Source organism: Pelobates fuscus, chromosome 1 (genome assembly GCF_036172605.1).
Source record: "Pelobates fuscus isolate aPelFus1 chromosome 1, aPelFus1.pri, whole genome shotgun sequence".
Lineage (NCBI taxonomy): Eukaryota > Metazoa > Chordata > Amphibia > Anura > Pelobatidae > Pelobates > Pelobates fuscus.
The window spans coordinates 403206895-403278983 of NC_086317.1; the positions used below are offsets into that span (position 1 = coordinate 403206895).

At 42.9% G+C, this 72089-nt stretch overlaps 2 protein-coding genes across 2 annotated transcripts in view; both read right to left on the reverse strand.

The window, feature by feature from the left end:
- Positions 1-22024: 22024 nt before the first annotated feature.
- Positions 22025-57847, reverse strand: LOC134575763 (chymotrypsin-like elastase family member 1). The gene is made up of 9 exons (XM_063435203.1): positions 57281-57847; positions 36620-36773; positions 35518-35609; positions 26885-26985; positions 24478-24603; positions 23882-24015; positions 23008-23153; positions 22258-22407; positions 22025-22060 (listed from the first exon to the last, which is right to left on the reverse strand). The coding sequence occupies exons 1-9, from the start codon at positions 57845-57847 to the stop codon at positions 22052-22054; spliced, it is 1479 nt and encodes a 492-aa protein (XP_063291273.1). The 3' UTR covers positions 22025-22051.
- Positions 57848-66850: 9003 nt separating this feature from the next.
- Positions 66851-72089, reverse strand: part of LOC134569150 (chymotrypsin-like elastase family member 1) — an 8728-nt gene continuing 3489 nt past the window's right edge. Inside the window, exons 4-8 of the mRNA XM_063428061.1 lie at positions 69211-69336; positions 68345-68481; positions 67939-68084; positions 67197-67346; positions 66851-66974 (exon numbers count right to left, since the gene is read on the reverse strand). Of these exons, the coding sequence (XP_063284131.1) occupies positions 66966-66974; positions 67197-67346; positions 67939-68084; positions 68345-68481; positions 69211-69336 (568 nt within the window). The 3' untranslated portion in view covers positions 66851-66965. The remainder of the gene's footprint in view (positions 66975-67196; positions 67347-67938; positions 68085-68344; positions 68482-69210; positions 69337-72089) is intronic.

The window sequence follows — 72089 nt, forward strand, 5'->3', positions numbered from 1 at the left end:
AGTGTAGGGCAATAGAACTTAGCTAGCAGTTAGAAATAACCCTTTCAATGCTGGCTAGACCTCTTCTAGGGATTTAAGATCTACTCCTATGTAATATTAATAAATAACATTTAACCAGTCATCAACCATTTCAACATTTCCTTGCATCCAATGAGAAAATCTACTATGTTCTATAAGCTGATATTTTAATTAATTTGTCTAAACAGATATTTTATCTTATTTTAGAGCCAATCAATACAGCTGGATAAATGGTCATGATATGCTAACGTGATATTAATCACACAAATACATTAATGGCTATATTAATCCCAGCTGCAGATGGGATGCTATAACCATATATATATTCTTTAATAATTACGATTTCTAAATGTGAAATCAAACATGATTTATCCAGTCATATATCATGCTATTAATTTTAATTAATTTTAATTAATTAATTAATTAAATGTCTGTATATTTACCAGTTAAGTAGATATTTTCTCATCAGATATCCTCAGGTAGCTAAATGTCATAGATCTCTTTCTCTGCATGGATTGTAAGAGTTTCTTGGTTACTCTGATCGCCCGATTCTGCCTGGATCTCTCTGAATCTCCCGAGAGTGTTGTAATGTCTCTCTCTTCAATCTTTGAATCTTTCTCCATCTCTCTCTTCCCTTGTCTTAACTTTTTAAAGGGAAAAATTCCTTAGGTGATAGCCAATCACAAATGTGGGGTGTGGTTCCCTTCTAGGTAACCAATTTAATATTCAGATTCTAGATGGCAGTATTGTTCCACTAGACATACCTATCCAGGAAAGAGTTAACTTTTCCTGGTGGCTTTTTTGACGTCATTTACGTTATCTTTATGTAGCCATAATTTTATATTCACTTGTCAGATCACACAGTTTTTCTCAGTTTTGTCCAGACTATGCGTCTGCAAATTCTGCTATAATTCCTAATATGACAGCTTATAACACTATAGATGAACTCAAAATACAATGAGAATCTGTTGGTATGGAAAGTAAAATTTAATTATTTAATCCTCTGTCACCTAAGTCTGGGAATAGAATTTATTATATTCCATTAGTAATTAGACAGTCTGTCTACCCCCATTCTCAATGTCTTATCTATTTGGTTTGTTTATATACACATTCCATTCAGCTCTGGCTAAACGGTCAGCAATAGAGAAAGGAAAGAAATGTTGTGTCTTTGTTAACTTGAGAATAACAAAATGGAGTCTGGTCTGTTTAGCAATGACTTCAGAATATACACTTTGTATTTCTATCATAGCACAAATGGCTGCCGATATAAATACCCTAACATAACCCCCCTTTAGTGGATATCATAGCCAAGTAATTTAGCTTATGAGTAGGCACTATGGAAGTCATAAGACATATTGTGCAATCACATCATTTCTAACATAGGCTCATGCGTGGAATGGACATGTTTGTATATATTTGTACCTGTAAGTGTTTTGAACTTTACGCTTAGTACAATCAACCATAATATCATTATTATCATAATACACCCAATAACAACCTTAACATGGATGAACCAGTCAACACGATCAATAAGGTCAGTATCTAACTCAGAGTATTTAAATGTGTCCACAGAAATGTTATCTTTCTTGATTGACATTTGGATAGTGTGGTTGGGCTTATGGTCCAGCAAGAACTTAAGATTAGGATCTAGAGGGATATCTAGATTCTGGAAGGGATCCACCATCTCAATAGCACTTTCGAGGACGTCAGTGTACACTGGGTATAGCGTAACTTCACCGATGGTTATACGAGAGTCGTGGGGTACCTTGATCAATGATACAGGTGCTGGTAAGGCAATTACTTTATTAGTCACCTGGTCCCTGCGAAAAACACTCATGTTTTTAAGACACGTGCTTACCAACCACTTATCTTTTACTAAGATAGCATGCACTAACGCATTACTGTCGGTTTTGGACATAGTCACTTGACACGTTTCAGAGCCATGTTTAAGGTATTCGATCCCACAAAGCATTGGTAGAATCGTACACAAAAGGTTTTCCATCACATTGGAAATTATTGTCTTTGAATTTCTCACAGTCATTCAAAATGGGTATTAAATACCAATCTGGTATCCACGGTTGAAAAGCCAAAACGTCTGGGTTTTGGACTTTTACATGGATATTGTCCTTCCATGTACCAACGTTGTAAATTGTTTTCATTTGAAAAATGTTTTTGGGAGTTACATATGGTATGGCCAATAAAAAGCAAATCTCCATACGTTCCGGATCAATTAAGAGAGGTATAGCGCTCCCCATCTCAAAGGCCAGATTTAATTGCATGGGCTCAATTGTTTCTCCATCCACATTGGCGAGCATCGCATGAACAATATCCTTGGATACAAAATACAGAGGTATGCGTCCCCCTGCCAATTCGATCATTCCAGTTTGCACTTCGTCGAGAAAAGCAAGTGTGTGGAACAATATTGGGTCATGCAGAAATAGAAGTTCACGCTTAACTAAGTCATGACTTTGGTGCAACTCAGTGGATTTGGCAATTAACTCCGAATGCAAATTTGTTGTAACAACTGTGTCTTCCACAATAGTTAACACGTCTTGGAGAAGTGTTCTTTGCTCTTTTATCACCTGATGAATATCGTTAATGTGTTGCTTTAGCGCATAGATTTCCATATCCAGCTTTTGGACAGTAATAGAGTTGGCTGCAGACATTCCAGTTGCGACAACTGCTCCGACAGTGGCACAAACTAATGCAACAATTATAGCGGTGAGGAACCTTTTGGGTCGGTTGCTCATCGAAATAGAACTGGATACAAATGGTTTCCGGGCTTGCTCCAAGATGTTTCGCACACGATCCTGTGCTCTTTGGAGGTGCATCTGGTACCAAGTCTGTAACTCAGGAAGCTGCATCGATGAAATGTTGTACGCCTTCTCGATGGAAATCTTGGGGTCCAAGCTGACGAACACACGTCGGGTAAGGATCCTCTTCTCTGTCAAGATGAACCCTGGTGTCTCTTGAATCAGGATGCCGGAAGATGGTCCCATCTCTGCGATCGGGTCGGTCCGTAGCTCTTGGCACAGGAGTAGTACGATCCAGAAACACGCCACATCCTTCTTGGACATCTTTCGACAGTCACGGATCAGGAACTCGTTTCAGACTTATCTACTAATGATTCAAGGTTTGTTAAGTATACAAACTTATAACAGTGTGACATCACTTGGCCTAGGACAACACATTATTACGATTCATCAACATATGTATTCTCTCTAATTCTATTTTTATAACTTCATCCCTCACTACATTTATTACTGACTCCTCAGCAATATGCCTATAGCAGTAAAACTAGCTAGTAACCTGCTTAGAAAATGTAGTTATTGGATGGCAAGGAAATGGTTAATGACATGAACGTACATGAGATCATGACACATCACAACATTTTACATCATACTATACCACGTGAATCAAGCATTCATCCAGGTTAGTCGTTCACCCTTCTGCATCTGAATCCACACCTATAATCCTTAATTGAGATTTAGGATGACAAGCACGCAACTGGTTAATGTGAACCCACTTTTCAATAAAATCACCATCCTTAGGAATTTTTATTTTGTACGCTACTGGGGAAATTTTGTCAATGATGACATATGGCCCTTTCCAAGAAGGTAAAAATTTATTTTCCTTGACTTGATTTCGCGCAAAATTAAACAGATAGACTTGATCTGTTATCTCATATTCCTTTTTCGTGGTTTTTAAATCGTAATAGGTTTTAACCCCTGTCGCTGCTTTTTCAAGATTCTTTTGGGCAAAAGCAAACGCATGCTGTAAATGCTTGCGCAAATCTTCAATATACTGATGCGTAGTGGCAGCATTGATCAAATTATGATCCGAAGTACGATATAGTAAATGCTGTGGTAAAACCATCTTTCTTCCTGTCATCAATTCAAAAGGTGACAATTTGGTAGCAGTGCTAGGTGTAGCTCTAATCGCCATTAAGACTAGGGGCAATTTAATGTCCCAGTCTTTACCAGACTCCTTAACGTACTTTTTCAGAATATTAACGATAGACTGGTTATATCGCTCTACCCCCCCGCTAGACGCAGCGCAGTATGCAATATGTAGCTTTCGTTTAACACCTAGAATGTTCCACATCTTAGCCATTACTTCGCTGGTAAAATGACTACCTCTGTCTGACTCAATTCTTTGGAAAAGACATGGTTAATCAACAAAGTGGCGCACACGGTACTTGTGTTCTCTTTACAAGGCAAACATTCTATCCACTTTGTGTACATACATGTAACAGTTAACATGTATTTGTTACCTCTTGAAGATCTTGTTACAGGACCTATAAAGTCAATTTGAATATCAGACCAGGGTAATGACACCCCCCTCTTCTGAAGTGGTGCACGATGGGTTGGACCATGGGGTTGATATTGCGGACAAATCAAGCATCCCTGACAGTATGTCTTAACATCTCTTAACATGTGTGGCCAATATGCATAATCACGCAATATCTCATATGTGATCTTATCACCACGATGCCCAGATGTAGGTGCATCATGTGCGTGTTGGAGCATTAACCCTCGGTATACAGTTGGGACTACCCATTGTTGAATACCATGTTTAGAAGTTCTGACCAGCAACCCATCCATGATACTAAATTGGACTTTATATCTCATCAAGATTCGTAAATCTTCATTATCTTTGCAATCCTCATCTGTGATGGGATTGGCAGTAGGGTCTTCTATATGTTTATAGAATATGCCTATGACAGGATCGTTCTTCTGACTGGTAATCAGGTCCTCACTAGGAGCTTCTTGACTCCATTGCACGACATTTAAGTCGGCATTATCTCTAGCCTGTCATCTAGTTATGGCTTCAACATGAATTGAACCCATAAGATCATCAATATTTAGGGTTTCACCATCGATGGCTGCTTGTTTTGCCAGTGAATCGGCTAAGTCATTACCATCCTTGTCAATACCTTCTATCTTAGAATGGCCTTTGGTTTTCTTCCAATATATGGTTAAACCATGTTCCTTAACCAACTCATCGATTTTACAAAACAATTTCCCATGTTTAACAGGTTTGTTATTGCTTTTCAGCATTTGGTTACGTTTCCAGCTAGGCAGATATTCGACGAAACTGTTGCGAACATAGTTGGAATCAGTTATGATAACAAATTCTGTGATACTATATTCTATTGCCATTTGAATGGTCTTATATACTGCACAGAGTTCGGCTATCTGACTGCTTTTGGGACCAATACTGTATCCTATAGATACATTGGGATAATCACCTATCCAGGTGATTCCGATACCTGCAACTAACTTCCGTTCAGCACCAGCGACGTGGTGATATGAACAACCATCAATGTATACCCACGGTAGTGGTCGACAGTATTCCTCGTCATAAACTTTATAAGGGGATAACAATTGCTCTTCTAGGAAGTCATCTCCGGTGTCATTATCATCCAGAGATGGAGCAGTACAGTCATGTAATTCTGCTAAACCTTGGGCAACTGGGCTTCTCTTATTATGTTTATAACGGACTTCTAATGGCCATCCCTGTAAGGATAGAGTCCATGCAGTAATCCGACTGTTAGAGAGATTACCGTCTCTAATTCTTTCACTCTGCAGATACTGTAGAGGTTGGTGAGCTGTTTCTACAATTATTTTCTCACCTTGGATATAGCTACGGAAATTTTGTAGTGCCCAGACAGTCGACAATAACGCCTTCTCACACGTGTTGAATTTAACTTCAACAGGTGACAAAGTCTTGCTAGCATATGCAATAACTTTGTTTGAACTGTCCTGCTTCTGATACAGAACAGCACTGATGCTTAAATCGGTATATCCTGTCTCCAGATAGAAGGGTTTACCACCCTCTGGGTATGCTAAACAGGGTGCCTGAGTGAGCTTCCTCCTCAGTTCACTTACCGCTAGGTCCTGAGGCTCCCCCCAGTTCCAAGTAGTTTCCTTTTTAAGCAGGTGTAAGAGTGGTTTCGTTATTTCTGCATAGTTATCTATAAACTTACGGGAGTAGTTAGTCATACCAAGGAACGATCTTAATTCCCTGATGTTTGAAGGTGTTTTAGCCTTTAGTACGGCTTCAACCTTCTTCCTCTGGGGATTTAATCCTTCAGAGGTTACCTCATGTCCGAGGAAATTGACATGGGTGCGACACCATTGTGCCTTTTGTAAAGACAGTTTAATTCCTGCCTCTCTTAACTGAGTGAGAACATGTCTAATCTCTATGATATGCTTATCAAAGGAAGTGCTTTTCAGCAAGATATCGTCGACATATGATAACGTTCCTCTCTCTAGTGCGTCAGGCATAGCTTTATGCATGAACACAGCGAATTCATGACCAGAGTTTATGTAACCGAAAGGCATACGGGTCCAGGTATACTGCTGCTTTCCAAATGTAAAGGCCAATTTGTATTGGTCTTCATTATGGACTGGTACAGTCCAATATCCCTGCGCACAGTCAATGGCAGTGAATATTTTGGATCCCTGCATTTGTACCAAACATTGGTCTATGTATGGCACTGGCCAACCAGACATATAGACACGTTTATTTAGCTGTCGTAAGTCAGCGCATAAACGCCATTGTCCATTAGGTTTCAGAATCCCCAAGATCGGATTATTATACGAACTGTGCACTGGACGTATAATGCCCCTTTCCTTTAAATTCTGAATGATTTCTTGTAGACCATCGTATGACGCTAATGGGAGTCTATATTGTTTGATAAATACAGGTGGTAAATTTGGATCAGTTTGTATTCTGGCTACGTGGAGGTTAGTTAACCCACAGTCGTAGGAATCTTTGGCAAAAATATCTTGGAATTCCAAAATGATTTCCTTTAGCTGTTGCCGCTCAACATCGTTGGAGCAACCGTCAGCTAAAGATATTTGCTCTTCTAGCCTTTCCTGAAATCCTGGAAAGATTTCAGGCTGGCCTATCTCATAAGCTTCTTCAAGCCTAGAAGTTAGGTCAGTTCGGTGTTGACTTACCTTTTCTCTTTGGTCGTGATACTCTTGTGATTCCTGCTCATTGAGCGGATGATCGAAGGTGATTGATGCTTCTTCGATTTTACATGAGCCGTCTTCGACGTTGAAGGGATATACAGATAGGATAGTGAATAATCCTTCTGGGGAGGAATGGCATATTTGATCGACAATTTCGTCCTCAGTTAAGTATTCTTCAGGGATGAGGCCTATAATTTGGTTTTGGAAACCAAATGTACAGTACTCCGCATCCAATGCTAGACCTAATAATGTTCCTTTTGGTAAAGTAGCACTATTGGGTGTAACATTGTTGACCATTATATAGGTGGAATTCTTACCAATACTTACCATTGGTGTATGTGTTACCACCATCCCTAATTGTTGTATCCTGTTGGATAAACAGATTAGGGCATCAGAGTTTTCTAATCTCTGACCCTCCTTGACCTGTAGGGGTAAAAGATTGCCTTTTAACCTTGTCCACAAGTTGGAATTAATCAGGTCAAGGTGTATGGCAAAGCGATGTATGACATCATTGCCAATGTAAACCTGATAGCGAGGTTCGTCTATCACTAGGAATAGATGTTTAACTGTCTTATTTCCGATGGAAATAGATAGTAAACATTTTGCTATCACATTGTGACTCTCTGATTCGCCATCCAGGTTCTGGATCCACCTGTCATGTGGGGAAGCGTACCTGATCATTTTAGGACTAGCAATCTGCTTTAACAGACCTCTGCTAATATAGCTGTTCTCACTCTGTAAGACCAGCTTTGCATTCCTATTTCTTCCTAAGTCATTTATCTGAATAGGAAAGAATAAGTTGTTATTAACCCTTTCAATTCTGGCAAGGAATTGAGCATGACCTGCCAGATCTACAGATTCAACATAGTCCCTGTGGAGAGAAATGGTTAAAACATCACCTTCCAGAGAGACATTCTGGATTCTCTCTGGAGCAATTCTTACGGAATGCTCATCTACAGGTGCGATTGCCTCATTCACCTGCAGGATAGTCACGTCAGATGACTGACTATTCCTAAAATGTACCTCTATCGAGTCAGGTCTTTCTTCTATCACATGGCAGTTACGATCAGATTGTACATGTGATTTCTCATAGGTTATAGGAACCTTAGCTTGTGACCATACAATTCCATTCACACAGTCAATAATTGTGTTAAGTCTTCTGAGTATGTCTATACCCAGAATTAGTCGGTTATAGGGGAGATCTACCACTATCACCGGGTGTCTAAAGGTTTTGTTACCTATTTTAAACTTTAACCAGGTATTGCCAATAACATGAAGTGTATTTCCTTCAACACTCAACAGAGCATTGGGGAAATCTCTTAGCTTCGGCTTATCCGTTGCTAAGTCCATTACCTGCTGGAAGTAGGTATTGGATAAGATCGTGGCTTGTGAACCAGTATCTATTAACCCTTTGAAAGGCTGGGGTAGCGAATCCTGTATTTCTACAGACATGTAGTACCTTCCTTCATGTTCTTCTAATTCACATAAGAATTTAGAATGTGTCAACATATTACTTGTTTTCCATACATTACCGGTTACAGCAGTAGTTTCTACCTGTACTGAGGAATGCTCAGTCTTACCCACAGGCCCATCCTTTGTAGGAATATCTTGAACTGTCAAGCGGGAACTAGTGGTCGGCATCTCATCAGTTAACCCTTTCAGGGCTGGATCCTGGAAACTAGTGGTTGCTGGGGCTATTTTAGCCTTTGGCTGAAATGAAAAAACAGAGGAACACGTTGCGCCTCCTTCACTCGGAAGTGAAGTGACGGGATTGGCAATAGGTTTCCTAACACAACTATCGTTTATTTGACTGTTAGTACCTGGAAAGGAAACAGGGTTAGGCATTACATCTACTGATAACCTAGCCTGTTTAGTCACTTTAGCTATATTTGCTGCGGCACTTGTTGTTGTTGCTGCAATTGCACAGGTGTCTCTGCAATTTGAGCTGCTCCTAAAAAAGGATTGATAGCAAAGACTTGATTAATCTTCGTTATTTACTCCATTAATTTGCCCATCTGATCTGTCAATTGACCAACCTGACGACGCAAATTATTTCCCCCATTGCCGTTTTGTCTTTGCCCATTAGAATTTGGCTGGGATGGCTGAGACTGTTGGGAGTTATTGGAAGCAGATTGGTTGTTTCTGTTTCCATATCTCCTATTTCCCTGAGGATTCCTTCTCCATTGGGAATTGCCTTGGTTTTTATTAACGCAGGGGCGTTTATTCCCATTGGCATTGGATTTTTCAGAGTTATTGTCAGAGGAGTTTGCAGAATTGCTTCTGGCGTTTTCCTGTTTCTGAGGCTTTGGTGTTTTCACCACCTCAGAATAGGTCCTCTTTTTCTGTTGGGTTTCTAAACCTAACTGAATTTTAGTCTCTGACACCATTTTATCACCAGGTTTCTTAACCTTTGGCTGATTTTCGTCATGTGCATGGTGTATGGTATACAATTTCATGCACTGACTGACTAGCCATTCTAATGGTAGTTTACAATCATAATCTCTTGCTAGATTCATTTGTATACTTACCGGCATGGCATGAAAATACAGATCTTTGAAATCTGTGCTTTCATACCTGGGTTTTCTTTGGGCCACGGAGTATGCATTTTTAAGAATTACAAAAAATTCTCTGGGGCTTTGATCTGGACGGCACTTTAAGTTATAAAGCGCCTTCTTTGCAGAAGCAACGGTTTTATACTTACCATATTCCATGATTATTTCATATTTCATCTTGGACCAGGACATTAACTGCATAGCTTGAAGACTTTCAAGATAAACACGGCACATTGAATCAAAGGTCCATGTAATGAACCATTTCTTTTGAATGTCATCATACATGCCCAATGAATTCATTGCTCTATCATAATTTTCCAGATGTTCAGATATGTTTCCTGAACCTCTAGAAAATTGTGGGACAGTCTCTCTAAGGAACTTAACAACCTTTGGCGATTCATAAACAGGCGTCGTTGATTTGCGACTTCTGTTTCTGTTTTTGGGTAAACGTCTACGCGATCTGTCTGCTGAAGAGGAATTAAACCCGTACAACAGTGCAGATGGCATATCAGTCACATGGCCTTCAGAGTGGACAGTGCAATCACTTTCACTCCCATCACTCTGAGTTTCTTGTTCACTGTCACAATTCTGATCAGCATCAGAATCCTGCCAGTGTACAGAACCATGTCTGTTTTCATTCCTATCATCTTGAACTGGACTCTCCCTCTCAAGTTTGGCCAAGACAGCTTTTTCAAACTGTTCTGCCCAAGATGGCCAAGGTTGTTTGGCAATGTCAGGAGATGGAGAATTCTGTTTCACAGGTGATATTCCTGAATTACTCACCTCATTCCTTACAGACTGTTTTATGAAAACCTGGTCTGGTGTGGGAAAATCATGACAAGGAGGGGATTTATAGATAGTCTTTTCTTTCATTTTTGTGCAACTTTTTGGCACAGAATGATGGCTATCAACCTCACTGCCTGATTTCAGACTCTCCTCTTCATATTTATCCAATTGCATTTTGAGCTGATTTATTTCCTGTGCATATTTATCCATCAAAGCTGTCATTTCTTTTTCATGATCAGCCTGACTAGTTTTATGCTCAGCAAGTAAATCTTGGTATTTCCCATCTTGAATGCCAAATTGTTCACTGTACGTGTCCAGTTTGGTATTCAATACCTTGTTTTCATCTAACGCCTTAAGAAGTGCTGTCATAAAGAAAGGCCAGGAGTGTATTATGTACCCCATATTTTTCTCTATGTTCTTTTGTTCAGCAATTACTTTAAGTTGTTTCAGTATGTGTTCATCAGTTAACATCGTGCATTTAGCATCCCATTCAATACTTTTTAACCAAACATCATAGCTTAAATCATTTTTCATATGTTTATGAATATTGATTAGAGCATTTTTTCTTAGGTCTTCAATTATTTCACGATTATCTGTTACAGATGTATCGCTGCCGCTGGCCATATTTTATACAGTGATTTAATCTCAATGCAAAACTCTTTTCTATATTAAGATTAATTGCATGAATTACACAAATATTATTTTATATGGAATATAATTTCAACTTAAACGATCTCAGCAGCGGTGCCTCCAATTTGTGGGGATATTTATGGGATAATAATTGTAAACAGAGAGAATTGCCCACGATTTCAATTCTCAGATCCCTAAGAACGTTTATCGTTATAAGTGAAATGTATAACCATATACCGGTAATTAAAATTACAAATTTGTTAAAAAAAAATAGATATTTATTTTTATATTCAAATGATAATAATATAAGTAACATGCATGATAATAATCAATGGAATTTTCAGTATAACATGAATATGTAATACAATATGGTAATTTAAAACAACATTTCCTAATGACTAAGACGTAGTTTGAGTCTAAAGCATTAGTTGTCAAGATTGATTTAGGATGGGCTTCACAGAAGGAATGTGATGTTTCACACACAGAGCTACAGTGTAGGGCAATAGAACTTAGCTAGCAGTTAGAAATAACCCTTTCAATGCTGGCTAGACCTCTTCTAGGGATTTAAGATCTACTCCTATGTAATATTAATAAATAACATTTAACCAGTCATCAACCATTTCAACATTTCCTTGCATCCAATGAGAAAATCTACTATGTTCTATAAGCTGATATTTTAATTAATTTGTCTAAACTGATATTTTATCTTATTTTAGAGCCAATCAATACAGCTGGATAAATGGTCATGATATGCTAACGTGATATTAATCACACAAATACATTAATGGCTATATTAATGCCAGCTGCAGATGGGATGCTATAACCATATATATATATTCTTTAATAATTACGATTTCTAAATATGAAATCAAACATGATTTATCCAGTCATATATCATGCTATTAATTTTAATTAATTTTAATTAATTAATTAATTAAATGTCTGTATATTTACCAGTTAAGTAGATATTTTCTCATCAGATATCCTCAGGTAGCTAAATGTCATAGATCTCTTTCTCTGCATGGATTGTAAGAGTTTCTTGGTTACTCTGATCGCCCGATTCTGCCTGGATCTCTCTGAATCTCCCGAGAGTGTTGTAATGTCTCTCTCTTCAATCTTTGAATCTTTCTCCATCTCTCTCTTCCCTTGTCTTAACTTTTTAAAGGGAAAAATTCCTTAGGTGATAGCCAATCACAAATGTGGGGTGTGGTTCCCTTCTAGGTAACCAATTTAATATTCAGATTCTAGATGGCAGTATTGTTCCACTAGACATACCTATCCAGGAAAGAGTTAACTTTTCCTGGTGGCTATTTTTGACGTCATTTACGTTATCTTTATGTAGCCATAATTTTATATTCACTTGTCAGATCACACAGTTTTTCTCAGTTTTGTCCAGACTATGCGTCTGCAAATTCTGCTATAATTCCTAATATGACAGCTTATAACACTATAGATGAACTCAAAATACAATGAGAATCTGTTGGTATGGAAAGTAAAATTTAATTATTTAATCCTCTGTCACCTAAGTCTGGGAATAGAATTTATTATATTCCATTAGTAATTAGACAGTCTGTCTACCCCCATTCTCAATGTCTTATCTATTTGGTTTGTTTATATACACATTCCATTCAGCTCTGGCTAAACGGTCAGCAATAGAGAAAGGAAAGAAATGTTGTGTCTTTGTTAACTTGAGAATAACAAAATGGAGTCTGGTCTGTTTAGCAATGACTTCAGAATATACACTTTGTATTTCTATCATAGCACAAATGTCTGCCGATATAAATACCCTCACAAAACTCCGCCCAAGGAATCAAACCGACCCAATCGTCCTGGTGTTCTGAAACGAAACAACGTAAATATTGTTCAACTTTTTGGTTAGTGCGTTCAGCAGCTCCATTGGACTGAGGATGATAGGCAGAGGAGAAATTCAATTTGATGCCTAGTTGGGAGCAGAATGATCTCCAAAAACGGGAAACAAATTGGGAGCCTCTGTCAGAGACAATTTGGGAAGGTATCCCATGCAAACGGAAAATCTCCCTGGCGAATATCTCCGCTAATTCGGGCGAAGATGGGAGTTTAGGTAAGGGAATGAAGTGAGCCATTTTAGTAAATCTGTCTACCACAGTGAGGATGACAGTCTGCTTTTTAGAGATAGGCAAATCAACAATGAAGTCCATTGCCAGGCAGGACCAAGGCTTTTCAGGAACCTCTAAAGGGTGCAGAAATCCGCATGGAAGCGAATGGGGTAGCTTGGTCTTGGTACAAACTTCACATGCCCCGATGAATTCTTTAATATCCTTGCGTAAGTCAGGCCACCAAAAATCTTTAGAGACCAGCGCATAAGTCTTGCGGATGCCAGGATGCCCAGCCACCTTGCTGTTATGGAGACAGCGTAGCACCTCCAGTTGGAGAGCGGCAGGAACGAAGTGTCGATCCCCAGGAGTCTGTTTGGGTGCCAAATGCTGAAACTTCATGATCTCAGAAAGCAATGGAGAGTGAATCCTGAGATTCGTGTTCGCGATGATTTTCCCCTTAGGAACTATGGAGGAGAGAAGTGGTTCAGTTATAGTGGATGGTTCATATTGACGAGACAAAGCATCGGCTTTAGAGTTCTTAGAACCAGGTCTATAAGTAAGTACATAATTAAAGTGAGTGAGGAACAAAGCCCAGCGAGCCTGCCTGGCGGACAAGCGCTTAGCCTCCCCAATATAAGACAAGTTCTTATGATCCGTTAGGATAGTAACAGGGTGTAGTGTCCCTTCCAGTAAATGTATCCACTCCTTTAAAGCCTTAATGACCGCTAACAGTTCCCTCTCCCCGATGTCATATCTGCTCTCAGGCCCAGAAATTTTTTTAGAGAAGAAACCACAAGGGTGTAACGGTTTATCCACCCCTAACCTTTGAGACAGAACAGCCCCAACTCCTGTCTCAGAAGCATCGACCTCGAGCAAGAAAGGCAGAGTCGTATCCGGATGAACTAGAATGGGAGCTGAGGCAAAAAGTTCCTTGAGAGTCTTAAAAGCACCAAGAGCTTCCTCAGACCAGAACTTAGTATCAGCCCCTTGTTTATTGGTAATAGGCGCAATGATAGAGGAGTAACCCTTAATGAAGCGCCTATAGTAGTTGGAAAAACCAATAAACCTTTGGATAGCCTTGAGTCCTTTGGGCAAAGGCCAGTCTAAAATAGATTGGAGTTTACCAGGATCCATTTTAAAACCTTCCCCAGAAATCACGTACCCAAGAAAGTCTACCTGAGACTGATCAAAACTGCACTTCTCCAATTTGCAGTATAGACCATGTTGCAGAAGTTTGTGTAACACCTTTCTGACCTGTCTATGGTGAGTCTCAATCTCCTTAGAGTGTATTAGTATGTCGTCCAGGTAAACAATAACACAATCATGCTGAAACTCCCTAAGTACCTCATTAATCAACTCTTGAAATACTGCAGGAGCATTGCATAGTCCAAATGGCATAACAGTGTATTCGTAATGGCCATACCGGGTATTGAATGCCGTCATCCACTCGTGACCTTGCTGGATTCTCACCAAATTGTAAGCCCCTCTGAGATCTAACTTGGTGAAGATTTTGGAGCCCTTAAGACGATCAAATAACTCGGTAATCAGTGGGATAGGATAGGCATTTCTGACAGTTATTTTATTCAAGCCTCGGTAATCGATACAAGGTCTCAGCGTGCCATCCTTCTTCTTAATGAAAAAGAACCCCGCCCCGGCCGGAGAAGAAGACCTCCTGATGAATCCCTTTTCTAAATTCTCCTGAATATACTCCTCTAGAACCGAGTTTTCCTGAACAGACAAAGGATATACATGGCCCCTCGGAGGCATAGTCCCGGGTAGAAGCTTAATTTTACAGTCAAATGACCTGTGTGGCGGCAAAGAATCGGCATTCTTCTTGTCAAACACTGCCCTTAAGTCTAGGTAAAGGTCTGGTATTTGTCTTTCTGTGGACTGAGTAGGATTCTCCTGTATGTTAATATTAGCTAATGGAGAAACCTTGCACAAACACCGATCCTGGCAGCCCTGGCCCCACGAGAGTATCTCCCCTAACTCCCAATCAATAATAGGGTTATGTTCTTTCAACCATGGGTACCCCAGAACTATGGGAACGGAAGGAGACGAAATGAGCAGAAGAGATAAATTCTCCACGTGTAGGATACCAACATTTAACTCAATGGGTATGGTCTCACGAAAGATAACAGGGTCTAGTAGTTGTCTACCATCTATGGCCTCAACGGCCAAGGGTGTCTCCCTTAGCTGGGATGGGAAATTGTTTTTACTAGCAAAGGCTTGGTCGATAAAATTCTCCACGTGTAGGATACCAACATTTAACTCAATGGGTATGGTCTCACGAAAGATAACAGGGTCTAGTAGTGGTCTACCATCTATGGCCTCAACGGCCAAGGGTGTCTCCCTTAGCTGGGATGGGAAATTGTTTTTACTAGCAAAGGCTTGGTCGATAAAATTCTCAGCAGCACCGGAATCTATCAAAGCCATAGCCCTTACTACTTCCCTCCCGCAAGTTAAGGAAACTGGTAGCAGAAGCCTGTGATCTTTATAATTAGGAGTAGAGGACAAAATAGAAACACCCAAGGCCTGTCCTCTAGAGAGACTTAGGTGCGAGCGTTTCCCGGGCGGTTAGAACAGTTCGAGAGTAAATGACCCTTAGCTCCACAATACATACACAAACCCTCTCTTCTCCTGTACTGTCTTTCCTCCTCAGAGAGGCGGGTATACCCTATCTGCATAGGTTCAGGAAGCAAAGATACCGTGGAGTCAGGACTTGGAAAAGCGGGGGCTAACCTAAAAGAAGGTCTCCAGTTCCTCTCTCGAGTGTTCTGTCTCTCTCTTAAACGTTCATCTATACGAGAGATGAACGAAATTAAATCCTCTAAATTCTCAGGGAGTTCTCTGGTAGCAACCTCATCAAGGATTACTTCAGATAAGCCATTCAAAAATACATCCATATACGCCTGCTCATTCCACTTGACCTCTGACGCCAGAGACCTGAACTCTAGTGCATAATCCACCAGTGTTCGGTTCTCCTGTTTCAGACGCAACAGTAATCTGGCTGCATTAACCTTTCTACCTGGAGGGTCAAATGTTCTTCTAAAAGCAGCTACAAAGGCGTTATAGTTATAAACTAATGGGTTATCGTTCTCCCATAATGGGTTGGCCCATCTCAGAGCTTTCTCAATAAGTAGGGTGATAATAAATCCTACCTTTGCCCTATCTGTAGGATAAGAGCGAGGTTGCAATTCAAAATGGATACTAATTTGGTTTAAGAAACCACGACACTTCTCAGGAGCCCCACCATAGCGTACTGGGGGGGTAATGCGAGAAGAAGCACCCACTGTGGCTACCTCTAGACCTGAACCGACAGGAGAAACAGGGGTATTACGTATCTCCTCTGGTGGGTTATTGGCACGAGATAATAGAGCCTGTAGCGCAAGCGCCATCTGATCCATTCTGAGATCCATGGCTTCAAACCTAGGATCAAGAGAAGCAAGCTGACTGTTTGTACTTGCAGGATCCATTGGCCCTGTCGTAATGTCAGGATCGGGACAGGGATCCAACACGCAGAGTACAAACAGTAGCCAGATACGTATACCGGACCTTAGAATGGCCGGACTAACGTAAGTAGTACAGTATAGAATGGTCAAAGACAAGCCGAGGTCGAGGGTAACAGAAGACAGGTAAGCGAGAGACAAGCCGAATCAAGGGTAACAGAGATAAGCAGAGTAAGGTAAACAAGCCGGGTCAAAACCAAAAGAGATAATAGAATACACAAGCACTGAGTGACTAGAACAAGCTAGAACCACGACAGGGCAATGAGCTAATGAACGAAGCTCTGTTAAATACCCTGTTCAGAGCAGTAACCACGCCTCCGAGGCTTCCTGATTGGTCCTGCAGCAATTGAGTGACAGGTCGTTCCGGAGGAGTTTCCTGATGACAACTTCCTGCCTAGATGCTGTAAAAGGCAGTCACTCCCTCGCGGCCGGCCTTGCATGACCGGATAGACCGTGGGGAAGGGAGCCATCAGGCCATCTGGATGGAGGAACAGCTAAGTCTCTACCTCTTTCGGAGGTAGAGACCGCAGGTACCCTGACATTCTGGTGGTCTCTCAGTCCAAGGGAACCGTGGTGAAGCAATAAATGAAAGTCCCACAGGCTTTGGCTAGCAGGCCTGGAAATATCTTGGACATTTGGTTGACCCTTGGATCAAAAGAGGGGATTGTGATAGAATTTATCTTGATTCCAGGGCTCAAGTTTATAGGTGTCATATAATGATATCCTATATTAAAATTGGCTAACTTGGACTCAGGAAATGCTTGATGCCTAACACGACACTTAAGACCATATATGTCTAGTTCCGGGAGCAGATAGCCCCCACCTGAGATGTCTCTTCTCTAATCTTTGTGTTCTTTTTCTAAACTTATTTGTTATGTGTACATGACGTTCATCCCTATGTCTTATATGTACACCCTTCCTACAACTGCTCTATGAGTATTGCACGTAAGCACTTACTTTCTAATGTATAAAACCCAACAGATGAATAAAACGGCAGAGGCTTATTTTGAATACCAACAGGTGTCTGGTGTCTAATTCTCGCTTCTCCAAGTGCACTTGTAATAATTATTTGGGCTTCCTCTGAATATAACAAAGATCAACATTTGGATCGACAACACTTACAAAAACATAATATTCAGGAATATAATTTTTAATATGTGGGATAATCGCGTATTGATCTAAGGATATTATGGCACTAGAAAAAGTGCCGAGGCAGGCTGCAAAATTATAAAAAGGAGTGGAGCATTTAAGTTATGAAGAAGGGTTAACAAATTTAAATCTCTTTAGTTTGGAAAAATGGTGGCTCAGAGGGGATATGATAGCATTATACAAATATATTTGGGGCCAATGCAAACCATTATCTTAAAATCTATTCATAAACAGGACTGTACAAAGGACACGAGGTCACACATTTAAATTGGAAGGGAAGAGATGTAGTCTAAGGCAAAGCAAAGGGTTTTTTATAGTAAGAACAATAAGAATGTTGAGTTCTCTACATGAAGAGGTGGTTTTATCAGAGTCTGTAAAAAAGTTTAAAAAGCAACTGGATGAGTACTTGCAAAAACATAATATTCAGGGATAAAAAATGTTATATGTGCGGTAATCGTGCATTGCTCTAAGTAGTGATCTGACTGCCATTCTGGGGTCAAGAAGGAATTTTTCCCTAGTTAGTTGCAAAATTGGAAAGCACTTTAAAAAGTTTTTTTTTTTTTTTTTTTTGCCTTCTTTTGGCTCAACAGGTGAAACAGATCCGAGAATGGCTGAATTTGATGGATGTGTGTCTCTTTTCAGCCTATGTACCTATGTAAACTTTGTTGCACACTAAGTCCTGGCTAACTCACCTTGAAATAGAGAATAGAGTACTGCAGTTTTGCTCCTGCAGCATTAAGCAATGGCCTCGAACTACCTACCTACCTACCTACCATGTAAGCTATGCAAAACTGTTTCCATTCTTTTCTTGACCTGGGATCCAAAGGGAACATATGCAGATGGACATGAATCATAAGGTGCTACATCTCCAAATAAGGATCCTAGCAACCTCTATAATAACATAATCATTAGATTTAATTTTCGATAAATGAAGAAACTGAGGCTCCATAAAGGCCCACAAACCTTTTTAACTTACAAATGTTCTTCCATTTGCCTGTACCAGTGTACATGTGTCCAATAGTCCTTTGTTTTTGTATTTCTGTTTCCCCCTACATTATAAGGTGTAAGGACTGTTTTCAATTGTGTATTTTGTATTTTCCATTTACCAGGACTTTTTAAAGCCTCTTATTTATGCTTTCTTCAATAAATCATCACCTTTCATAGCGTTGCCACATCGATTTGTAAGTAACAACAGTAAATATGGTTTGAAAGCTTTTAGTTAGGTTACCATACTCTGATCATTACCACTCTGTTGTTCTAGAGCAAATGGCACTTAATTAATTCCGTTTCATATCAGACTTGTTGGGGATTATACTTGTGGTACCTCTTTAAATTGATGTTCTTTTCTAGGGTAAATGTTTTACCTTGCTTACTGCTTTAGAGCTGGTATGATTTTAAAGTAATATTATGCCCTTTTGTTGATCAGCCATTGACCTCAATGCTTCCATGAGGTAACGTCCCTGTGGTGGCTGCCTCTGCCGCATTGTAAGAGGACAAGATTTGCATCAGGTGGGGGCTGAAATCCAAGGTTCGTGCCCACACATTGCCCCCACAAATGGCCAGTGGAGGGGTTTTATCGAAGGTGGACATGTTATTTTTTGCCCTTGTGTCCACCCATAGTCATCAGGTTGGGGCTATTAATATTACATCCCACTGCCCCCCCCCCCAGTCCCAACCAGGGGGCTATTTAATAATGAACCCCACCACCCATGGGCTTTGGATGGAGGTGTATTTAAAGAAGGGGGAGACATGATATTGTCCAACACCCCAGCGCCTCACTCAATGTGGTTACTAATTCAATATCCGTGGAGGTGAACACTGCAACAAAAAAAAATTCATGTTTGCCCTTCAAGGGCTCCACTCTGACTGATATTTTTACTCTGAAAGGCAAGTCTCATCACTTACAGGCATGGCTGGTAGGGGCATAAAACATGGCAGGTGGTGGTTTTAAACCTTCATTTTAGTAAAGTGGGGGTCATATTAACCGCATAGGCTTTTAAAAAATTTTTTTACTGATTAGTTGCCAGCAGAAAAATAGTCAACTGTCAGGCAACTTCCGGGTTGGTTGAAATCCAGGTAAAGTTCAGGCTCATTCAGAGGCTGCTCTGTGAAATCTGGACATTATTAAATACAATGTCCTGCAGTCAGAAAGGTCCCGTACTGCACAAAATGTTTTTGCTCCATTCAGTACGGAGCCTGTCATACTTTAGTAAATAAACGTCTGTGCTGGGAGGTTACGACTGTTGCTGATCTTGTAACCAGATAATGATAAAGTATTGAAGAACACATAGTCGGTACGATTTAATGGAGACCTGGTATGTTTGTCTTTGTTACAGATACAGATTTGGTGAAAATGAGAGGAGGTGTTAGATGAGGTACAGACATACAAGTGAGAAGCTTTTCTTCCAGAACCAAAATCATTTAAAGGGTGCGAATTTCCATGAGTACACAAATCTACTTATTGACAATTCTGAAATATTTTTTTTTTTTTTTAAATCCATCCTTATACAGTTCACAGCTTCCCTCAACATAATTCTACAAATTGATGAAGATCAGTGTTGTGAACCAATTATCGTTATACAGAGAATTGTGGAACACAACTGCAGAATTAAATGTTGGAGCTTTAATAAAAACAAGGAGTACTTCCAATACTATTTCAAAAAAAGGTTTTATTATCTCTTATAGAATCAGTTGAAAACAAATAGTCTCTTTCTTCCAGAATTGCATTAAGGAAAAAAAAAAGCTGAATGCAAATAATTTGTTTGCATGAAAACGTTTTTTCAATAATAAAGTCCTCTTATATATTATCAGTTTCTAGTATCAATTAATCTTCAGGGAAAAATGAATGGCAGTGTGAATTGATTTTCCTTACATGATGTTTGTAGTAATATATATACTTGATTAGTAAATAGCAGTAGTGGTTAAACCAGGGGTGGGGAACCTTCGGCCCTCCAGATGTTTTGGACTACATCTCCCTTGATGCTTTGCCAGCATTATGGCTGTAAGAGCATTATGGGAGATGTAGTCTAAAACATCTGGAGGGCCAAAGGTCCCCCACCCCTGTGTTAAACGTATATGCTGGTTAACAATATTTATATCATTTTTTAGTTAAACTTCCTTAATTAGGAATTATTAACAATAAGGAAGGGAGACAGGAGAAGGGACAGGATAAATGATAGAAGTAAAACTTCCTTAATTGCAGGTTAAAGTAATCCTTATACTTGATAAGTGAAATATCCTTAATTGCAGGTTGAAGTAATATTTATACTTGCTGAGTGAAATATCCTTAATTGCCGTTTGTAGTAAGTAGTAAGTAGAATTGAAAAATGAGGAAGGGAGACAGGAGAAGGGACAGGATAAATGATAGAGCGTCCTGCAAAGTGGTAGTTGCCTGGTTATAGAGGGGTGACCTTAGGATAGGGTGGGTTCGGGGAGATCACAAAAGAGGAAAGATAATTAAAACTTCACTTTTAATGTAAATAGTTAAAAAGGGGGTATACAGACACATTTTAGTTAAAATAACTGTTGTAAGAAATCCTCAAGTGATATAAAAGTCATTTGAATAAAGTGTAACTGTAAGAAATCCTCAAGTGATGCAGTTACACTGCCTGTTAACAGAGTGAAATGCCACTGTGGGAAAAGCAGCTACAAATTAGTAGTGTCAATAATGTATCGATATACCAGTAATGTATCGATATACCAGTATCCGGGCTCGTGGAGTCCCAGTGAGCTGCACTGAAGCTGTTAACAAAGCTGATAACAATATTTAACGAAACTGTAGTGTCTGGACTCCAAAACAAGCTTGAGAGTGCCAGTATACTGCAGAAAATAGTATCTCAGAAAAGATGACAGGGTCCTGTGTTAAAGACCGTGAGAAATAGCATCCAGAGGTATGTGCTGTCGGGAGTAACAACAGTATGGTAACTAGGAGGTACAAACTGCAAAATGTTGCCTGGTAGATCTGGTAGATTCTGCAGGAACTGGCTTAATAACCAACAAGCTATGGAATTGAATAGAGCATCATCATAAGGGGAGGAGCTTACTTCTCACGGAGCAAATTCACGGTAATTACATGACAATCAGTTCAAAAACCTAATTTTTAAAATAAGTTGTGTTTCGAGCAGTTTAGATTGGACTTTTTTTTCTATGTATCCTTTCCTTACATGGTAACGTTTTATATAAAGTTTAGGCTATAGGGAACAAGCTAAAACAGAACAGACAATATTCATATAAATATAATCTTTATTTCAAGGATTTTTATAGAAATAGAATTCCATCTTTATGACAAAACAAAATTCACAACATGAATGTATCAAAAATGACTTGACAGAAGTTCAGATTCAACTGATTTAGAGATTCTGAAAGAAAAGGGAAACATTTTTTAGGCATAAAAAAAATCAAAACAATTTACAGTATAATTTATGTCTTTAGTTACAAATCTTACAGTTAGTAAAACACAGTAAAGTGAGCAGTAGTAGATGTTGAATTCATTTAGTATATCTATTGATAGATCCTAAAAACACATGAAAGTAATCATCATAACGGAAGAACTCACAGCATTGATCCAGGAGACATAAGAGGAAACTCTGGTGAAGACACTTGGTTTGAGATAGGTGTTGCAACTTGCAAAGGGTCCAAAGCTAGTTACTCCATGAACTTCGTAAACTCCGTTGACATCACAGTTGAGGGGTCCACCAGAATCTGACTGTAATTGAGAAATGTAAAATGAAACGGTAGTTAAACATAAAAAGGAGATGGAAAGGCGTGATAATGAATATTTTTTAATAACTAAACAAAAAAGGGCACAAAAATATAGAGGAAACAAAATGTAATAAATGTATTAGGAAAATATAGTCAAACTAGCTATATACTTTAAGGGAGGAAGCACTTTGCCAAGAGGAGGGATTATTTTACAAAATATGCTTTCTTTATCTGAATTAATCACTTCTGACTATGGAACTCTTAACTATTGTCTGTGAAGTTGCTCATTCATATAAGATATATATATGGAATTGTAGATTGCCATTAATGATGACTTTTTAGATTTGAGAAATATAACAGTTTTGTGAGCTGTTTGGCCACTACTTTAGACGGTGACACCTGTAAGGTACTTGCCTTCTTAAAAGCTTTGTTATGACTGCTCTTAATTCACTTTTATTATGGGTATTATTATGCTTTGTTGTTTTTGTATTTTTTGTATTGTTCTTCCTTTCCTTTTTACATTGATGCAACACCACTTTACATTCACTTAAAGATACCGGAGTTTACTTATGAATTTATTTATCTTACAATGTAATTGTTTTACACTGCATGCAGAACGAATTCCATCACCACCAGCACACAACATCGAGGGCTTGATAACATTATTCCAGGAGGAGCTACTGTTGCAGGTTGGGTAATCTACCACAAGCAGAGGGGCCTCCTGGAGGATGGTGGCTATTGGCCCACCAGCTGTGGAGAAAATAGATATAATGTCGTCACCCAGTACAATTTAAAGTAACAATCAAAGCATCTTGACCACTGAAGCTCGCTGGTGTCCCCTCCCAGTCAAAGCTGAGATCCTCTGGGTGCTAATAGCTTTCTCTGCTAAAACAAGGAGATTTTGTTAGTTCCACTAGGCTAAACCTTGCAGTGCATATTTGGCTAATTGAGAGAGTCAGCTGAGTTCTCTCTGACTGCAGAGGACCCGTCAAGTTGCCAAACTATTCACAAATGGTGTGACTACTTACACAGCAGGATACCAGGGCATTCCTCACACTTTAACCACTATAACAGGGTTAGTGGTTATGGTGCTTGGAGTGTCTCTTTAACATTAAATAAGGGCTTTGTAACGTGCTTGAGCAGGGGTTGGCAATCTTCAGCACTCCAGCTTTTGCGGACTCGCTTAATGCTCATAAAGCCATATTACTGGCAAAGCATCAAGGGAGATGTAGTCCACAACATCTGGAATGCAAAGGTTGCCTACCCCCGTGCTAGAGAGTCTTACCATCTCATATAGAAAATACAGAATAAAGCATACTGATTTTAAGCACAAAGACAAAGCAAGTATTGATACTATGCACCAGAATAGCCTATAATTGTGGGAGTGGTTTTATGTCCTATATAAACCAACTGCACATAAGCCCATTGTAAACTGACTATCCAGTATCTGAAAAAGACTCTGCTCAGAGATCACTTACTGCTCAATCTGCCCCATCCAGTTACAATGCATTCGTTAGTGTTAATGACGGCTCCTTCACTGGGCAGCTTTGCCAGTTGTACAGTGCTGTCCAGGATGGCGTTGGAGGCTAGGTGAAGGATTGCGATATCATATCTGTAAAGAAAGGAGGAATCAAACAAAATAGCAAAATTCATGAGCATACTATCTACACCAAAGGGATCTAATAATTATGTAAATGTTATTTAATATTTATTAAAATCAATACATTCACAAATTCTAACTATTTTAGATTATTTTATTTTATCAGAGATTATCTGAGATGACAGTTCTTGGGGATACATTAGCAATGAAAGATAGCCTTTACATTTATTTTGTTTTACAAACTGAAAGGTAGTTCTGATTATTTAAAGGTGACTAAATGACCCCATTTAATTAACATTATAACTCGTGTTAACCTTTTTTATATATAATGCTATGTGATCAAGTATAAAACCTGCAAAATTAAGTAAAATTAAAAAGCTTCTGTTGCTTGTCACTTGTTCATTGTATGAAATATTTTAATGTTTTTTTAGAACTTACTAGAACCTTCTTTATTAATTTAATTAAAATACTCACCCGGCTAATGTATCATCAGGGTTCCACTTATCATGTAGCACAACCTTGAACACAGAGATCATCTGCTCAGTGCCTTCATACACAGTGAAGTCATGTTCTCCGAGAACCACACGGTGGTTTATATCCCTGCACAAATGGGAAAAAAGTAAGTAAAGTATTTTTCAAGGTAATTGTCTATAGCATGATTATGTAAACTTGTTTAAAGTGACTACGTAAAGGAGATATCCCAAATCTGGTCCCTACATTGAAGGAAGTTGTGTGGAGCTTGTGTGGTTGCTTTCGGGGACAACACTGTAAATTGTGATGTTTTTTCCTTGGGGTTTTTCATAGCATATTGTTCACAACACAAAAGAGAACTCATAATTATCCACTATCAAACTATTTTTAGATGGGATTTTATTGATAAAATCTGAGCCAAAAAACAAACTATAAAAACTTTCTAAATGTAGGACGTGAAGAATGGTTTGTGCTTGTTACAGAAGTCTAATTTAAGTCTTGGTTGTTTCTACGTACTGCTCACAGGTAATGGAGACATTGATAGAATTTTAACGAAGAACTCAAGACACGTGTTAAACTTCACTTTAATGGCCTTACAGCGAGTTAACTAAAAACGTAAATGTTTTTTTTATTTCCATAGAGATCCCTTCCCTTTTGTCGGATTATGTACGATATTGCCATATCAGAGAAATGTTAATGTTTGCATCTGGCTGATAACATGTCTGTAATGACTGTCAGGTGGACAACTATTACAGGCTCTTTCATACAACCCAGCTTGATGATGTCAAATGCTCTTAATACTTTTGGAAGGGGGCAGTAAACTATACAATAACACTCTAACATTCGTTTTCCCTTAATTGTAAACCGGTGAGATTCGATTTGATTTCTTGCTGATTTCTTCACATTTGGCACTTTGGATTTAGGTCATAGATTTGCTCTAGATTTGTCTTCATAAACATTTCTCTTGCATGGTTATTCTCGAAAGTGAGAACTATTGGAAATGCAAAGTTAATTTAAAATTTTAGACTAAAATAGCCGAACTGGAACCGGACTTGGAGAATTTTTCCTATTCAGCTATTTTTGCCTTAAATGTGAATTTCATGTTGAATTCCCTTTGCATTCCTGACAATTCTCACCTTAGCAATTAATCCTAAAAGTGTTCGAGAAATCATGACTACAAACCAGCAAGCAGTTAACCAGTAGACAGTTATGTAGCTTATCTTTTTTCTGCTTAGGGTGAAGCTGCTTTGAGCATTCTAGTTGTTATATGATTTCTACACTTGAATTATTAGATTACTGCAGCCTAGATATTGCTGCATCAAACCAAATGGATACAATGATAGTTCTACTCTTGGGTTCCATTACAAATTCCATTTATAATGATTTTTAAAGTTTAGTGTTCCTTATTGTAGAACGAAGTCTGTTACAGTGTGCCTCCTTCACTACAAAGCAGTTGCTGTTATAAAAGTATTACAATTATAAAAGAAAAACTATTTAAAAAAAAACAAAAAACTTATTACAGACTTGTCTCCAGAATCCAGTTCCTGGAGCATTGCAAGTGTCAGTTCCGGATGCTGGATACCTCAGCTGGATGAAATTTTGTACACTTTTGATTAAACTTATTAAAGTTTGCTGTACATTTGGTTGGCGCAACCTGCATCAAAGTTGCTCTTTGAATAGTTGGACAAGTTGCTCTTATTTCATTGTCTGTTTTATTTAGATATAGAAAGTGTTTCAATTGCCTATTTTAACTTTATTATAAATTTGACAGCACTATTGCTTAACCTGTAACTTAAGAGAATGTTTTGTACATGTTTATTTTATAGCACTGTACATTATTCTGCATTCTGTATTTAGGTTTACACTATTAGTGTGGTATATCCAAATATCAATCAGTGTCAAGCACCATGTCCCAAAATATTCCAACTGTTCCAACCCTTTAGCCTCAGCACCACATTTTAATTTAGCCCTTCACTGCACTTTTCCATCTCCAAAAGATGGTACAACATGAATTTCTTTAAAAAACAAAGCTGACCATGCAGGGAATGGAATATAGTAAAAGACACATGTATTGTCCACTTAAAGCCTTCAGTATATGTTTTACTAATACCAATAGACAAAAAAAAGTAATGCCCTCAAACTCCTCTACTCTTGGGCGGCAGCAACAACCATGGTACACATCGGCCCCAATACATGAAGTAAAAACCAAAGAAAAAAAGTGTAGGTTTGCCTTTTTGTGGCAGTTGCCATTCCTCTCGTGGCCTTTGGAGAAACTAAATAACCTCCATTTGTTTAAATATGCATAGGAATTTGGGAAGAGCACAGCTAACCTTTTTTTCTTAATGTTTTACTTTATGTTTTACTAATACCATATTGATATTAAGACATCCATTCTTTTAGACACAGTTACCTGTCTACACAGTGAGCAGCGGTCAACACACGGTTTTGTCGGATCAAGGTACCTCTGCAGGAGTGAAGCCATTCACCATTTATGTAAAACTGGCTTGATACCTGGGGAAAGAAAAATTATAACAGACGAAAAATATATACATATATATTATGCATTCGTCTGTAAATTCATATATCTATATATATATATATATATATATATAATACCAATAGGGCTGCACTGACCTGAGCACCCATACGTTATAAGAGTGCTGCTGGGGCCAATCCATGAGGTGCTCTCACTCATTCACTAAACAGCAATTTCAAAACAGAATTTAATCGTTTTTTGTTTTTTTAAACACCTAACCCAGATATAAATAATGGGGTTTTAGTTGCAGTATATTACCATACATTACAAAAGTCTGCCAGCATGTCAATGGCCAATGTGTGTTGATAAGCCAGTCACTTGATGCTTCTAGTTTACAGCATCATTCTTTATATATACACACATACCATGCAGCTAATGTGGCTTCCCATTCTTTATATTAGTTAAGTAACAACTAAACCTCTTAATCGTATCTAAATGCTATGTATGTTGCTTTATACTCACATGTTTAGACACTGGCTTAAATGTACAAGTCAACCTAGTACAGTGGCTATTGATTGTATCTATGGTTGTATATATGCTAAGAGAATCATTAGCCACAGAGACCTGACAAGGAAGTCTAGGGAGACTTTTTTTTTTTTTATGTTATACCTTGTGAATATATCCATGCAAATTGTTTTCCGGTACAATGATATTTCATCTCATGCGACAGTTCAAAATACTTGAAACTCAAAAGTATTAAATGTATCTTTGTATTTTTAAAAATGTCTTTAAAACAGCACTGTCATGCAGTGGCGTACTAAGGGGAAGGTGCGGGGGGTGCGGTCCGCCCCGGGTGCCACCAGTTAGGGGGGTGCCACCAGGTAAGGGGGTGCCTCCAGGGCTTGTGACTCTGTGAGCTGTATGGCTGCACAGGGCGCCGGAAGCCACACAGCTCACACACGCAGGGGCTGGGAATTCAGCAGTACAGTGTACTGCACGGAGAATTGGGGGCGGAGCCAAACTGGATGCGGGGGCGGAGCTACAGCCAGCCTCCATTTGCTGCCTTTCACTGCAGCACACTGAGGGGAAGCAGGAAGGAGGCCCTGCTCTCCCAACTCCAACACACCAGGGACTCACTGACTCCACTCCTCCACCAGTAAGTAAGAGAGAGAGAGAGAGAGAGAGAGAGAAAGAGTGTGTGTGTGTGTGTGTGTGAAACTGCTTGTGACTGTCTCTGTGTGTGAATCCCTGCCTTTGACTGTCTGTGACTCTGTGTGAATGTCTGCCTGTGACTATCTGTGACTGTGTGTGAATGTCTGCCTGTGACCAGTGGCGTACACACACTCCATGGGGCCCTGGTGCGAATCTGATCCATGCCCCCCTCCCCCCCTACCCTGACCCTCTCCCCCCTGACTGTGGGTCCTTCCCCCCCGACACATACAGACACAAACACATTCACACACCCCCGACAGACACATACATACAGAGACACGGACACACACATACATACACAGCCATACATACAGATACACACATACAGAGACAGACACACACATACACACATACAGAGACACACACATACACACATACAGAGACACAGACATACAATCATACACACATACAGAGACACAGACACAAACATACATAAACACATACACACACACACACATACAGAGACAAAGACACAGACAAACATACACACAGAGACACACACATACATACAAACACAGAGTCACAGACATACATACGGATACACACACACACACACACACACACACACACCCGGCAGACACATACATACACACATGCAGACACATACATACAGAGACACAGATACACACATACATACACAGCCATACATACAGATACACACATACAGAGACAGACACACACATACACACATATAGAGACACACACATACACACATACAGAGACACACACATACAGAGACACAGACATACAATCATACACACATACAGAGACACAGACACAAACATACATAAACACATACACACACACACATACAGAGACAAAGACACAGACAAACATACACACAGAGACACACACATACATACAAACACAGAGTCACAGACATACATACGGATACACACACACACAGAGACAGACACACATACAGAGACACAGACACACACACACACACACACACACACAGACATACATACATGCAGACACACACACACAGACATACATACGGATACACACACACAGAGACAGACACACATACATACACACATACAGAGACACAGACACACATACATACACACATACAGAGACACAAAATGTTTCCTACCGTGTGTGACTTCCCTGGGGTCCAGTGGTGGCTCAGCCTGATGGGAGTCAGAGTTCTCACTCTGACTCCCTCCTCCTTTCTGTTTCCTCCCGCATGGGCTCTCAGTATGCTGGGAGGAGTGACGTGCAGTCACTTCCTCCCAGCGTGTGATGATCTCATCACAGGGGGTCCGGTCGCGCTCTTAAAGCGCACAGCGCAGACCGGGCCCCCTTACAATCCATGTCCATCGGTTTTCCCTAACAGCATGGGCCACCCGATGGACCCCTTAACATGCGGACCCGGCGGTTTGCCGCGCGGGCCGGGGCCGCAAAGCATGGCAGCTGCTACCCGGTCGCGGGGGGCCGCAGAGCGGCCGGGCCCCCTGGAGTGCCGGGCCCGGTCGCAGCTGCGACGCCTGCGACCGCGGTACGTACGCCACTGCCTGTGACTATCTGTGACTGTGTGTGAATGTCTGCATGTGACTATCTGTGACTGTGTGTGAATCCCTGCCTTTGACTATCTGTGACTGTGTGTGAATCCCTGCCTTTGACTGTCTGTGACTGTGTGTGAATGTCTGCCTGTGACTGTCTGTGACTGTGTGTGAATGTCTGCCTGTGACTGTGTCTGTGAATGTCTGCCTGTGACTATCTGTGACTGTGTGTGTGAATGTCTGCCTGTGACTATCTGTGACTGTGTGTGTGAATGTCTGCCTGTGACTATCTGTGACTGTGTGTGTGTGTGAATGTCTGCCTGTGACTATCTGTGACTGTGTGTGTGTGTGTGAATGTCTGCCTGTGACTATCTGTGACTGTGTGTGTGAATGTCTGCCTGTGACTATCTGTGACTGTGTGTGTGAATGTCTGCCTGTGACTATCTGTGACTGTGTGTGAATGTCTGCCTGTGACTATCTGTGACTGTGTGTGAATGCCTGCCCATGACTATCTGTGACTGTGTGTGTGAATGTCTGCCTGAGACTATCTGTGACTGTGTGTGTGAATGTCTGCCTGTGACTGTGTGTGTGAATGTCTGCCTGTGACTATCTGTGACTGTGTGTGTGAATGTCTGCATGTGACTGTGTGTGAATGTCTGCCTGTATCTGTGACTGTGTGTGAATGTCTGCCTGTGACTATTTGTGACTGTGTGTGAATGTCTGCCTGTTACTCTGTGACTGTGTGTGTGTGTGTGAATGTCTGCCTGTGACTCTGTGACTGTGTGTGTGAATGTCTGCCTGTGACTCTGTGACTGTGTGTGTGTGAATGTATGCCTGTGACTATCTGTGACTGCGTGTGAATGTCTGCCTGTGACTCTGTGACTGTGTGTGTGAATGTCTGCCTGTGACTCTGTGACTGTGTGTGTGAATGTCTGCCTGTGACTCTGTGACTGTGTGTGTGAATGTCTGCCTGTGACTATCTGTGACTGTGTGTGTGAATGTCTGCCTGTGACTATCTGTGACTGTTTGAATGTCTGCCTGTGACTATCTGTGACTATGTGTGAATGTCTGCCTGTGACTATCTGTGACTGTGTATGAATGTCTGCCTGTGGCTATCTGTGACTGTGTGTGAATGTCTGCCTGTGGCTATCTGTGACTGTGTGTGAATGTCTACCTGTGGCTGTCTACCTGTGACTGTGTCTGTGACTGTCTGCCTGTGCCTGTGTGTGTGAATGTCTGCCTGTGACAGTTTACCTGGGACTGAGTGTGACTGTCTGCCTGTGACTGTGCATGAGACTGACTTTTGGTGACTGTGTGTGTGACTGTCTGCCTGTGCCTGTATGTATGAATGTCTGCCTGTGATTGTCTACCTGGGACTGTCTGCATGTCACTGACTGTGTGCTGCCTGTAACTATGTTACAGTCTGCCTGTAATTGTGTGTGTGCGTGAGACTGTGTGTGTGTGACTGTCTGCCTGTAGCTGTGTGTGTGACTGTCGGTCTGTAACTGTGTGTGTTACTGTCTGCCTGCAGCTGTGTGTTTGACAGTGTGCAAGTGACTATGTGTTTGGTACGGTGTGCACGTGGCTGTATTTGACAGTATATGCGTATAACTGTGTACATCTGACTGTATCTGACTGTCTTCGCCCTGCAGTGAGTTGGCACATAACATCATCCAAGCATCGGTGTCATATTACAGGATGTGCAAGGGACATGTGCATGAAGAGCACAGAGATCCCAGCAGCAACCACTGACTACCAGGGACTGAGGATCCACTCTAGCCCTCCCAGAGCAAGGTAGGGAGGCTGGGTGGACCTCTTAATTATTAAATGTGTGCATGTATGTGATGTTTGCGTCTGTATATCTAATTATGTGTGTTTGTAATTGTATGTGTGTGGGTCTGTGATTGTGTATGTCTGTGTTTATGTGTGTGGTTGTGTGTGTATCTCTGTAGTTAAGTATGTGTGTATATATATATACACACACACACACACACTTAACTACAGAGATACACACACAACCACACACATAAACACAGACATACACAATCACAGACCCACACACATACAATTACAATATATATAGATATATATATATATATATATATATATATATACACACACACATACTTAACTACAGAGATACACACACAATAACACACAATTCCCCCAATAACGAGACGACACTTCATTTTGAGGGTCAAGCAGAATCTCAGGTGCTGGCACACCCAGCCTGTTTTTTATTACAGTTGTTGCAAATACAGGTCCGCCCACAGGGAGGTATAAAACAACCAATCACATCACAGTTACATCCCACATATTCCCTCCCCTTATCCTGAGAGGAAACTCAATTACACATACAGTTAAAACATACTTTCTACCCGACTTTCATAACTCTAAAATCATACATCACATTTACATACAAATTACATATTCACAATCAATCCATTCAGGGGAACAACATATTAAAAAATGGCATGAATCAGACCATGGGTTCAAAAGTTAGTAAAATATCTTTTGGGCCCTGGCTGGCACATGGCTATCTGGCTCAGACCGGTTTTACAGAGCCCTCTGTCCTGGAGACAATGGAGAAGCAATCCAATTACCTCCCAGGACAGAGACCAGACTCCATTATGCACACGGGGACACAAAGACAGTAAAACACTTTAAAATACATAAAGTCACCTTTTACACATAACACACAGACATTTCACATATCCCCAGATAGCTGGGATCTGAGCGCACAAAACTACCGAATAGCGCTCAGATCCTATTCACACAGTTCAATTGCCATGGAGTTAAACTTTTTCCCATAGTCTTTCATTATATGAATGGGCTCCATGGCATAGCTATCTGGGGTATCACCGCTCACACAGGGCAAATACCAAATTACCCCACTGTATTTAAAGGGCCAGAATGAGTGACATGCACTCTGTAAGGGCCGAATACGTTTTTTTTAAAGGGCCCAATCTCCCAGGGCCATAGTCCAAAGGCAGCAGGCGGGCAACCAGGCTTCTCCAGTTCATAGTGGCGAGGTTGGTTTTGCCACACTTCTCCCCTTTACCAATTAGACTAACAGGGTACCTGACCTCCTGCCAGTCAGTGCCCTGGCTAGTCCAGCAACCCACCCACAAAGCAGAAACTGCAGTACAGCCCACCCACCATAACTGGTTACTACACCTGGGTGGAGGAGAACTTTGTCCAGGTCTAGGTGTCTCACCTCGGCTGTGTGGGGGACTGGTAGTCTGCCTTGGTGGGTTGCTGAGTGGGCAGAGACCAGCGGTACTCTGCCCTGGTGCAAGTACTACCGCGGAAGTAGCCTGGTTGGAGCCTGGTTGTGGGAGGGAGAGACCGACTGTCTCCCCTCTGGATACACTGCTCTGTGGCTGGGGGACAGGACCGACTGTCCCTACCCCTTGTGCTGTAAGTGCAGAGACTACGGTTCCATCTGCACAGTTGTGGGGCTTAACATCTCCCCTTGGTGGGTTAGGCTGCCGCTGGAGAGAGGGTGTAACAAGCTCCTCTCTCTGGACGGTAAACTGCCACTGGGGAGAGGGGTTAGCAGCCTACTCTCCCTGGCACTCTCTCTGCTGGTGTAGAGGGGGACCAGCTGTCTCCCCTTTCATTATTTTGTCCTGCTGCTGGGGTATGAGACTGATGGTCTCTGCCCCCTGCAGGACACTCTGCTGCTGGGGAGGAAGGACGGCACCTTCAGGTCCCTGGGGTGCACACTGCTGCTGGGGAGGAAGGACGGCACCTTCAGCTCCCTGGGGTACACACTGCCACTGGGGAGGTAGGACGACACCTTCAGCTCCCTGGGGTACACACTGCCGCTGGGGAGGAAGGACTGCACCTTCAGCTCCCTGGGATACACACTGCTGCTGGGGAGGAAGGATGGCACCTTCTGCTCCCTGGGACACACACTGCCGCTGCGGAGGTAGGACGACACCTTCAGCTCCCTGGGATACACACTGTCGCTGGGGAGGAAGGACGACAACTTCAGCTCCCTGGGGTACACACTGCCACTGGGGAGGAAGGAAAACACCTTCAGCTCCCTGGGACACACACTGCTGCTGGGGAGGAAGGACAATACCTTCTGCTCCCTGGGGTACACACTGCCGCTGAGGAGGAAGGACGACACCTTAAGCTCCCTGGGGTACACACTGTTGCTGGGGAGGAAGGACGGCACCTTCTGCTCCCTGGGACACACACTGCCGCTGGGGATGAAGGACGACACTTTCAGTTCCCTGGGGTACACACTGTCGCTGGGGAGGAAGGACGGAACCTTCTGCTCCCTGGGACAAACACTGCCGCTGGGGAGGACGGACGACACCATCAGCTCCCTGGGTTACACAGTGCCGCTGGGGAGGAAGGACGACACCTTCAGCTCCCTGGGTTACACACTGCCGCTGGGGAGGACGGACGACACCAGCAGCTCCCTGGGTTACACACTGCCGCTGGGGAGGAAGGACGACAGCTTCAGCTCCCTGGGTTACACACTGCCGCTGGGGAGGATGGACGACACCATCAGCTCCCTGGGTTACACACTGCCGCTGGGGAGGAAGGACGACACCTTCAGCTCCCTGGGATACACACTGCCGCTGGGGAGGAAGGACTGCACCTTCAGCTCCCTGGGACTTACTCTGCTGCTGGGGAGGAAGGACGACACCTTCAGCTCCCTGGGATACACACTGCCGCTGGGGAGGAAGGACGGCAACTTCAGCTCACTGGGCTTCCTTTTTGGCCAAATCTACTAGGGATTGCAGGTACTCTCCTACTAGTTTTCTGGCGAGCTGCACGGCTCTCTCCGGGGGGTTGGATCCATAGCCAGACAGCACCTCATTAACCTCTCTGTCAAATTCCTCCTGAGTGTAGTCATATGCCATGCTTGCTCTGCTGAAGTTGATTCTTTTGTAGATAGGGTCGCTGTACGGGTACTAGCGTTGCCCTCAATTTGTAATCCACAGAATGGTGTTGCCCTGTAGCTGTCCTTCTGGGCTGTGGAAATGATCCCGCCGCTTGCCGACAATTGTTGTGGACCGTTTCGCTCAGAAGGGGATAAAAACCGTTTAGGCGATACTCCCCTTTCCCATAGACCCACAGCTACCGCAAGCACCAATCTCCCTAACTGCAAACTGTACGAATCTTTCAACTCCCAAACTGGAAACACACAAAAGTAGTAACATATCTTTTGGGCCCTGGCTGGCACATGGCTATCTGTCTCAGACCGGTTTTACAGAGCCCTCTCTCCTGGAGACAATGGAGAAGTAATCCAATTACCTCACTGGACAGAGACCAGACTCCATTATGCACATGGGGACACAAAGACAGTAAAACACTTTAAAATACATAAAGTCACCTTTTACACATAACACACAGACATTTCACATATCCCCAGATAGCTGGGATCTGAGCGCACAAAACTACCGAATAGCGCTCAGATCCTATCCACACAGTTCAATTGCCATGGAGCTAAAGTCTTTCCCATAGTCTTTCATTATATGAATGGGCTCCATGGCATAGCTATCTGGGGTATCACCGCTCACACAGGGCAAGTACCAAATGACCCCGCTGTATTTAAAGGGCCAGAATGAGTGACATGCACTCTGTAAGGGCCGAATAAGTTTTTTTTTTAAAGGGCCCCATCTCCCAGGGCCATAGTCCAAAGGCAGCAGGCGGGCAACCAGGCTTCTCCAGTTCATAGTGGCGAGGTTGGTTTCACCACAGGGGGCAAATCAGGGTTATATAAAAATAATATATATAGTATTTATGCAAAAAGAAAAAAAACGCATGAATTTAATTTACTAATAAAAAATATGAAGTTGAGATTTTATGGAAGTGAACACTTACCTGCCAGGGCCATGAATTTCTGGAAGCATCAGTTCCTCCTACCACACGGGTATTGCTGTTCTTCAAAGACTGGATGACATCAGCGCAATGTCCTAAGAGAGTAGGAACAGGAAATGTTATCGTCATCTGCATTTAAAACTAACTGTACCTAAAGAATATTCAAGGACGGATCTGTTTTATACTGATACATAATACATTTCTCTGCAGATCATAAAATCTTCTCAATTAAATTCAAACAAAGAAAGACAGTCACATTTAATTACTGGAACGTTTCTGACCACTAATTCTCAAGTGTCAATTATTCTAACCTATAGTTTGGTTGTTTACTCTCTGTATTATATAACCCAGGGTAGTTTAATGTATGACATGGTATCATTTTATGCAGTATGTATGCTGTAGTCATAGATAGATCCCAAGTTCTTGTGAAACTGTTGCTAGAAGGCTAGCAAAGTACCTTGGGATTTGTAATTTTACAAAAGTTGTTGATTTATATTTTTAAACATTGCCTATAAAACTGTAGCAAGCTAACTTGGAATAAACTCATTATGAGTGGAAGCTATTGAATGATTAGTGGCTGGCAGTATTAGACTTTGGACTGATTATCAGTCGGATGTAATGTTTTACTCTGTCATTCGTCTGCCATTTCCTATCAACATTCGTTTCTATCAGCTTACCTTCTGCACTGTCAACTATATTATCCCTTCTCTCTCTTGTTTGCCATACCACATTTTATCTACCTGTATCTGTAAAAAGATGGATGACATGCTTGGGTGTTTTGAAACAACAAGCTTTCAGGGACCGCTGCTTCACTTCTAAAGAACGTCTACGTTTCTTTAGAAGCAATTTCCCTTTTCTTTGTATCTTTCTCCTCTTTCCCTTCTGTAGTCTGTGTTCACTTTCTACTTGCTTTCTTTCCCCATTTCTCCTCACACTACCACCAGATTAGAATTTAATAACACTGCAGTTGCTTGTATTGTAGCTCTAATATTGATTAGGCTGGAATGGGTATCATGGGAAACATAATAAACATATGGGGCTATATAGTATCTCCGTGCTTCCTTTAGGATTACATTTAAAATTCTGATCCTCACTTGTTTCTCACCATCAAAAAGACATTTTTGTGCAAACATAAATGAATTCTCTGCTTTGCCAGTGACCTTCCCTTTCTTCTCTTGACTCATGGCACTGTCATCTTCAACTCCCTTACAAGATTTCTGTGGGGCTGCCTTAATTCTTAAGGATTGCCCTGTCTTGTCCTAATATACCTTCACCCATTCAGTATTTTATTAAGAATTCCCTAAAAACCTAAAAAGAAACAAATTATTACCGTGTTATTCACCGGCTTTCCCTTGCATTGTCCAATCCACCACAAGACTTGTGTTACCACAGTATGTTTACCCACTATTCTACTTCTTACTATCCATCCTCTATACATGCCAAATAATTATACAATTGTAGATTATGCTAGCTTTAGTGTACCTATAATCTTAATTTTATTAATGACAGGAGGCGAGTATTTGCTTAAGTCTCTCTTTACTAGAACTCCACAGCAGCACAGAAAAACAACCAATCAGAAAAAAGTTAGGTACTATAAAACTCCCCTCCCCATGCATCATTTCCTCTTTCAAGCTGCGACAAAAACAGAATAAAAGGAAGAGAACATCATGGGGAAGAAACGAAGTCCTAGATACGATGAATATAACGATGTCCACCATCCGAGAGTAACTGTTGTAAACTGATAGTGTTGTAAACTGAAACGAGAGAAAAACAGAATCGAACAGGTTGATTATCCAATGAAATGTACTCTGAATAAACATGCAGGTACCCAATGTAGCAACCAAAATTAACCTTAATATGTAGATATCCCAACCCTACTATGAAAAACAGACATAAGGAACAAGCGACAGGTAGCAGAGACAACAAACAGTTGCATACGTACCTGATTAATCTAAACTAAAACATAAAACAAGGGAGGGATAAGAAAGGGTGGGAAATACTCGCCTCCTGTCATTAATAAAATCAAGATTATAGGTACACTAAAGCTAGCATAATCTACAATTTTATAACATGACAGGAGGCTTCGTATTTGCTGTTTCAATGCTCAGTTCACCAATCCAACGCTGTTTGTGTCGCTGGTACCTATTCCAGGAAATAGAGTAATCCTAATTGGACATTCCAAGTACGATAAATGACAGACGGATCAAAGAAGATGCCAGCCGACGAAGCATCTCAAATACGGAAAAAAACACCATCCACTGATAGATCCATTGTACGTGGTGTTGCGACCTGTTTCCTAGCAGTTGGTCCACGAGCTGGCAAGTTGTATGTGGTTGTATAATATCGAAGGTCAATTTCGGACTTAGGGTCGCGAGAAGAAACTGCCACCATGTCTCAACTCATTATCCGTAAGGCGGCTCCTCCGCCCGTGTCAGGGTCATTTGGCGATGTGGCCTTGCAGGTAGATCTCCAATCTCAAGGAATGCGCCTAAGTCCACCACCAAAATCGCAATAGAAACCGAGGAGGATCTTTCGTACCTTCCTGTCCTACCCGGTGAGATGTCTCATCCGAGCATAAATTCATAATGCAGGCAAGAGTGTGGCCAAACCAGCCATATTCTAAGTGATTCCAATATTCCAAATGGACTGTGTAATCCTCGGACGCCATAGAGAAAAGGCTCCAAAGGACGTCCATTCAGGGTTCCGAACTGAACTTGTGTGGAGGAACGGTGGTCGACTATTCTGGGAATAGGGAATTCCAGAAATCGTCAAAGGAATGGGAAATGCAAACAGGAACGCAGATTTCCATCCACAAAAGATGTCTGTGTAGGAGTCGGGGTACACCAGGTACCACCATAAAGTCTCGTAGGTCTCCTGGACGATAGTTGAAAAGTAGGGTAGCGCGAATCCAACAAAACGGCTCCCGTGAGGGATAAATAGAGTATAGACGGAGGGTCCTCCATCTCCGAACCATGATCACCAGGTATGCGCTCCGAGGAGGCGGGGCAGTCCTGCCATCTTATCCCAAGATCTGATGACCGGGGAGGTCAAGACAACCGGGGTTTCCGGTCTTACCATGTGATCCATACGTACGGTTTTACCTTCAGAGCGGGTAATAGGCCTTCCTTAATCTTGTTACCCGAGCAAGGCAGTGCCCGTTTGCTCCATGAAGGTCTCCGTATCTCCTGACATCTTGACATGGGAGAAAGTGTATGCGCAGTTTGTTCTTAATGGTCTGGATATCCAAAACAGAAAGCAATGCTCTGTATTATATGGTGCAGAATATACCAAAAACCTGCATTCTCGTAATACCGGAGGACCATCCGTTAGCCGAACCATCTCCAGGAGTGTGTGTAAATAAGTGGGGGCCTCCCCCGTTATACCTCTGTGAGTATTTCTCGCGTGTGTTACAGCGGTCCGGATCCAGTAGATCCATTACAGGAGATAGAATAGAGGGATCCCGTCTAAATAATTATATCTTGCATGACCAGGCAGTCCTCTAGAACGAAGACAGTAGCATGGATGTCATCTCTAATTGAATGCAGGAGGGACGCCCCTCTATGTAGTCATCAATGTCTTGCACAGGTACAAGCCTGTGTGATGAACAAATGGCCGGTGCTGTAGAGTGTCGAGTGCATGAGAGAGCTGCGCTCTCTACTAATGTGATCGCAAACCGTGATAGCGTCTGGCTGCTAGCCGCACCCGTTAATAACCAACAGCAGAGTGAACATCCGTGACCGGTTCTCTCTATGAGAATGTGTCCTCCAAACCTGTCCTCTGTATCCAGCCCAGTATCTGGTAGAGGTCGAGGGAGGGGCTGCGCCCTCTAATATCAAATCAGTATCCGGTTCTGTATCTAAGAGGGTTCGCCCTCTGTTCCTGAAAATAAACATACTCGGATCGAGGTGATGGAGGGCCGCACCCTCCTGTGATCAGGGCCGGATTAACATAGGGGCTGATGGAGCTGCAGCTCCAGGCCCAGGCCCAGGCCCATGGAATAGGCCCATTTAAAAAAAAATTTTTACACACTGCTCTTAGGTTTGCCACCTGTCTGGTATTTTACTGGCACAGCCGGTATTTGAGGCTGTCTGGCCGTGTCGGTATTGCAGTAATACCAGCAATACAAATGCAGGTATTTTTCTCAGAATAAATGGAGATTACTCTGCAATACCAGCACCAGCCAGTAGGGGTCACTGTGTGTGAGAGAGGCAGGTATGGGAAGTTACAGCATATCCCTGCCTCTCTCTACTACTCACTGATCCATGAGGGAGCAGCAACACAACACAGAGTCCAGACAACAGCTCTAAGTGAGGGATGGGGGGAAAGATAGTAGGGACACATGGGGACACTGAGACACTAGGGGACACATGGGGACACTGAGACACTAGGGGACACTGAGACACTAGGACATATGGGGACACAGACACTGGGAGACCTGGGAACACAGACACTTGGGGACACTGGAAAACATGGGGACACTGAGACACTAGGGGACACTGGGGACACATGGGGATGCTGAGACACTAGGGGACACTGGGGACACATGGGGATGCTGAGACACATGGGGACGCTGTGAGACATAGGGACATTGGGATACACTGAGAAATTGGGACACGGAGACACTATGTCCCCATTTCTCCCAGTGTCCCCATGTCCCCCAGCCAGTGTCCCTAGTGTCTCAGTGTCCCCAAGTCTCCCAGTGTCTGTGTCCCATGTCTCTCAGTGTGCCTAGTGTCCCCATGTGTCCCAGTGTCCCCATGTCTGTGTCCCCATGTCTATGTCCACAACTGTCCCCATATCTCCCAGTGTCCCAAGTATCTGTCTCCCAGCCAGTGTCCCCTAGTCTCCCAGTGTCCCCTTGTCTCCCAGTGTCTGTGTTCCCATGTCTCTGTGTCCCTAGTGTCTTAGTGTCCCCAAATGTTTCAGTGTCCCCATGTCTCTCAGTGTCCTCAAGTGTCTGTCTCCCAGCCAGTGTCCCCTAGTCTCCCAGTGTCCCCTTGTCTCCCAGTGTCTGTGTTCCCATGTCTCTGTGTCCCTAGTGTCTTAGTGTCCCCAAATGTTTCAGTGGCCCCATGGCTCAGTGTCTATGTCCCTAGTGTCTCAGTGTCCCCATTTCTCCCAGTTTCCCTAAATGTCTCAGTGTCCCCATGTCTCCCAGTGTCCCCATGTCTGTGTGTTCCCGGGTCTCTCAGTGTCCCCATGTCTCTGTGTCCCCGGGTCTCACTGTGTCCCCAGTATCCTAGTGACATGGGGACACACTGAGACATTGGGACACTGGGAGAAATGGGGACACTGAGACACTGGGAGACTAGGGGACTGGGCGACATGGGGACACTGACACTGATACATAGGGACACTGGGTGACTTGCGAGACTGAGACACTGGGAGACAGGGAGACATTGGGAGCAATCCATCTATACAGCAGAATCAAACTGTGAGTAGTTTGTTGGTGATTTTACAGAATTTTCTCTGATGTCACTCCTTGTGATTATACAAATGATTAAGGCTGGTATTTTTTTCCCAAGAAAGGTGGCAACCCTAACCACTCTTCACATACTCTTGCTTAAAGGAGCACTACAGGGTCAGGAACACAATCATGTATTTCTGACCCCATTATGTTAAAACCACCACCCTGGCCCCTTCTTGCCTCCCTAAGTATAGTAAAATATAACTTGTATTCAAGTCTGCAGCAGCTGGCTCTGCCTCTGAACTGACTGTCTGCTGACATCATCAGAAGTGGTGGTCTGAGCAAATTACAATACTTGCCCATAGGATTGGCTGAGACTGTTAACTAGGCAGATCAGGGGCAGAGCCAGCACAAGTCCAACATAGCCCTGGCCAATCAGCATCTCCTCATAAAGATAAATTGAATCAATGCATCTCTATGAGGAAAGTTCAGTGTCTGCATGCAGAGGGTGGAGACACTGAATGGCAGTGCTGCACACTAGGCAGTACTGCCACAGGAAGCACTTCTAGCAGCCATCTCAGGAGTGGCCAGTGGAGTTATTTTCTCTGAAAATACAGTGTTTACTGCAAAAGGCCTGAATGGAATGATTCTATTTACCAGAACAAATACAATAAGCTGTAGTTGTTCTGGTGACTATAGTGTCCCTTTAAGTTTGGAAGCTTAAGAGGGATGTATGGGAACAAAACCTGTGTGGACTGGCTGACAATAAAATAAGTTTAGGTAATGCTGTTGGTCTCTCTAACACTGTGGTATGTCCCCTCCTTTCTTCTACACTCACTACATACACCTTTTCTCTGTCTCAGACTATATACCAGGAACTTCTGCCTGCTAGTAAGAAGATAAGGAGACAAGTGGACCAGCGAGTGCTAGGGGACAGTCCTTAGAAAGCATGGAGTGAGCGCATCATTAGACGCATTTATGTCAAGCTCAGAATGCTGCCTGCATAGTATGCCCTTAGTTGGCCAGCCTGCAGGATTGGCGGGCAGCCTGACATGCATTCATGCCAGGCTGTCCTTCAAATTCTTTGGACAGACATGCACCCTTTTTGGGCATGTTCTCCCCTTGGCAGGTCTGGTTACGTGATTCGCACCAGTGGCCCACCCTTTTACCCTGCCCATTGACTTCCTGCTTCACTGGACACTGCTGTTAGGGGGTATGGATTTACTTGAAAGATGAAAGCATAAATTAGAGAGAGATTAGCATAGAGTATGTGTTTTTCTTATAGCTGCATCCTATGAGTTTCCCTCTAACACCATCTCCATCAGATACATGACGCTTGGGAGGTATGACTGTTTTAGTGTTTTTGGTCGATAAGATTCTGTAAATAGGCCCATCATAATTGTCAGCACCAGGCCCACTGGGCTCTTAATCCGGCCCTGCCTGTGATGCAAACTAGAGTCCCTAGCGACTCAGGGTGACCAAACTGCAGGGCACACCTCTTATAAATGTCAGCATAAGGCAGTATGCAATCTTCGGAAACAACAATGGAAAAACTATCAACCGACTATCCGGATCGCGTGCGCGTGCGCGGGGTCCGGGAAGACCGTTGGTAGTCTGAGGAAAGCTGGAGACGTTCTCCGCAATGCACGAGTGCCCGGGAGGTCGGAGGAGGTCAAGTCAGGCCTCTCGACGACCCGAACGAAAAGGGAAAGGAAGTCATGAAAGAACAAAAAGGCAACAATAAACGTAGATAAGAGTAAATACACCAATTCTATCTCAGATAGAAGGCAAATAGCAGGCCGGAAGGTAATAAAAGCAAGTCCCACTGGACAGGGCCAGGAGCTAACCTAACACGGGAAAAAAATACCGACACCTATAGGGATTCCGGGAGGCAGATAAGGAGTAGCTGGTAAAGACAAGGAAAAAACACCGCTTTCTCCTGTAGGTGTCTGAGTACCGGTCCTTGCCTGTGCGAAGTTCTCCTTGGAGATGTGCCATCACCGGTTTGGAATAAACCGTGGATGTGTCCGGGTATTCATAAGAAACTTTGCCCTTCAGGCATGAGGTTTAGGGCCTTCACCCTTCCCACCATATTCAGATGGTCGTATACTGGTGTCCTCTTGGACACTATGGCAAAGGTGTTTGTCTGGACACCTGCCTATCTCCATGTCACTGGTGGGCACTGGGTTATCCTCAGAGATATTCCTCCAGGCCTGCGGCCAAAACCAATAGTGCAAGCACGTCAGTAGGGCACAGGCCCAGCAGGCCAAACGAATGGACACAGAATGGTTAGCCAAGCAAATAGGCACAGACATAGCAGGCCATTCAAGTAGGCACCAACATAGCAGGCCGTTCTTATGGGCACAGACATAGCAGGCCGTTCTTATGGGCACAGACATAGCGGGCCGTTCTTATGGGCACAGACACAGCAGGCCGTTCTTATGGGCACAGACACAGCAGGCCGTTCTTATGGGCACAGACATAGCGGGCCGTTCTTATGGGCACAGACATAGCAGGCCGTTCTTATGGGCACAGACATAGCAGGCCATTCTTATGGGCACAGACATAGCAGGCCAATCTTATGGGCACAGACATAGCAGGCCGTTCTTATGGGCACAGACATAGCAGGCCAATCAATGGGTTGTGTATTACCATTATATTATTATTATCATGTATTTATATAGCACCTTCCAATTCCGTAGCGCTTTACAATGGGTATTGAATGAGTAACGGGGACCTCTGAGTTCGGGTAGAGGTCCCTAAAATTGTAGATCCTCAGGGCATCCTGTGACATAGGACCCTTAGACACCAACCCTTTAGACAGCGTAATGCCGTGTGAGTAACCTGAACCGGGACTGGCAGTCCCTAAATGCCCAGCAGGCAAACAGTGGTATTCCAGCTGTAGTGGGTATAAGCGGAAGTTGTCCCAGTGACCATCATAAATGTAGAAAATTGATGGAAGTGCACTCCACCCCTTGCCAAGGAATCCAGGGTGCTTGGATATGTCCCAGTACCAAAATGGACAAAATATAGTAGTAAAAATAGAAAATGAATCCAGGCACTCCAAAACCCCCCTTAGGGGTTGAAACGTCGCTTTGTAGCTGCTGGTTCCAATAAATTGCCTTTTTCTTGGAATTCATTTGGAGTGCCTGGATTCATTTTCTATTTTTACCAGTGACCATCATGTCCATGAACGTAAGATACACTGAGCGATACTCTCCGTAAACTGTGAATCAGTATGCCATGCGCACACAGATCCGTTTGAAATGTCTTAGCATATTACCATCACCATACCACCTTAATGATATTGCAACCATGGACACTTCCAGGAGTAGGGCTAAACAATAGCCAACTTCAATGACTCTCCCCAAGAACCTGATAAAATTGTATGGTATCAGCGTAGACTGGTCTCCCATACCAGTTAGAGTCAGAGCCAGGTCTGTAGCTCATATATACGCCATAGACAGAGAATACATATCAGAGTAGTCCCTTCTGAGACCTCGTAGCTGGGCCAGAAAAAATATACACTGAGAAGGATATGAATCCAAGAGCTAACTGGCACTGTATACACCCTGTACAGAGCCTGTATAACTGCATTCATATACACCTGTAACTCGCAGAAATCTGTGATATACCCTGACAGAGAACGCACAGTAGACAGCGATACGCACTGTCCGCAAAACTCTCCGCGATCTGAGATATACACTGTCAGCAAAACTCACATGTCAGTAGTAAAACAGGAAAACTAAAACTCGAAGTACACTGTCAGTACAACTACTGTGATCTACATTGTCAGAAAGCACACAGCAAACAGTAAAACTAAATCTGTGATATACACTGTCAGCAAAATTCACAGCAATCTTAAGAATGTAAGCCAACTAAAAAATCACAGCAGTCTAGATGTAATCTGTCATCTAAAAGATAAAGGGTGATCTATAAATGTATGATCACACAATGCATATAAAAAAGTGGGTTATGAGAACATAAAGACAGAATTACAAGCGTTTTTACATTTAAATATTTCTGTATAGAAAGTCACACATCTACAGCCTTCCAGGCATCATTTTACTCTTTTTATGAAACTCTCTGGTCATATTGCACCAGGTTTAAGCATGTTGATGTTGTTCATCATGTGTCTGTGTTGATATTATTCTAGGCATAAATGAAAAAGCAAAGGTAAACCTGAAATCAATCCACCAGGGAATCCCAGTAGGGCGGCAAAAGCAGAGCTCCGATCCATGGACGGAGGAGGGGCCGTTTTCGAGTAGGCGCACTCTCCTCCAACCGTTCGGCTGCCCGCGGCTCCGAGAAGGAGCTGAGTGCGGCGGCGGCCACGTGGCGAGCGGGGCGGCCACGTGGGAGAGTGGCTTGGTCGCCGGGTACTCGCGTCCGACCGCGAGTACCTCGGTTGCCAGTAAACACAAAGGGGATCGGGGAAATCAGGAGACAACCAGAGGCTAGTCTCCTGAAACCCCTATGCCGTGCATGCAGCCCGCGGAAGAATGGCAGGGTAAAGAGAGAGGGGCAGCGAGGGGAGGGGGGGGGGCGGGATATATGATACTAAATAAAAAAGTACAGATAACAAATAAGTACAAAAATATAACATATAAATATAGAAAAGTAAAAAAACATATTGTAGCGGAGAGACGATATCTCACAGCTATTTTCCACTAAAGATCCCAGTGAGGCTCAGGAACAAGGTGATGATAAATCCAGCAGGTAAAGTAATACAGCAGTCTCCCAACAGCAATCCCAATAACTGGACGACACACAGTTTCAGGAGCAGAACTGCTGGCTGGTACATCCAGCCTGCCTTTTATTACAAATGTACACATACAGGCCACACCTAGGGGGAGGCATAAAACAACCAATAGTATCATGGGTGAAACCCACAGATTCCCTCCCCTTAGCCTGAGAGATAATCCACTTATTATACAGTTTCAAACATAACTTTTACCCAATATCTATAACTTCTACAATATTAGTGCTATATTAGTACAAACATAAAACATGCATTTTCGTAATCAGCAGACTTCAATTAGTAATACTCTCAAAAATTGTCCCAATCCCTCCAGTAGATCAATAGTTAGTTGGAGGTCCCTTTATGACCGACCGCAAGCACATTTTCCTGCCCAAAACAGTTCCATAGATTTGAGCTGTGCGGCCGGTCAATTTCTGGCATAAAAAACGGCTAAGTCCCGTTCGAAGTGTGGCCGGTACTTCGACGTTAGTCGAAGTGTCGAAGTGGAGTCGATGGTAAGGGTCGGCGGTGTTCGAAGTGGTCCTTTGTTCGATGCCGTGCACTTCGACGACTTCGACAGCTTCGACGAGTACTTCGGCACTTCGATGGTATCCGAAGTGCTCATTTAAAGTTGCAAGGGTAGGTGAGGGAAATCAACAATACAGGAAGGGGCAGCCACAACAGGGTTCCGCTACACTGCTCCCCCTTGCCCACAAGCCGGCATACACAGTCTGATCCAACACGGATCAGCTTGGGGATGTCAGGGGGCTCACGGATCATTTTTCCAGGTCAGTTTGTCTTGACAACCCGTCAGCATTTCCATTCTGCTTACCCGGGCGGTACTGAATATTAAAATCAAAGGGCTGTAGCGCCAAGCTCCAGCGCAGCAGCCTGGCATTGTCCCCAGCCACCCGGTTTAGCCATACTAACGGGTTGTGATCCGTGAGCAAGGAAAAGGGCTGTCCATACAGATAGGGTTGCAGTTTCTTTAGGGCCCACACCACAGCCAGGCATTCCTTTTCGATGGTGGCGTAGCTTACTTCTCGAGGTAACAGTTTGCGACTGATGTAAGCCACGGGATGTTCTCCGCCATCGGCCCCGACTTGGCTCAGTACTGCTCCCAATCCAAACATAGAAGCGTCTGTGTGAACAAGAAATTGTTTAGTTGGATTGGGAGCTGCCAAGACAGGGGCATTTATCAGTGCATTTTTCAGGTGTTGGAATGCCTGCTCACACTCTGGGGTCCAGTTTACTTGGCGGGGAAGGTTCTTACGGGTCAGGTCCGTGAGGGGTTTGGCCAGGGCGCTATAATTGGGAACAAACTTCCTGTAATACCCCGCTGTCCCTAGAAATGCTAAAACCTGGGTCTTAGTCCTAGGGGTGGGCCACTGGGCTACGGCCTCTACTTTGGCGGGTTCGGGCTTCTGTTTGCCGCACCCCACTCTATGTCCCAGGTACTGCACCTCAGCCATTCCTATACTACACTTAGCAGGCTTCAGGGTCAAACCAGCTTCCCTTATCCTATCCAGTACAGCTCCTATATGGGCCATGTGTTCCTGCCACGTATTGCTAAAAATAGCAATATCGTCCAGGTAGGCACAGGTATAGTCCTGGAATCCATGCAGAAGTCGATCCACCATCCTCTGGAAGGTAGCTGGGGCGTTTTTCATCCCAAATGGCATGACCTTAAACTGATACAAGCCAAATGGGGTGACAAAGGCCGACTTCGGGATGGCGCCTGGGGCCAGGGGGATTTGCCAATATCCTTTACATAAGTCAATAGTGGTGAGGTATTGGCCCCTGGCCATTCTGTCCAGTAACTCGTCTATCCGGGGCATAGGATAGGCGTCTGACACGGTTTTCTCATTTAATCTCCTATAGTCCACGCAGAAGCGAGTCGTACCGTCTCGCTTCGGCACGAGGACTACCGGAGAGGCCCATGGGCTATCTGAGGGCTCTATCACCCCAAGTTGGAGCATCTCATCGATCTCCTTGCGCATGTTTTCCCTCACCGCTTCTGGGATGCGGTAGGGGGTCTGGCGCATGGGTAGTTGCCCTGGGGTCTCGACCCGGTGAGTTGCCAGAGGAGTGTATCCAGGTACATTAGAGAACGTGTCTCGTTTCTCCTCTAATAATCGCTGTACCTCGATCCGCTCCTGTGAGCTCAGCCGATCTCCCAGTGCAACCTCCCCTAAATCCCCAGACAACTGCCCATCCCCCAGCAAATCGGGAAGGGGTAAGCTGTCAAACTCCTCAGTGTTGGGCGCACATATGGCGGTTACCTCTTCGGCGCGCTCCTGGTAGGGCTTCATCATGTTCACGTGGAGCATGCGTCGCCCTCCAGTCCCTGTGCAGGGGCCTATGATATAGGTGGTGTCACATCTCTGTTCCACCACCCTATATGGTCCCCGCCAGGCGGCCTGTAACTTATCATGTTGGACCGGTTTCAAAATCAGTACTTTCTGCCCGACCTGAAAGCTACGGTCCCTGGCTCCCCGATCATACCACGTGCGCTGGCGGGTCTGGGCCGCCTGAAGGTTTTCCCTTACGGTCTTAGTCAATGCTTCCAGGCGGTCTCGAAAGACCAGCACATATGGTATGATGGGAGTGCCTTCTGCGCTCCGGTCTCCCTCCCAATGCTCTCTAATAAGATCTAAGGGACCTCTGACCCTCCTCCCAAACAGCAGTTCAAACGGGGAGAACCCCGTGGATTCCTGCGGCACCTCCCGATATGCGAACAGGAGATGCGGCAGGAATCGCTCCCAGTCCTTGTGGGTCTCTGCAAAGGTTCGGAGCATCTGCTTCAAGGTACCATTGAACCGTTCGCAGAGCCCGTTCGTCTGGGGGTGGTAAGGGGCACTGATAATAGGCTTAATGCCACAGATCCTCCACAGGTGTTGGGTGAACTCTGCAGTAAATTGGGTGCCCTGATCCGAGATAATCTCCCTGGGTAATCCCATCCGGGAGAATATCCGCATGAGGGCATCCGCGACCGTTTCAGCGTGGATGTTGGTCAGAGCCACTGCCTCTGGATACCTGGTGGCATAATCTACTACTGTTAAAATATACCTTTTTCCTGACGGGCTAGCTTTTTGGAGGGGAACTATTAAATCTACCGCTATTTGGCTAAAGGGTTCCTCAATTATGGGTAAGGGGTGGAGTTTCGCCTTCCTTCGGTCTCCCCTTTTGCCTACCCTCTGGCAGGTATCACACGTAGTGCAGTATCTGCGTACTTCCTGGCTAATCCCTGGCCAGAAGAAACTTTGGGTCAGTCTGTACCTAGTGCGACTGACCCCTAGATGTCCGGATAGCGGAAAATCATGCGCTATCCGGAGTAACTCAGCTCGGTACCGCTGCGGCACCACTAGCTGCCTCATCACTATCGGGTCTGACCCCGTAATCTGCTTGCCTGTTTCCCTGTACAAAAGCTGTTTATCCCAGACAAATCTCTCTCCCTCCCCCCCGGGTGAGCCCGTGACAACCTTGTCCCTATAAACTTGAAGCGTAGGGTCTGTGGCTACTTCAGCTGCAAATTCATTAGGTGGGGCCCAGGGGACACATTCTAGGGGAGGGGTAGGATCACTTACCTGGACCTCCGGCAGTGTGTTGTAGTCCTGGGTGCGGGCCTGTTGTCGGGTGACCACAGGGTTGGCTTCTCCTATGGTAGGCGTCTGGGGCTCAAAAGCAGAAGTGAGCCTCCCCAGATCGTTCCCCAATAAAACCTCAGCCGGTAGCTGCGGCATCAACCCCATCTCCACGTGCCCTGTCCCCGCTCCCCAATGTAAATGTACCCTTGCTGTAGGTAGCCGGTACACCGCTCCCCCAGCTACCTGGATGGCCACAGTTTTGTTTAGCTTTGCCTGATCCGGAATCAGGTGGCTCTGTACCAGGGTGATAGTGGCTCCTGAGTCTCGTAGTCCTCGGACTGCTTTACCATTCAGGTATACGGTCTGCCTGTGATGTTGTAGATTGTCAACATTGGCCTGGACAGGATCCGCCTCATGCAGTACCTCCCACTGTTCCACGGTGGTAATGGGAACTGCTGTACCATATGGAGTGGCCACTATATCCTGGTAGTGGTGGGCTGAGGCTGCCCTTGGTGGTGGTGGGCCCAGACGGATCCAGGTAGAACGGTCCCGCAGCTGGGGGCATTCCCTTTTATAATGTCCCCATTTCTGGCAGTGATGACAGGGGCCAGAGGTGGGCTGGCGGAACCGTGGCTGTGCAGCGGGTGGTGGTGGTGGTGGTAGGTGTCTCGGTGGGGCTGGGGTGTAGGTGGTTCCCCCAAAGGTTTAAAAGTGGCTTTTGGAGCTGCAGGTTTTTGTTGCCTGCGTGCATCCAGATACTCATCTGCCTTCCTGGCCGCTTCGGTGAGGGAGGTAGGGTTTCTGTCCCTTACCCATTCCTGGATATAACTGGTTACTCCCTCATAGAATTGCTCCATCAGCATCATCTAGATTACGTCCTCCATAGACCGTGCCCCGCTAGCTTGCACCCACCCGAGTGCTGCCCTCTGTAATCTGCATGCCCACTCTGCATGTGAGTCTTTTTCTACCTTCTTTAAATCCCGGAATCTCCATAAAGGGGTAGCCTAAATCGAATCTGCCTCTGGAATTCCAAGTGTTCTGGTGTTCCTCCCGGCTCCCTCTGTTCAGGAACCGAATCGCCCTCCATTCTGTACTCTGCCATAAGTTCAGTAATGAGTACCGCTTTCTTCTTGTTGCTGGCTTGTATACCCCTTGCCTCTAGGAGGTCCTTTAGTGTGGAGCATTTTAGCGTAGTAAAATCAATCTCCATCCACACTCCATTTATGCTTGTTCCTCTGTGAGTCTGGATCCCACCGCTACCACCAATGTAGCGGAGAGCCGATATCTCACAGCTATTCTCCACTAAAGATCCCAGTGAGGCTCAGGAACAAGGTGATGATAAATCCACAGGCAAGGTTTCCAGCAGGTAAAGTAATACAGCAGTCTCCCAACAGCAATCCCAATAACTGGACGACACACAGTTTCAGGAGTAGAACTGCTGGCTGGTACATCCAGCCTGCCTTTTATTACAAATGTACACATACAGGCCACACCTAGGGGGAGGCATAAAACAACCAATAGTATCATGGGTGAAACCCACAGATTCCCTCCCCTTAGCCTGAGAGATAATCCACTTATTATACAGTTTCAAACATAACTTTTACCCAATATCTATAACTTCTACAATATTAGTGCTACAAACATAAAACATGCATTTTCGTAATCAGCAGACTTCAATTAGTAATACTCTCAAAAAATGTCCCAATCCCTCCAGTAGATCAATAGTTAGTTGGAGGTCCCTTTATGACCGACCGCAAGCACATTTTCCTGCCCAAAACAGTTCCATAGATTTGAGCTGTGCGGTCGGTCAATTTCTGGCATAAAAATCGGCTAAGTCCCGTTCGAAGTGTGGCCGGTACTTCGACGTTAGTCGAAGTGTCGAAGTGGAGTCGATGGTAAGGGTCGGCGGTGTTCGAAGTTAAAATGGCCGCCGCCATGTGGTCCTTTGTTCGATGCCGTGCACTTCGACGACTTCGACAGCTTCGACGAGTACTTCGGCACTTCGACGGTATCCGAAGTGCCCATTTAAAGTTGCAACACTGCCCTGAGGTAATCCAAGGGCCAGGAACAGTATTTGTCTTTAGGGCCAAGGTAGGGTAGGTGAGGGTAATCAACAATACAGGAAGGGGCAGCCACAACAGGGTTCCGCTACACATATGATACTAAATAAAAAGGTACAGATAACAAATAAGTAAAGATACTAAGATACCAAATATAAATCCCAATAAATCATAATAAAACCTAAAGCCACCCACTACCTGTACTGTCTGCGGAGCAGCAAAGAAAGAGGAAATGATGCATGGGGAGGGGAGTTTTATAGTACCTAACTTTTTTCTGATTGTTTGTTTTTCTGTGCTGCTGTGGAGTTCTAGTAAAGAGAGACTTAAGCAAATACGAAGCCTCCTGTCATGTTATAAAATGAGAGAGCCCCAGCAGCAACCTTTTAATGTACCAAGGAACTTGTCCATGCTCTAGTAATTTCCCGCATGGATTACTGTAACCCTCTCCTGATTGGTCTCCCCAAAAGCCGTACTGCCCCGCTACAGTCTGTAATGAATGCTGCAGCTAGACTGATTTTCCCATCCAGTCGGTCCTCTCACACCTCGCCCCTCTGCCAGTCATTACATTGGCTCCCTGTATCCTATAGGAGTCAATTCAAAGTGCTAACCCATACATTTAAGGCACTGAACAATTTCAGCCCCTCTTATATCTCTTCACTGATCCAGAGGTATGCCCCTCCTCGTACCCTCCGCTCTGCCCGCGACCACCTCCTGACCGCTGCTCGCACCCGTACGGCCAACTCACGCTTGCAGGACCTCTCACGGGCGGCTCCTCTCCTATGGAATAACTTGCCTACTGCCATCAGACTCTCCCCTAGTCTTCAATCATTTAAGAAGGGCCTTAAAACCCATCTCTTCAGGAAAGCGTATGGCCTCCCAGAGTAATCTCTCCCTTACATACCTGTCGCTTGCTCTCCTATGGGATAGTGCTTTGCTCTCTCCTCCAGCTCTGCTTCACTCCTACTTGATATTTCCTATCCTAATGTTTCTAATACCCCACCTCCTATAGACTGTAAGCTCATTTGAGCAGGGTCCTCTTCAACCTATTATTCCTGTAAGTTTTCTTGTAATTGTCTTATTTATTGTTACATCCCCCCCCCCTCTCAAAATATTGTAAAGCGCTACGGAATCTGTTGGCGCTATATAAATGGCGATAATAATAATAATAATAATAATAATAATAATAATAATAATAATAATGTATGCATGTCCAGGTGGTTTTATATAATTTATATAAAAATGGATATGTTAGGTTAGATACAGATTATATTTTTTCTTTCTGGTTAGTTTACACTTTAATATATCTGTAATCAAACCCCATTTCCTAATAGAATGTAAGCTCTTCTTCTTGAAGGACAGTGTCGTTTTGTTGCAATTTTTTTTTAAATTTCTAAAACACATCAGAATATGTTGCCACATTATATAAAATGAATTATATCAATCACTTACCACAGAGAACAACAGATAAAAGTACAATGAGCCTCAACATGTTCACTAGAGCCACTAGTTAAAGCGTGCAGAAATGCTGCTGTGTGTTCTCTCTCTATATACCATACACCTTCAAGGGACTGCATTCATTACATAACCATACAATAGTGGGAATAGTTACAGATGTTACAAGTTTAACAGGTGGCAGTATATCTACTACGTGTTCTCAATTACTATTACATTTTCCTTCAGGGTTTTTGTAAATAGAGCTATTTCAAGAATACTCAAGTAGGAAACAATTAAGCAACGTCCTGATACATAATTAGAAATTGCTAAAATAGACTTTCTTTTTTAAAATCTAGCTGACATTTTCCATATCATTGTGTTGTACAAGAATAACAGTATATTTGTTTGAGTCTGCAAGAATCACACCACATTTGGATTTTATTTTCCCTTCTAGCTTTCTCAGGCTACCAGCTATTTCATTTACTATTCATTAAGTTTATTTTTGAATATTTTGGCACAATGACACATAGGTTCATTATACATATGACGCAAGGGCAGAGTGTGGATATCGACATGCAAACACATCTGATACTTCTCCTCCATTCACAATTGCACTGAAACTGCCTTTTTCTCAAACAGTTAAACCCAACAGTTACCAGGTCCCTCACTTTAATTAGAGGTCAAAATCAAGGTCCCTCAGTGGCATCTTTTTATCAGTCCATGTCTCAGTCTGCCCCCCTTCTAAGGTGATATACGCAGCCCCAACATTAATCCTGTCACGGCATAATACCCCAGCACGCAGAGTTTAGGATAGCATGGGACAAGACAAGGATATAAAGTATTACTTGGCCTTAGAATGGCTGGACTAAACGTCAGACAGAGATAAAACGTAATCAGAGACGAGCCGAGGTCAGGGTAACAGAGAGACAGCGAAAACAAGTACTAGCCAGAGTCAGGTACACAGTAATCAGTCAGACGGGGAAACAAGACAGGAAAGGGTAAAAAATAAACTCAGAGTAAGGAACAAAGCCAAGGTCAATACAAGAAAAAACACAATAGATTGCACAAAAGGGTACTGAAACAGAAACCATGATAGGGCAAAGTGGATAGGGCTAGGGAAGTTTAAATATCCTTTAATTAACATTTGTTTGGCTCACGTCATGCCTACGTCCCCAAAACGTGCGTGTGTGTGTGGGGGTGGCAGAATAATGTGGTTCAATTGGAGCCTGAACCCATTTGTGGCTCCCACTGCCCCTTTAACAGAGCTTGTGACTTGAGCTGCGCTCCTAGTGCGAGGCGGGTCACATGAACGCTCACTGCGGTCAGTGCACGCGGCCCGCTCAGAAGAGAAGATCAAGCCACACGTGGCTTGTGTGGAGGCAGAAGTGCTCAAGCTGCGCATAGCTAGAGCTGAGGACAATAATTGTTGAAATAATGGCTTAGTCGACTTGCATATAGATTTGTGGTTCATTATTTTTACACATATTCACTTGAATGTTGATATATTTCATTAGATCATTTATCAAACCACTTGTTTTCTATCCCATTTATCCACCTCATGAGCTTACTACCATTCACGATCATTATTTGGTTTGAATCAGTACTCAGTGTTTAGGTTATCAACAGGAGCTTGGTTTTTGTCAGTGTAACGCACCCCTCATTGTCGTGTCTGTCTCACATAGTTGATCATCTGATACACTCCACCAATCCACATTATAAAAGCCCCTAATCTCTTTACACACATTGCTGTGCTGACGAGCTCTGCGTCTTTACAGATTGAAATGTGCATGTGGGGCAATCAGCAATCAAATAAGCAAGAAAAGCAATTAGCTTATTTTTTTTTTTTTTTTACATATGGCATTTCTTTTCTGTGACGATCACTTTCACTGTTTCATGAGGACATCTAGTGGCAAAACTTCAAATAGCAATTGTTATTATAGCCATAGGATGTCAGTACTATTAGATTTGATACTTTGTTCTTATATGTCATTCATTTATTGACGTCAACAAATAATCAAATTTGTGTACCTTTTTAGATTGATTGTACTACATACATATTTAGGTTTGGATGACTATATTATATACAATTGTTTTCATGTAAAGAATAAAGGTTACATTTTATCCCGCATCTATCCACTTCTGTTTTTGCTCTATTTAATAAATGGTTTGAACCCCTTTAATGTGAGAAATCCTCCTATTCATAACTCTTCTAATATTATTTTGTTCCTCACTGAAATTCCGGCCCTCTGAATCATGTGGCAGAACCTCAGTGACTGCATAGCATTACTGCAGCTAGACTGACCAGGCATTTGTCTTGGGCGGCACTTTTAGGGGGCAGCAAAAAGGCTACCCCCAAAGGCCCTGGCAGATGCCTGGTCAGCCTCTTGTCCTGGGGGGCTCAAGAAGTAGCCGGTTGGCCACCCCTGAGACCTCCCAAGGCTGGCATCTGCCCTGTTTGCACGCGGGCAGCGAGGGAGCACTCTCTTCTGAGCTCTTCCTGCGCAGCTCCCTCGCACGCACATCAGTGATGCTGGAGCCGGAATATGACATCACTCCGGTCCTGGCATCACTGAGAGGTGTGCAAGGGAGCTGAGCAGGAGGATCAGAGCTTTCTCGCCGCCCTCCTCCATCATTCGAATGGCTGTGCCTGCCTGCCAGCCCCACTGGACCCCAGGGAAGAATTAACCCCAGCTTTTTTAACATTAAAAAATATTGCGGGCTGAACGGCCGCACGAGCGACGAGCTCCGGGGCAAAACACCCGAAACCCGGCGATAATTGGCCACTACAACCGCAAAACGGCAACCAAAACAACCAAGCCAACCAAAAAAAATGTGCATAAGTCTCACAAGCCGAAGTTTTATTTTCTTTTTCTCTTTCTTATCTGTTGATGTGTAAATTGAGGCTCTGCGAGCCGTATGACCCTTGTTGCACGCAAAAATAAAGAATAAAAAAAAAATATTGCGAGTGTGTGTCTGTTTGTGTCTGTTAGTGAGTGTGTATTTGTCTGTCCCTGAGTGTATATGTGTTTCTGTCAGTGTGTATCTGTCAATGAGAGTATGTGTGACTATCAGTGTGTGTATGCGTGTTTCGGTGTGTATGAGTGTGTCAGTGTGTGTATGTCTGGTAGCGAATGTGTATGTCTGTCAGCTAGTGTATGTGTCTGTCAGTAAATGTGTGTGCCTGACACTGAGTGGTGTGTGTCTGACACTGAGTGTATATGTGTCTATCAGTGAGTGTGTATGTGTGTTTGCCAGTGTATCTGTCAGTAAGTATTTATGTGTCTCAGTGTGTGTGGTTCTCTAAAACTGAGTGAGTGTGCATCTGTCAGTGAATGTGCATGTGTGTCTTGTCAGTGAGTGTGTTTGTGTCAGTTAGTGTGTATGTGTGTCTGTCAGTGAATGTGTGTTTCAGTGAAAGTGTGTTGGTTAAACAATGACTGAGGGCTAGTGTCTGTCAGGAAGATAAATTTAGAAGGGGGAGGGGGGACGAGTTTTGTCATGCTTAGGGCAGCACAAAACCAGAATACACCACTGTGTGTAGCGAGGAGACTGAGGGGATAGCGGGCAGAGCAGACTGAGTAAATTCTGAATCACTAATTTTTTCACCTCACACCTCTTCACTCATTGAGACTCGTGCTACGTTAGATAACTATGGCTAAAGAGGCTGCTCGGGGAGGTCCCGCAAAGTAATTCAAATTACTGTTACACTGAGCTTTACAGTTATGGACTTCACTGCAGCATTGGGACAAAGTGTATTTAAGAGGACATTGGAGTCTATTTTGCAGTTGTGTGTGAGATGGAGATGCATACCAGGCAGAGATAGGAAGTATGAGATTCACAGGGACACCGGAGTGAAGAAATATGGGATAGAGGGGTACACCAGTAGTGGGAAGAATATGAGAGAGGAGAAAACACAAATGGCTTGTCTGTGTGTACCTGTGTATGCCTGGAGATGTGTGTATGTGCATGTGTGTACATGTCTGTGTATGCCTAAATGTTTTAATTATTTTTAATTAGACATAAGTTAATTTAGTTCATTTCTCCTATTTTATTTTAACCTTTAATCTTATTATATATTTATATCTTGTTTTTTCTTTGTTCACTAATACATACATGCTAATTATGATACTAATGATATGAATTATGTATCATCTATTAACCTACTAAATAACCTAAAGTAATTATTCCATAGGTAGATATGAAATTAATAGGGAGGGAAGAATGAAAGAGAGCAGGGAGGGAAAATCCTCGCCTCCTGTCATTATTAAAATTAAGATTATTAGCTAGCATTCAATTTTATCACATGACAGGAGGCTTTGTGTTTTGCAATTTCAACGCTGTGAAAGAAGAGAAAACGCTGGATTATCAAGAGGACGAAAGTAGAATGTCCTAAAGGTAGATTCTCTGGTACAGTCCGCCGCTCGTAAGATGTCCGAAAGGGACGCGCCTGCCGCATAAGCGGAAGAGGTCGCTGACCCACGTACGGAATGTGCTCCAAAGTTTGGTCAATACCGGCAAGGGATAGTAGCCATCTAACCCATCTGGCCAGTGTAGTAACCGAAACTGGACCGTAAGGGCGGACGTAAGAGATGAGAAGTTGATGAGTGGAAGACTGCCGCAACGTCGCGGTGGCTTCCACGTATTGACGGACAGTAGAGACCACGCAGAGTGGAGGGTCAGAAGGGAAGAAAGGGTAGAAGACCGAGTGAGAGTTGGACTTGGTGCGACGTGAGACCTGAAAGGTAACACCGGACGGACAGAAGGTAAACGTGTCGGCGTCAAAGGCGCGTACGTCCGATACCCATCGAAAAGAAACCAGACAGAGCAGGAAGGTGAATTTTGCGGTAAGCTGGCAGAGTGAGAGTTCCTCGTTGGGAGGCCAATTTCGTAAGAATTGTAGGACCACGCCAATGTCCCAAAGTCTAGAGTATTTGGGTTCCGGGGGGCGCCGCAGACGCATGCCACGGAGAAGTCTGCAGATGAGCGGGTCCTTACCAACAGGTGTCCCCTGTGTCGGAGTATGGCCCACTGAGATGGCTGACCGTACCACATTGATGGACCGGTATGATTTTCCGGCAGTGAAAAGTGAGGTCAGGAAATTCATGATGGAGTGAGTAGGTGCAGTAAAGGGATTGAGGTCCCGTCCCACACACCAACTTGTCCAGGAGTGCCATGCTGATAAGTAGCACCTCCTTGTTCCTGGTGCCACTGAATCCCATAGAAGGTCCTTAGTTTCCTGCGATAATTCCTCGGTTCGCCAGGAGCCCCGGAAAGAGTCCAGGCCACAAGGGGCAGGCGTTCCTGCATGACTAGTGGGTGAGGTAGGCCCAATGGGTTCCTGAGGATGGTTGGGGCATCTGGTAGGAGGAGGGGATCCTTGACTGAAAGTGATGAGAATTATTCTCACTCCCTGCAGGCGGATCCGGTGAAAGACCCTCGTTATCATTGTGAAAGGTGGGAATGCGTAAGCACCGTCCCATGGCTATTGTTGTAGGAAAGCGTCCATTGCGAGGCTCTCCGGGTCTGGGAGCCAGCTGAATTAAGCATCTGTCTGTCGATTGTTGCAGGACACGAATAGGTCTATGGAGAGAGGTCCCCTCTGTACATCCAGTAGTGCAAAAATATGAGGGTCTAGTTGCCAATCGCTGGCGTCCCGCCAGTGGCGTGAATACCAATCCACCGTCGTGTTGGAGTCTCCTGGTAAGTGCTCTGCCAGCAAGGTGATGTTGCATGGTAGGCAGTAATCGAAGATCTCTTTTTTGAGATCCACCAGTGCTTGAGAATGAGTGCCTCCAAGGCGGTTGATGTATCTTACCGCTGAGACGTTGTCCATGTGGAGTAGGATTCAGCAGTTGGATCGGTCCTTTGCAAGGATGCGAATGGCGAATGACCCAGCCAAGAGTTCCAGGCAATTGATGTGCATCGAGAGCTCTTCGGAAGTCCAGACTCCTCCTGTGGACGTGGTTCCGTCTGTTGCTCCCCAGCCAGAACAACTGGCATCCGATTCCAGCACGAAGTCTGGCTGTTTCCTGAATATGGCCCTGCCATTCCAAGCCTGCATGCAGTTCAGCCACCAGTGTAGCTCCTCCTGAACTTCGGCCGACATTGGAACCGGTTGGTCGTATGTCGGTTGTCTGCGAAGGAATCTTGCCTTGAGGCGCTGCATGGCCCTGTAGTGCAGGGGTCCGGGGAAAATGGCCTGGATGGATGCGGAGAGAAGGCCTACGATACGTGCCAGTAATCGTAGGAGTGTGGTTGTCCGACGAAGGACTTTCCGGATCTCCCTGCGGATGGCCGTAATTTTGGTAGCCGGGAGGTAATGTGGAGTCTATTACAAATCCGAGGAATTGAACTGATTGAGCCGGGGTCATTGCGGACTTGCGGTGATTGACGACGAAACCTAGAGACTCCAAAAGGTGTACTGTGTGATTCGTGTGTCTCCGCAGAGTCTCTGCATCCTAGTCGAAGATCAGGATGTCGTCGAGGTAGATGATGCATCTTATGCCTTGGGCTCTGAGCTTCGCCACTACCGGCTTCATAATCTTGGTGAAGCACCACAGGGCTGAACTGAGGCCAAACGAGAGGCAGGTGAACTGCCAGGGGGTCCCGTGCCAGAAGAAACGGAGGTAGGGACAACTGCTTCTGTGTACCGGAATGGTAAGGTACGCGTCCTTGAGGTCCAGACGAGTGAACCAGTCGTCGTGTCGAAGTAAGTCCCGGAGAAGGTGGATACCTTCCATATTGAAATGTCAGTATACAACGTGAGAATTGAGCTCCCTGAGATTGATAACGGGGCAAAATTCGCCAGTTTTCTTCCTGACCAGGAAGATATTGCTGTAGAAACTGGTGGAATCCGGAGCTGGTTGGATGGCACACTGGGAGCGCAGTTCTTGTAGCTCCGCGTCTATGAGGCGGGCGTCTGCCCGTGTAGTCTGGATAGGACGTGGAGGGGCCTGCTGGAGCAGGGTCGAGTCGAACTCTATTCGATAGCCCTGCACCGTTTGGAGTATCCACGTGTCTGAAGATAGTTCTGCCCAGTTCTGAAAAAAAAGAGAAACACGACCTGCGATATGACAGGAGGTTAGAGGCAGAGTATGATTTTGACTTACCGTTGGAGAATCTTGCCCGTGAGCGTCCTCGGCTGCCTCGGCCATGATCAGATCCCCTGAATTGGTGGAATCTATGTCGGGTAGATGAGTCTGGGTAGAACGGTTGAGTCCTTGATCTACGGGGGCCGGATGGACAAAAACGGCTGGCGGCACGGCCCCTCTGCCATCCAGCCCTTCCAAAAACACCACGGGTGTGAGAACTGCGGAAGACTTTCCGCATCGAAGTTTGTGCCTTATTAAGGGACGTGAATATATTGACCCTTTTATTTAATTTCTTAAGGAAGGCCTCTCTAAACAATTTACCCTGTGCCAAGGGTCCTAATTCTTTATCCCCCAGTTCGACCAGTTTTTCTTCGATACGGTAAAGTGCTGCTCGGCGCCTCTGCAAAGAGACGCCTACGTTGGTGTTCCCTAGGAAACAGAAACACCTCTGTGCCCATTCCCGGGTATCTCGTGCCCACTCACGCACCGTATCTGGGGTAAAAGTGTCAGCCCTTTCATAGGTGCCATCCGCCATACCCATGATTCTAGCTAGCTGCCCAATGGCGTCTAGCAGTTTGTCCTGCACTCCTTTTAAACCGCGCTCTATGCCCTTGCCCTCGGGACATGAACGTAGTCATGAGCGGGTCAAATTCGGGGGTGTGCGTCACCTTGTCTGGTAGGCTAGGCCGAGGACATTCGGATCTCATCCGTTTCCTCACTTCTTTGTCCAGAGATTTTATAAGCCAGAAGTACATAAACCTTGCCAAATGCTTGGGTGGTGAGCATTCTTCCGAACGGGGATGACGGATGTTTCTAGGGTCAAACATTTGGAGGCCCGAATTGTCAAGGAAAATCTCTGTGCCCTCCTGTGGGTTATCCATGTATGTCGCCATGGAGTCCTGGGGCTCACCCAGACTCTGTTCCCTTATGAAGTAAGGGTCGGAGTTGGACACGGAATCCCTGTCAGAGTCCTCCTGGTCGGAGACTGCCACCTGCCATTCATCCAGCACAGCTAGTGCATGAGTGGGTTACATAGTTACATAGTTACATAGTTACATAGCTGAAAAGAGACTTGCGTCCATCAAGTTCAGCCTTCCTCACATATGCTTTTGCTGTTGATCCAAAAGAAGGCAAAAAAAACAGTCTGAAGCGCTTCCAATTTTGCAAACAACTAGGAAAAAATTCCTTCTTGACCCCAAAATAGCAGTCAGATGTCTCCTTGGATCAAGCAGCTATTAGCCCACTAATTAGAAATTGTATCCCTGTATGTTATGTTTTTGCAAGTATTTATCCAATTGCAATTTAAACATCTGTATAGACTCTGACAAAACCACCTCTTCCGGCAATGAATTCCATATCCTTATTGCTCTTACTGTAAAAAAAACCTTTTCTTTGCCTTAGATGAAATCTCCTTTCTTCAAGCCTAAATGTGTGACCTCGTGTCCTATGTATAGCCCTGTTTATGAATAGATTTCCAGATAATGGTTTGTACTGACCCCAAAAATATTTGTATAATGTTATCATATCCCCTCTAAGGCGCCGTTTTTCCAAACTGAAGAGATTTAAATTTTTTAACCTTTCTTCATAACTAAAATGCTCCATTCCTTTTATCAATTTTGTAGCTCGTCTCTGCACTTTTTCTAGTTCCATGATATCCTTCTTTAGAACAGGTGCCCAAAATTGCACAGCATATTCAAGGTGTGGTCTTACCAGCGATTTATAAAGAGGCAAAATTATATTTTCATCTCGAGAATTTATGCCCCTATTTATACATGACAAAACCTTACTGGCCTTAGCAACGGCAGATTGACATTGCATATTGCTACCTAATTTGTTGTCTATAACAATTCCCAAATCCTTCTCGTGTGTGGTTATCCCTAGTTCACTACCATTTATGGTGTAAATTGCTTGTGCATTCTTAACCCCGAAGTGCATAACTTTGCATTTTTCTACGTTAAATTTTATCTGCCATTTTAGTGCCCAGTCCCCCAATCTATCCAAATCCCTCTGCGGCAAGGCAATATCCTGCTCACATTTTATTACTTTACAAAGTTTTGTGTCATCTGCAAACACTGATACATGGCTTCCAATGCCCATTTCAAGATCATTTATAAATATGTTAAATAGAAGAGGTCCCAAAACAGAACCCTGAGGGACACCACTTACCACTTTTGTCCAGCTTGAGAATTTACCATTTATGACAACTCGCTGTACTCTATCCTTAAGCCAATGTTCTACCCAAGAACAAGAATATTCATCTAGACCAATTTCTTTTAGTTTGAAGACTAACCTATTGTGAGGAACCGTATCAAATGCCTTGGCAAAATCCAAGTAGATCACATCCACTGCAACACCCTGATCTATATTTCTTCTTACTTCTTCGTAGAATGCAATTAGGTTAGTTTGACATGACCTATGTTTCATAAAACCATGCTGATTATTGCTAATAACACAGTTCTTCCCAATGAATTGCTGAATATTATCCCTTAATAGCCGTTCAAATAATTTCCCAGTCACAGAAGTTAAGCTCACAGGTCTATAATTTCCAGGCAAGGATTTTGAACCCTTTTTAAATATAGGAACAACATCTGCCTTCCTCCAATCCTCCGGTACAATACCTGAAACAAAAGAATCTTGAAAAATTAAATACAGAGGCTCACTTATTTCCCCACTTAGCTCCTTAAGTACTCGTGGGTGGATACCGTCAGGCCCCGGAGCTTTATTTACATGAATTTTCTTTAATAGCTGTAGCACCTTGTCTCGAGTTATCCAATCACAAGTTATCTGCAAGTTTGTTGCAGCAATCATATGCATATCTCTTGCCATAGGATCCTCATTAATATATACCGAAGAAAAATAGTTATTTAAAATTTCTGCCTTTTCCTGATCTTCATTGACTAACAGACCCATCTCTGTTTTCAGTGTACCTATACTTTCATTTTTTGTTTTTTTAGAATTAATGTACTTGAAAAAATGTTTGGGGTTGGTTTTGCATTCTTTGGCTATCAATTTCTCATTTTCTAGTTTAGCCACTTTAATTGCCTTTTTGCAAGTATTATTGGCTTCCTTATATCTTATAGAGGATGCATCTGATTGGTCCGATTTAAATGCTTTAAAAGCCCTTTTCTTATTTTTAATCTCTTGTTTTACTTCTCTACTAAGCCACATTGGTTTTAATTTGTTTCTTTTATATTTATTACCCAATGGTACATACTGTGAAATGTACCTTTCTAATATTTGTTTGAATAGTTTCCATTTTTCCTCAGTGTTTTTATCACTAAGGCGTTTATGCCAGTCGATATGTTGTAGAGCTGCCCTAATCTTATTAAAATTGGCTTTTTTAAAATTATACGTTTTAATATACCCCACATGCTTTTGCTTTTTTGAGTTTATTTCAAAAGTTACCATATTGTGATCACTATTTCCCAAATGCTCCCCTACTTGAATGTTGGTTAAAAGATTAACATTGTTTGTTATAACGAGATCCAGACAAGCATCCTTTCTAGTTGGTCCTTGTACCAGTTGTGACATAAAGGTGTCATTTAACACATTCAAAAAACGGATTCCCCTAGCTGAAGTACTAGTCCCTCTATCCCAATTTATGTCCGGGTAATTAAAATCTCCAATAATTAATGTGTTCCCCCCGATTTGCAGCTTCACCAATTTGCTCTAACAGCAGTTCTTCCTCATTAATATTTACATTTGGTGGTTAATAACATATCCCAACTAATAACGTATTTCCCTTTTTTTGCCCCAAGCAGATATCTACCCATAAAGCTTCCACATTTTCCTCGTCACACTCCACATGCCCAAGATTTGACTTGAACTCATGGCTGACATACAAACATACACCACCACCCTTCTTGTTTTTCCTATCCCTCCTAAATAATGTGTACCCATTTAAGTTAACTGCCCAGTCATGTGTCTCATCCCACCATGTTTCTGTTATGCCTATTATATCGTATTGTTTAGTTCTGCGTCTGCGTTGTTTAGGGTTCTGCGTCTTCCTCACCTGAGGAAAGTTGTGTGAGGTCGTGGGTACCACGAACCGTGGCTTTTCTGCGCTTAGCAGGGGCTTTCCCTTTGGATTTGCGTGGCACAGTGGCTTCGCCCTTCCAATGGCGTTTAGGCCGATGGGAGCATTCTCTGGAGGAGTCGAAGTCTTCGGAGTCCGCTTTATAGTGAACCCGTTTAGAGATGGGTTTGGGGGCCTCAGAATCTGTTGGGAGTGACTTGGAAGCGTCCTTTTCCATAGCTGCAGCCACAGCTGCTGTTATCATGGCCTGGAGGTCTGAGGTTTGTGATTCCTCCATGATATGGAATGGGTATTCGGGGCTCACCCGATAAATTGCGTGAGGGCACTTAGGCACAATTAGTGGAGAGGACTGGGGACCAGGGGTGGTATGGTATCAGGAATGAATAACCTGAGACTAGAGACCGGTAGGTCGTAGTAGGATAAAGAGGGCTGTGTCACTGGGGCTCACCCAGGTAATCGGAATCCTTCATGAACAGGTCCGTTTAGCAGCACAAAATGGGGGCTCACCCCGGCCAGAATAAGGTACAGACCAACTGGTTAAAACCAACCCCAAGTGCAAGGCACTAACCTGACTTGGTCCCACTGAGTGAAAAAAGGCAGGATACAAGAGGATTTCCAGTTGCTTGCAGTGGAGTAGCTGGAGCAGAAAACAGGCAGTGTCTATCTCTTTAAGATGGCCGCTGGACTGACAGCTGTAAGTATGGGGAGGATAGTACCTCCCCTAGTTTGGGCGGCAAAACTAGATGCTTGCCGTTCGTGTAATTAAACTGCCGAACGTGCGTATAGTAAAATGGTCGCGATCGCCTAAAAAAGGCGATCGCGTCAAACTGCCGAACGAGAAGCGTTCGGTAGAAAAAAATCGAATAGACAATGTGCGGTCACACAGAAAACGAACGCGGGCATTCGCGTCAAAATGGTAGAAAAAAACGAAAACGGTTGTGCGCGAGCGCACAGAAAAAGCCGTTGACAAAAGACAGAGGTATGGAGAGAAAGTACAGACGGCGGGGGGGGGGGGGGGGGGGGGCGTGAAAGACACCTGGGCAGCCAGAGGCAAGGTCCCAGGGTATACAGATAGGGTAAGAGAAATACTAGGGTAAGTATACAAAGACACAGTGATAGAACTAAATGTAGGATAGAGAAAAAATATATGCTGAATATTGAGAACTCAAAATTTGTACTTAGCTTGTGATGGAGAAGCAAAGAAAGAGGAAATGATGTCATATGTCACATCTCTTATACCCTATACTACATTGTGATTGGTTCAAAGTTTTGTCACTCTTTTTTCTTTGCTGCTATGGAGATAGTAAAGAAAGATTATGCAAAATACGAAGCCTCCTGTCATGTGATAAAATTTTGTCTCAATCTCTAAATTGAACTTTAATCACATACAGGAGGCTCTTGCAGGGTCTAGCAAGCTATTAACATAGCAGGGGATAAGAAAATCTTAATTAAACAGAACTTGCAATGAAGAAAGCCTAAATAGGGCTCTCTTTACAGGAAGTGTTTATGGAAGGCTGTGCAAGTCACATGCAGGGAGGTGTGACTAGGGTTCATAAACAAAGGGATTTAACTCCTAAATAGCAGAGGATTGAGCAGTGAGGCTACAGGGGCATGTTCTATACACCAAAACTGCTTCATTAAGCTAAAGTTGTTCAGGTGACTATAGTGTCCCTTTAAATAAAGAGAGATAGATGCCAATCTGTGTTTGACCATTTAGGTAACAATGTATCTAGTCCACCAATGCAGAAAATGTCTTAGAACATTTTATCAGTTTCCTCCAGGTCTTAGTCTTGGGATATAGTCGATTATTTTCACTTTCAGTTGTAAAATGTTATGTCTTGCTTGTTAAAAGCTATGTGGAATTGTTAACTTAATTCTACCCATCCTAATTGTGGATTTGTGTTGAATGCAGCATTCCTTAATTTTGGAGTCATCTCTCCAACATATCTCAAACCACACGGACATTTTAAAGTGTAAATGACGTTTGTGGAGTTACACTTTAGAAAATGTCTGATCTGATATTTCTTGTTTGTTCATTTAGGATACAAGAACGTGTCACCCTTAATTGACACAATATATATGCTGTAATTTAGGAAATGGTTAACAATAGCATTTTGGGGGACTGCCTCTTTGTATGCCATAATGGGTAGTTCTTTCAATTCATTAATATCAAGATGACACTCTTTTAATATACCAATGCTTTCTTAAGATAAAATTAATCCTATGGCTTTGTGTTCCCAAGGTAGACACAAAGGCAAGTCTTTAAAACTCTTGTTTTGAAGTTAATTAACTCTCTCCTGCTGTATTTTGGGTATTTTTTCATGGGATAACCTCTACAGAAAAACAGGGTTATTTAATGAGGACATGGGGCGGGATATGGGGACATTTAATAAGGATCTGTGGAGATACACTGGAGGACATGGAGAGATTTAGTGGAGAGTATGTGAAGACTTTAGGAGGTGGGATTTTGGTAGGGAGTGGAAGTGAAGCACTGCATCCAAAGCAGCACAATGTCCTGGACTGGCCCTGCAGGAGCAGGTGAGATAACACTTAGCATTTACATTGTTAAGTAAATAAATGGTGATAATTGAAAGTGCCTTCCTCTGGTTTATGAACAAGGTAGTTTCAGTAATTTGTGTGTATGTTAGAGAACCAGTATAGAGTATAACCAGTTAGAGTACAGTCTAAGTTTGTGGGAGTGTGGAAGTTTGTCATGGCCAAAGTAGCACCTTCATTAATAGATCAGATAATAAAAAAAATATTTATACTGCAATTTGCTAATGCTCCTGTATGATTTTTTTTTTTTAATACGAATTGAGATTGTGATCCCCTGTACATAAGGCAAATTCTTCATTAACGTAATCTAGATATCGATTTAGAAAAAAATAGAGGGCCATCTTAAGAGGCACACAAAGAGCCTTGACCCTTACTTTAACATATTCACTTAATGTTTATCATGTAGAAGACATAAAGCCAGACATTATGGAAGCATCTTTATTAGAATGTCTGTTACAGAAAAAGAATCCCACAAGTATTTTTTAAAACACACGGTATTGTTGTCTTTGCACATGTTTCCTGCAAATGTTTCTGATGGTTTAGACATTCTGGAAGAAAAGACAAACATAACTGTCAGAATAAAACTAGTAATTTATGTATTGCTGATATCTTCAATAGTTAATCCTACTGGTTTAAGAAAGATAGATTAGTAATGTACAATAACTATATACAGCAGTATTTAGTAAAATTATTTAGGAGACAGAGTGATTGATGTAATGCAGAAGGAGCAGAAATGAATCGTAATTTATCTTAATGGAACAATAACTCACAGCATTGATCCAGGAGATGTAAGCAGATACTCTGGTGAAGACAGAGGGTTTGAGGTAGGTGTTGCAACCAAGGGAGGAACCAAAACTGGTGATACCATGGACTTGGTAAACTCCATTGACGGAACAGTTGAGAGGTCCACCAGAATCTCCCTATAGTTGATAAAAACAAATTAGATAGAGATCTTTAATATCAATATTATTGTATTCTTAGTACATATTGGAATAATATTAAAAGTAATTGTGCACTTGTTTAGCATAATAATTATTAAATAATAATCAGATAATCAGGACAAGTCAGAGCAACAACTATATAAACAGAACATCAACAACAATATAGGAGGTAATATGATGGAATCATCAGTCTAAAATAAAGTGCACTGGGAAGAGATATAAGAGACTTATAACCGGTATACTCATTAAGATCCCAGATATGAATGGTAACTGAGCCCTGTAGCACTCAAAGCCCAAATAAACTGTGATTCAATGACTTCTAATACAAGAACACAGTAGTAGTATATTTAAAGATGTTTCTCAAATTGCATTTTAGAGGGATTAGTCAACAGATTGCCGTAGCTGTACATTAACCGTGTAATTTTACCAACAGCTACTGTGAAAAAACAGGTACATCATAATAGCAGTTGCGCTGTTCTATCAGCCAGCCAGAGATGCCCTTATTTAATAAAGCTACCAGCCAACATAGTTCCATCTATTAATAAGTAAAATAAAAATCAAGTAATCTTACATTGCATGAAGCACGGACACCGTCACCGCCGGCGCACACCATGGTGGTCTTGACTGTGCTTCCCCAGTAAGAGCTGCTGGAGCAGGTTGAGTGAGCTACAACAGGCAGAGGGGCCTGCTGGAGGATTGAGGGAAGAGATCCACCGGCTGTAGGAAACGTTAATGTTATTGTTGCACTCAATGCTATTTCTCATGAAAGGAGACAAATGTGGCATAACATCAGTAAAGAAAGTGGGAACATCTGAGTTTGGAAGAAACCCTTTAGTGGTTTCCCTGGAATCAATACTCACATTTTTCTATATATTATCTTATATGTTGACAATTAATCAACTAATTATTTTTTTGTGGCAAGTCATGGTGTAGGAAAGATTTTTTTTTTTTTTTTTTTTTTACATAAAACAACTTACTGGTAGTTCTTCCCCAGCCAGTAACAACACAGGCAAAATTGTTGGCTAGGACAGTTCCATCAGCGGGCAGGGTAGCCACCTTCACAGAGCTGTTCAGAGTGGCACTGGATGCCAGATGAAGGACTGCAATATCATATCTAAAAAAAACAGGAACAGAGTCGCAATCAACTGGTTTATTTAGGAAATTGTATGTACGTGTTTTCAAGTGTATGTAGACATTGTTATATTTTTATCCAAGGGAAAAAAGAAAGATCCAGGCACCCCAGGGCTCAGATGGACAATTTTATTGGAACAAAGTTACAGCAAAATAGCTGTTTTGCCTAGCTGAGCCTTGGAGTGCCTGATTCGTTCTTTAAAAAAAAAATAACAAATATTTAACCTCATTGGGATTGAACTAACCCCTGGTCAAGTTGCACCCTGCTACAGCTCAATTAAGTAAGTGCACTTCTTACAAATCTGGTTGGTACAATATTTGGTTATATTTATAGACATGTTTAAGACTCTTTAGATATGTCTTTATTAAGGTCAGTGCTGCCCTTTACTTTTGTAAAACTAGTAATATTTACTATATATAATATATAATTTAGTAAATATTTGAAATACATCATGCTTACTTCTCTGACTAGCAATTTATTATGGCAATAAATATTTGTTTTCGGTTCAGTGTTAGAGAATTTGATCACAATAATCATGTTTCTTTTTCATTCTTTTTAGTGCATTTTTGGAACAATTTAAAGAGATCCATTTTAATTATTCCAAAATTTCAGCCATTTGCTACGTTGTTCGTTTTGTAAGTAACTTTTTTTTTTTTACATATATGTATGTACAACTTTGTGTTTTATATTTTGACTATATAAACGTCTTACCCAGCTGCTACATTGTTGGTGTTCCAGCTTGCATGTCTTACAATTCTGGACACAGAGATTGACTGTTCGGTGCCTTCATTTGTGCTCAAGTTGTGGTCTCCCAAGACAACACGGAAGGTACGAGCGCTGTAAATTTGGGACAAAAATATGAAAATAATTGTAAATATTTTATTCGCATTATGACAACCAGTGTAAGTGATATAACAACACTAAGCAGGATGGTTTGTTGTGGTTACATTGGATTTGCAATCTAAAGGGCAACTTAAGCAGCATATGGAAACAAAAACTGCTATCTCAGGTGAATTGTAGATTGATTTTCTTAAAGGTAAAGTGTCACTTTGAAACAATTTTTAATATAATAATGCTTTCATATTGTATGGGAATATATTCTATTTCAATGAAGTATACGTAAAAAAAAAAAAAAAAAAAAAGGGAGGGAGGGAGGGAGAGAGAGAGAAAAACTCATCCCTACCTTTAGTATGTGATAAGATCCTTCAGCAATATACATGCACCTTGGGTCAGACAGTGTCTGAGAATTGATATTTAGTCTTTATGGTCTTACCTGTTTCACTCTCTGTGAAAACTGGGAATATTTTTTAGAAGGCGGTGTGCAATAGATTACTTTGTTTTGTGTAGGTGCGGGGTGGCTGTAAGAGTTGTAGCTGCCTGTGTGTCACATGTGTGTCTGTTTGTGAGTATCTATGTGTGAGTATATGAGAGTGATATGTTTGGATGATGTGTATGGCACTGCGTGGTGTGTGTGGTAGCTGTGAGTGATGTGTGTGGGTGCCTGTGAGTGAATAGTATTGCTGTGTGGGTAACTGTGCAGGCTGTATGGGCAAATGAGTGTGCTATAAGTGTGTATGCTGGGATGGGGAGTCATAAGAATGGGGAAACAATGAAGGTGTGGAAGTATCTCCCTGCTGTCCAGAGGTATTCATTTACTTATCAGGGCCTGATGGGAAGTTGAGAGTGGTGTGATGTCACATGCCCCCCGCCGATTTCCAATGCCCGCTCATTGAAGACCCTGGAGAGCACCTTCCTCTAATGCTGCACTATACCACCAATAGTAAGCAGTAGCAATGGTAATACCACCACTATACCACCAATGGTAAGCAGCAGCAATGGTAATACCACCACTATACCACCAATGGTAATACCACCACTATACCACCAATGGTAATCAGCAGCAATGGTAATACCACCACTATACCACCAATGGTAATCAGCAGCAGTTGTAATACCACCAATCAATGGTAAGCAACAGCAATGTGTGTTGGGTGGCTGTATATCTATTCAACATTAAATAATATAAATATGTCTGATCGTATACATATACGATCTGCATTATGTTAAAATAAATAAATAGGCTTCAGGGCTGGACTGACTTCTTGGGTGCAATAAAATGTTCATGGGCAAACCCAACACAACCTGTGAACATGCTTTTGCTCCATGCACAGAAGTAAGGAAGACCATAGAGACTAACAGTGAGTTTTAAAACATTGATTAAAGAACAGCGCACAAATAAAAATATAGTTTTACATTTTTAACCGTATTCTTATGTGTGCATAGTTCCTTAATCAGTATTATGTATATATTTTGGTGTTCCAGGTGTGCCCCTAACTCCCTTTATGGTTTTACTATGTACGTTTTCACACAGTGTCTGACACAAGGTGAATATGGTGGAAGGAACCTGTCATATACTAGAGGTAGGGATGAGCTATTCTTATTTATTTGCCTATTTATTTATATATTCGATTCTTTATTTCATCATATACTTAATTTTAAAATAATCTATTTCCTTTCAATACTTGATGAAAGGATATTATATTAATACATAGTTTTGTGGTCACAATTGTCCTTTCACTTCTGTCAGTTGGTTTGGACATCATTGTTAGGAAAGCAAAGCAACTAGCTTTCAAGTGAACTATACATTCAAACAATAAAAAATTTTGCTCCTCATCCTTTTGTTAAGGTAAAGCTGCTACAAAGGATGGCTTTAAGAACTAAAGGTATAAGGGTATTACAGCTGAGCTTGGCATCACTACATTGCAAAAATAAAGTGACAAAAGCAAAAATACCCTAGAACAGAGGTAGGCAACTTTCAACACTCCAGATGTTGTGGGCAACATCTCCCATGATGCTTTTCCTACATTACGGCTGTTAGAGCATTATGGACATGTAGTTCACAACACCTGGAGTGCCAAAAGTTGTCTACCTCTACCCTAAAATGACAATGTTCTCACTTTTCCACTGTTATGAGGTTATAACCTTGCCTAGTAGTGACATCACTGCAATAGAGTTAAAATAATGTTGCGGTGAGAAATTATATTATTAAAGTACAGCTATAAGGATATAAACATGGAGAGATAGAAACTTCTATGTCTGACACCTAACTGCTTTACAGTTTTAATATTCTTAGTTTGCGTTGCAAAACAAAAAAAAGATGCCTGTTCAGGGATTATATTAATACTTGGATAGAAAATACAAGTGTTACTGTAGTGAATATTGTATGTTAATATAGTATTGCATTTTAATATAACATGTATAGGGGCGAGGCCTGACAGACGATCAGGATGGTCGCATGTTGTTGGAGCTCCTCAAAGATATTAACCTACTCAGTGCTAAAACCGACAAAACTACTCTATATCTGGGAAAAATCCTGCATGCAATTTTGGGGAGTACGCTAGAGCCTCTCCATGACTACTTTACCTGTAACCGGCGATTTTGGCCCATGCTCGACTCTCATATGGCCTGCGATCACCCTAGAGGTTAAGGAGACGGCTGATCCCTAGCCTTGAATTGGAGCCTGCTTGCTTAGGGTCCTGTTCCACCCACCCCCTTTGGACCGGCGGGGGTTATCCCGGTCTCCACTGGTG

Coding starts and splice junctions, on each gene's coding strand:
- LOC134575763 (XM_063435203.1), bottom strand. CDS start 57,847: ATGAATTTCCTGACCTCACTTTTCACTGCCGGAAAATCATACCGGTCC. Junction 23,154..23,881: donor TGGATGGGGCAGATTGAGCA/GTAAGTGATCTC, acceptor TTTTCTCCACAG/CTGGTGGGCCAATAGCCACC. Junction 22,408..23,007: donor GAATTCGTTCTGCATGCAGT/GTAAAACAATTA, acceptor TCTCAATTACAG/TCAGATTCTGGTGGACCCCT.